Source organism: Panthera onca, chromosome C1 (assembly GCF_046562875.1).
Source record: "Panthera onca isolate mPanOnc1 chromosome C1, mPanOnc1 haplotype 2, whole genome shotgun sequence".
Classification (NCBI taxonomy): Eukaryota; Metazoa; Chordata; class Mammalia; order Carnivora; family Felidae; genus Panthera; species Panthera onca.
This window is the reverse complement of record NC_138346.1, coordinates 81,162,119-81,234,207: the sequence shown is the minus strand read 5'-3', so window position 1 is coordinate 81,234,207 and position 72,089 is coordinate 81,162,119. Positions and strand designations below refer to the sequence as shown.

The 72,089-nt window shown below is 36.6% G+C and overlaps 1 pseudogene; it reads left to right on the top strand.

The window, feature by feature from the left end:
- The first annotated feature begins 40,534 nt into the window (after nt 1–40,534).
- Nucleotides 40,535–41,422, top strand: LOC132673696 (small ribosomal subunit protein uS2B pseudogene; annotated as a pseudogene).
- The last annotated feature ends 30,667 nt before the right edge of the window (nt 41,423–72,089 follow it).

The window sequence follows — 72,089 nt, the reverse complement described above, 5'->3', positions numbered from 1 at the left end:
AGTTCCAGTATCTCCACATAATTTAGTATTGTCACTTAAAAAAAAATCAGCTATTCTCAGATGTGTAGTGATGGTTCATTGTGCTCTTATTTGCACTCCCCTAAAGGCTAGTGATATTGGAAATATTTTCATGCGCTTATTTGCCATTTGTACTTCCTCTTTGGTAAAATACTTTATCATATCTTTTCCCATTTTCTAATTTGATTTTGCTTTTTTGTTGTTGTCTGCCATCAAGTTTTTAATAGTTCTTTAAATGTTCTAGATACAGTTCTTTGTGAGATATGTGGTTTGCACAAATTTTTTCCTAGTCTTTAGTTTGCCATTTCATACACTTTTTAAATTAAAAAAAAATTTTGTATTAGTTTATTTTTGAGAGGCAGAGAGAGAGTGCGTATGGAGTAGGGGCAGAGAGAGGGGGAGACACAGAATCAGAAGTAGGCCCCAGTCTCTGAGCTGTCAGCACAGAGCCCAATGCGGGCCTGAACTCACGAACCTCATGATCACAACCTGAGCTGAAGTTGGACACTCAACTGACTGAGTCACCCAGGCGCCCCTTTTTAAAAATTTTTAATGTTTATTTTTGAGAGAGAGAGAGGGAGAGAGAGAAAGAGTATGAGTGGGGGAGGATACCTCATTACTGATTGTGGGGGCGGGGGGGGCAGACAGAATTACAGGATCTTCCCTTCCCCCATGACTTCTACTAACACCACAGCTTAAGAAGACTTGTTATCAGTTGGTGGAAATGAAAGTTACGTTTACCACTTGGTCTCCTCAGACACCACCATGCTGGAAGTTGATGGCACACCTAGTTACAGCTACTGAGGTGAAAGTCCTATCTCCCAATTGGCCTGTATTGGTAGAGATAGGGCTGGGATCAGTTTTCTGTGATGTTTGCTTTGAGTAGGGTGATTCTTTTATAAGGTTTTCTGTATTGATAGGCTGTCCTTTTTCTAGTCATTTGGTTAGAAAGCAGTTTCCTTGAGACTTTGTTGCCTATACCCACTGGTGTTCTGTGATGCTTCTTTAGGTTGTTTGATTTTTTCCCCCTGATTCACATCTTAAATGTTTGCAACATAGATTGCCAGAAATTGAAAATAAAAAGCTTTATACCAGTGTCATTATGTAAGGCTAGGGTGAATTTTTTTAAAACTGTGAATCCTTAGCTACCTCAAAGCCAAAATTTTACTAGAATCAGATGTTTCTATCTTATGTTCATAATGGATAAATATCTTTTCTTTTAAATCCATGAATAATTAGGATGTATTCAAATAAAATATTTGTTTGCTTAACGGTTTTTATCATTAGTGTATAATACTATATAAAGTATAATATCAATTTTCTTGATGTGTATTAGAAATCACAAGGGAATTGAAGACAAAAAGCTTCTTGGATTCAGTATTTAGAGCTGAATAAAATATATTCTTTCTTTCATTTAATATTTACAAAGCAGTCTAGTATCCTGTGGGTGATAGTGGAGAACATATGAGGGTAGAAATATAATGGCATTCACTCCACGTCATCTGCATGAATATCCTTTTGGCAAAATATTCTCAAGTATGGATTGCACATTTTTCAGGCATTTGTTTGTACTTGATTTTCAGATAGGAAAGTTTTTGGAATAAAGTACCTAATCTTAACATTTTCCAAATAACCACCATCCAGAATTTGTTCAAACAAGAGACAGTGCATAATTACCTCAGAGGTTGTTGCTCTTTGAAGTAGGAAGAAAAGGCAGTAGATGCCAGATTCAGCAATCAAGTACCCTTCTCTCTCCCAAGAATCTCCTAGATATCTCCTCCTATAGGGTCATAGTTGGCTGTAAAGTGAATGACCTTATGTTGTTAAATCTTTACAGATTAGTGATTAGAAGTGTGGGCTTTGGAATCAGACAGAACTTGTTTTAAGTCTGAGTTCTGCCACTTACGAGATGCTTGACTTCAACAACCTATTTAGCATTTCAAAACCCATTTGTTTATCTAAAATGGGCAGTAGATGTTCTAATAATAATTTAATTGGATGTAATAATTAGAGTATGAAAGTGTGACTCTTAGCATACTATGTGATCTATACACTTTATCTTTTGGTTTATGATTATAAAGAAAGAAAGAGAAACAGCTATATAATTTAGAACATATCTCTTTTTCTGGAACTTCTTAAATATCAGATAAAAGAAAAATGGACCCTTCAGGGTTGTGTCGGGATTTTCACTGATACTGGGCCCTCTATCTTAGGAAACTCCTATGTTAGCACTATGCCTCTGGTTAGCACTATGCACATGGGCTTTGAGTTGGGTTAGCACATGACTCTGCAAAGACAAAAAAATAGATAGCAGGAATGTAGACCTTGAATGTCAGGTCAAAGCCTTGCCCATTTGACAAATGATAATGCCGTATATTGTGATGGTTAAAAATGTGGAAACTGGAGACAGATTACCTAAGTTTGAATCCCTCTACCAATAGCCAGCTATAAACTCCAGTTATTTTACTTCACCTCTTTGTTTGCCACTTTATCATATGTAAAATAGTGATAGTAACAAAATCTATTTTCTATGGTTGTTGTGCATATAAAAATATTAGCGGATGTGAAGCACACAGAACATTGCCTGGTATAGAGTAAGCATTTCATTAATATTAATTACTATTTAACTCTGATCCACGCAGACTAGCACAATATAGCAAGGCCTAGTCTGTTCCATTCCTACTGGATAATTTATTTAAGTTTTAACTAGGAAAGAGATGTAAGAATGAGGTTTTCTAGTGTTTATATTTTGTACTATGTGAAGATCATTTTTGTATGCTTACTACTTTGTAATATTTTTTAGAGAACTTGAGAAACTTGTTTCCCAGTGTCCCAATTGATAAATAAAAAATTTATAACTAAACATAATTATTAGTAATTATTTTGTTTTTGTTAACAAAAGAAGCAATGATTTTATGGGGAGAGTGAGGATGAGTGTCCAGAGTTGACTAGGGATGCATGGGGGTGGTTCACCTTTCTACAATAGGAAGTGGGGCTGGTATTTAGTGCTGCCCAATATTTTCAATAGTTTGAGGAAAGAGGACTCCCCAGCAGAAGACTGAGAAACTAATGTGTGTAATATCTGATTATCATTTAATAATATCTTTAGTAGAAAATGAAGACCAGTCTCTGACTGATAACTGGGTCTTTCATTCCTTGTTTTACAAAAGAACTATTCATCTATGTAGAGCCTAGCAAAGAGAAAGGAGTTTTTCCTTTACTTTTGGATTAAAAAAACCCACTTAACACAACATTCCACTAGTTTTACACAACTCATAGTTTGAGTACACCTGTATTTTTTACTTATTTTTACTGGTATGTGAATGGACTCTAAAGAGAATACTCAAGTTTTAGGCTTGATTTTTTTTTTTTTTCTGAGTCAAACACATTGCATTAAAACAAAACAAAACAAAACACTTTATGGAGATATAATTTTCCTACAAATAAATATATATTTTTGAAATGTGAAATCTTCAATGGGTTTTGACAAATATATATACTTTTATAACTACCACTACAATCAATATAAATTACATTTCTATCAGCCCCCCAGATTCCCTCAAGTCCCTTTATAACTAATGACAACCCCATCCCCCTAAACCTTAGTCCCAGGAAGCCACTGATATCTTTCTCTCATTATAAATTTGGTCTTTTTCTTTTTTTTTTAAATTTCATGTAAATGATATCTCATTTGTACTCTTTTGTGTTTGGCTCTTTTCCCTCAGTATATTGATTTTGAGATTCATCCCTATCATTGCATATATCAGTTAACAGTAGTTGGATCTCTCTCTTTTTTGCCATGTAGTATTCCATTACTTGAACGTACTATAATGTGTTTATCTATTTACCCGTTGAAGGACATATGGGTTAGTTTCAGTTTGGGCATATTATGAATAAAGCTGCTATGAACATTTGTTTATAAGTCCTTTTGCTATTGCATTTCCCCCCACTGATTTTATATAAATTTTATATATGTATGAAATACTCCATAGAAATATGAGAGGATATATGCAGGATATAGTTACATATATAGCCTGCCTTGCTCTTGTTATTAAAAATTTTTGTTCTCCGTTTCCAAAGATGATGTGACGTTAGCCTTTGGGTATCAGGAATGTGGCAGTGTGCAATTTGTTTGGTGGTTACTATGTTGTTAGTTACCCAGAACACATGGGAGTGACTATTTTTGGTGGTTGTTTCTGCTTTAGTTTTACACTTCTCTTGTGACACCTGTGACACCACTTGTGACATGGTTGGTAATGTCACACCTGAGAGGAGGTAGTGTGGAGTGTATTGAATACTTCCCTGAAGACCAGACTGTAGTATTTCTTGCTGGGAGATTTTCTCTTCTTCCTCTGTTTTGTATTCAGCTTTAGTTTTGTTTTTTTTTTACAAGCTCTTATTCACTGACCCCCTCGTGTTTCCCTAGCCATTAGCCTCAGCACTGAAGCTATTGGGAAAAGAGCCAGGAAGAACCAGCTGGAACGGTAGAGTCACATATTTCAAACCTTCCTTGCTTTTAGCTTAACCCATGCAATATGTGAGATAAGCCTATAGTCCACATGAGAAATGGCTTAATTCCAAGAATCAGGGTCAATGATGTACTTGTTCTCTAGATTACAGGGAAATTTCAACTTCTCAGATTTGGTGTTTCCTTTCATTTAGTTGCTGCATGTTTTTACACTCACTCAAATTCATATATTTGGGTTCTATCACGAATATCATCTTGAAATGCCTTCATACTCAGGAATCAAACCTCAAATACATCAGCATTCTTGGAAGCTAGTCAAACCCTCAAACCTTCAATAATATAAACCCTGAGAATCAAAGACAAGTAGATATAGCAGCATCATGACCTTCAGCTCTATTTGGGAAAGATTCGGAGCATTCAAAGGAGAAGCATATCACTCAAGGTAGTAATTACTGAGCTCAACAGCCTATTGTTAGGATATTAAATTAAGGCCAAATAAGATACCTAACCAAACTGCTTCTTAAATATAGTGACTCATAGCCTAATTGATGTGAGAATCAAATAAATATTATAGAACTCCTTTAGGGTGAAGGAATTCCTTTGAATTTAAGTTTCATTTAATGGAATTCATTGAACCTCTTCAAAATTTTCTATAAATTGTCCAATAAAAAGCTTGAAGTCTTGAAAGAGTTTAAATCATCTTTTAAAAAAGGATGGTGAAACTCTTTCCCTTTTCCTCCCACCACATGAGAGGAGGAATGTAGTGCTGTAAATTCCCCTGTAATTTTAACCATGAGACCTAGACCTGGAGAAGAATGTCTAGTTAAAGAGTGCAAGCTGGCACTAAGCTGCCCAAAGCATATAAGAAGGTGGGCTTTAAAGAGTTCTTCCTGGGGTGTAGTTGAATGGAGGGACTTTACACGTTAAAAAACTCAGTCCCAGAGTAAATGTTCATTTAGTCAGCATGTGGTTTGCTTCCCTTATGACAGAGTGTTGGCTTGGTAAGTTCTTTCTTCTAATTTGCTCTTCAGGTTTTATTTTACTTACAGGTTGCTTTTTGTTACATATTGGCAGTTTACAAGGATTTTTACCCATTAGGCAATCCTGATGACTTTTGCCACTACAACTAGATCCCTTCCAGTTATGTTGAGAGAGGATTACAGGAGGTCTGAATGGGAAGCAGAACATACAGAGTATTTGGCATCACAGAACAGAATTTTAATTCCATCTCTGCTGTGTCTAGAGGTGTGTTTTTCACAGAATTGTTAGCATTTTGATTCTCTGTTTTCTTACTTTGAAAGAGAGGGTAAGAATAATTCACTTAGAGGGATGTTGTATAATTAAAAGAAATAATGTATGCAAAGAACCAAAGTTCTCAAAAAAGTTTACTTTGATATTTTATATTTGAGAGAACTATTTTTTAGCCTTCTCTTTGAAAATTATTGCTTTCAGATTGAATGTGCCTCTAGGCACCCGTTACAGGCAAGTTTTTGTTTCTTTGTTTGAAAAGGTAAATTTATTATAGGTCTATTATGTTTACAACTTTTTATTCTGTAATGCATAGCCCTCAATTAAAACTACAAGTCATATGAAGTAATAAGACAATAAGAAAGAAAATTTTTTAAAAATATCAGACAACAGAAAGAGACCCATTTGGCCTCCAAAAAATGGAGCAATCAGACATAACATTTAAAATAAGTATTCTTAATGTATTTAAGGAGTTAGAAGACGAGACTGGGGATTTTAGGAGAGCCTAGTAACTCTTTAAATTCCAAAAGAGATTATAAAATTGAGAAATAGAATATCTGATATTGAGAAAACATGTGGAGGGTAATAGTAGATTAGATAAAGCTAAAGAAAAAAAAAAACAGTAATAGGAGGACAGACCAGAATAAAATATCTGGAATGAAACCCAGAGAACCAAAAGAGTGTGGAAAATAGAGGAGAGGGAAAATACCTAAAGTATATAGCAACAAGGTCTTACATGGTAATTGGAATCCTAGAAAATTAATGTAGAGAAGCAATATTTGAAGTAATTCCTGAGATTTTTCCAAAACTAATTAGGACACCAACCCTTAGTTTCAAGCTGTACACATTGTAACCCTAGGCATTATCTGTTTTCCTGAATGCCCATCATGGGGCCAAATAATACAATTTGCTGGAGCTGGAGAATCACTGCTCATGAATGGAACTGAGAACAGTTAGAAATGGGAAATATCTGGGAAGATAAATTACCCCTTTATTTTTTCTTCTATTGAATACTCTGGTGTGGTTCATTCTTGCAACCCTTATAAAGAAGTTATAATGCCAGAAAGTAAATTCAGCTACTGAGTAGCCTGTCAGGTCTCTTGGCAGCTTGGTACGATGGCCAGTATCATAACACATTTCATTACAGTCTTTGTATATGTTTTTGCCTTATTTTTCTTTTTGCGTATCCATATCACCCTGGATTTGCACTTCTTAAGGTAATGGGACTTTATTTTTTTATTTTATTTTATTTTTTTTTAACAAATTTTTTTAACGTTTTTATTTATTTTTGAGACAGGGAGAGACAGAGCATGAACAGGGGAGGGTCAGAGAGAGGGAGACACAGAATCTGAAACAGGCTCCAGGCTCTGAGCTGTCAGTCAGCACAGAGCCCGACGCGGGGCTCGAACTCATGGAGTGTGAGATCATGACCTGAGCCGAAGTCGGCCGCTTAACCAACTGAGCCACCCAGGCGCCCCAAGGTAATGACACTTTAATCCATGTCACAGCATCGATGTCTGCTTTCTCGAACCAGGCAGAGGAACTCTATAAATCACAAGAAGTATAAATGAAAAGAAAGGTACACCTAAGTACATCGTAGTATAACTTCCGGAAACCAGGAAAAGATCTTAAAGAAATGAAGATAGATGACCTTCAGAAGACCCACATTTTCACTGACAACAGACTACCCAACAAAAAGCAATGGAAGCCAGAAATACAGTAGAATATCTTTACATTGAAGAGAGGAAATATAGAACAACTTAGACTTTTATGCATAGTAAAAAAGATATATATATTCTTTATGGAAAAAGGTGATATAAATAAATTTCTGAAAACAACAGTAAGAGAATTCATCAATGGAAGATGCACACTGAAAGAAATATTAAAGTTTATTTTTTCAGGTAGGAGAAAAATGATCCCAGATAGAAGTTTGGGGGGTGGGCAAAAATTCTATATGAAATTAAAATAGATTCTTGAGAGGTGGGTAAATGATAGTAGAGTGTTCTAATTTTTCATTGTCCAGGAATAGGGCAGAAGTACCAGGCAATATTATACTATATTAAGTAATGAATGTATATTATAATCTCTTGAGTTAACTACTAAAATAATATTAAAATTAAGCCATTTTTTTTGTTGGGGAGAGGGAAAGAATAATAAAAAATTCAGTCTAAATGGAGGGGCATTCACTTTTGAATGTACCCTCTCTGTAAAGACAGCTTTCCTACTATTCTTCCTTTCTAATCTTACATTCTAATAAACTTTTGCCTGCTGCTCAAAAAAATAAAGGAAGGAAGGAAGGAAGGAAGGAAGGAAGGAAGGAAGGAAGGAAAGGAGAAGAAAATATTACAAAACCTGGTAGAAAACATCTCTGTAAATTACATTAGATTTAAACTATTATTTTTGTGATTATACTATGTGTAAATGGGCTCAATCCTCCAATTAAAACACAAAGATTGTTAGTTGGATAAAACAAAAGCACCTCCAACTATAGCTGTTTGTAAGGAATGCCTCTCAAATACAAACATACAGATAAATTAAAACTATTGAAAAATAGCTACCAAAAAACATTAAACAAACAAAAAATAGTATCATTACATCATCAGACCATATGGATTAAGAATATTTTCACAGAGAAAGAATGTCATGATAAATGGTGATAAAAGATTGACCTCATCAAAAGATGTAACAATTATAGTATACAGTTAATCCTTGAACCATAAGGGGGTTGGTGCATTGACCCCCACCCACCCACCAATCAAAAATCCACGTATATGGGGGCACCTTGGCAACTCAGCCAGTTGAGCATCTGATTCTTGATTTCAGTTCAGGTCATGATCCCAGGGTTGTGGGATCAAGCCCCACATCGGGCTCCACATTGAGGATGGAGTCTGCTTAAGATTCTCTCTTTTTATCTTTCCCTCTGCCCCACTCCCCTACTTGCACACATGATCTCTCTCTTTCTCTCTCTCTCTCTCTCTCTCTCAAATTTAAAAATAAATTCATGGGGCGCCTGGGTGGCTCGGTCGGTTAAGCGTCTGACTTCGGCTCAGGTCATGATCTCACGGTCCGTGAGTTCGAGCCCCGCGTCGGGCTCTGTGCTGACAGCTCAGAGCCTGGAGCCTGTTTCAGATTCTGTGTCTCCCTCTCTCTCTGCTCCTCCCCTGTTCATGCTCTGTCTCTCTCTGTCTCAAAAATAAATAAACGTTAAAAAAAAAATTAAAAAATAAAAAAATAAAAATAAAAATAAATTCATGTATAATTTTTGACTTCCCCAAAACTTAACTACTAATAGCTTCCTGTGACCCAAAGCCTACTGACAACATAAACAGTCAATTAATACATATTCTGTATGCTATATGTATGTATTATATACTATATTCTTTAAGTAAGCTAGGGAAAAGAAAATGTTATTAAGAATATCATAAGAAAGAGAAAATACCTTTACAGTACTATATTGGAAAAAATTCTTACATCAGTGGATGTGTACAGTTCAAACTTGTGTTGTTCAGAGGTCAGCTGTACATTTAAAAATCTATTCTCAAATATATAAGATAAATGCTGACAGAATTAAAGAGAGGTTTGTCCAAATGTATAATAATAGTGGTATATTTTAAGATACTGCTCTCAACAATTAACAAATCAAGCAGATAAAAATTAGTATGTTGTTTATAAGTATTTTTTAAAATTTTTTTAATGTTTATTTTTGACAGAGAGAGAGAGAGAGAGAGAGACAGAGCATGAGCGGGGGAGGGGCAGAGAGAGAGGGAGACACAGAATCCCAAGCAGGCTCTAGGCTCTGAGCTGTCAGCACAGAGCCCGACGCGGGGCTCGAACTCACAGACTGCGAGATCATGACCTGAGCCGAAGTCGGACGCTCAACTGACTGAGCCACCCAGGCGCTCCTAGTATGTTGTTTAAATAACTCATGGATCAAGAAAATATTCCAAATGGGAATTATGAATCTTTTGAATTGTGAACATAAAAGAACTAATCTAAATATTGTGAGATGCAGATATAGCATATTTAAAGAGAAATCTATAGCCTCAAGTGGGTATAAAAAATCCTGCAAATCAATGAGCTAAGCATCTATTTCTAAAAGTAAATGACTAACAAATTAAATCTAAAGAAATGTGAAGGAAAAAATAATAAAGGGCAGAAATTAGTTAACAGAAACAAACATACATTAGAGAGAATTTACAATGAAAAAAATTAGCTCTTTGAGAAGATTAATAAAATTAATACCCTGATTAAAATAATGTGTATAGAAAAAAGCATAGAAAAAGGAGAGAAAAGGTACACAAAATTATAGACAAATAATAGGCACAAATAACCAATACCAGGAATGAAAAATGGACATTGCCGTATATTCCATATGTATTAAAAATGAAATGAGAAACTTAAGAACAATTAGATGCCAACCCATTGAGAAATAAAGATGCAATGCACATATTCCTGGAAAGTCATAACTTACTGAAACTGACACAAAAGAAAGAGAAAATATGTGTAAATGTGTGTAAATGCTATAAATATTAAATACATTGGCTCTTTAAATAAAAATCTTTCCACACGTAAAATGCTAGACCAAGAAGTCTGCACTACCTAATTCTACCAAATATTTTAAATAAGAAATTAAGATAGCTAATACAAACATCTTCAAGAATAATGAAAAAGAAACATTATGAAGCCAGCTTAACTCTGGCAACAAGTCTGGCAATGGTACAATGACGAAGAAAATTACAGATCATTCTCACTTCTGAACATAGATAAAAAATCCTGACTAAAACAATAGCAAACCATATATATACAGCAAACTATGAAAAGAGAGAATTTACCAACTTGAGTTTTTTCTTAATGTTTATTTTTGAGAGAGAGAGAGAAAGAGGCGAGAGCTGGGGAGGGACAGAGCGAAGTGAGGACAGAGGATCTGAAGTGGGCTCTGAGCTGACAGCAGACAGCCTGATGTGGGGCTCAGATTCAAAAACCGCGAGATCATGACCTGAGCCAAAGTTGGGAGCTTAACTGAACCACCCAGGGGCCCCATCAAGCTGGATTTTTTAACTTTTCAAAATTAACCAATATAAATCACCACATTAATAAGAAAGAAAAATAATGTGAGCACATAAATCATGCAAAAATTTTCTGATAAAACTCATGATAAAAAGTTTAGCAAGTTGGGATCAGAAGAACTCATCTTTAATTTAGTAAATGATGTCTACATAAAACCTGCAAATATATTTAACGGTGTAGTTAAAACTTTCCCTCTGTTATCAGGAGTTACAGAAAAATGACTCCTATCACCCTTGATGTTCAAGCATGTTGGAATCCTATTCAATGAATAAGTGAACAAAATGAGTAAAATACATAAGTATTAGAAAATTAGAAATAAAGCTGTTATTATTTTGAGATCACATGCTTGCATATATAGAAATTAAAAATTCTACAAACAAGTTACTATAATGAGCTTAGTTACATGCCAAATGTAAGTTAAATATGAAAATTTAATTGTATTTCTCAATATCATTAATGGACAATTAGAAAATACATTTTGGGCACCTGGATGGCTCAGTCGGTTAAGTGTCCGACTTCGGCTCAGGTCATGATCTCGCAGTTCGTGAGTTTCAGTCCCGCGTCGGGCTTCCTACTGACAACTCAGAGGCTGGAGCCTGTTTCAGATTCTGTTTCCCTCTGTCTCTGCCGCTCCCCCCGCCCTCTCTCTCTCTCTCTCTCAAAAAGAAAGATTAAAAAAAATTAAAAAAAGAAAATGCATTTTAAGAAGGATACCATTTATGATAAAAATACTATCTCCTTAGACATAAATTGAATTAAAGATGTGCAGTATCACTTCAGAGAAAACCATAAAACATCATTTATAGAAATGAAAGAAGACCTAAATAAACCTAGTGATATACCATTGTAAGGACTTGGTATTGTAAAAATGCCATTTCTTCTCAAAATTATCTATAGTTTCTATGCATTATTATGAAATACCTTAAGAAATTGTATATGTTTATATGTAGGTGTGTGTATGACCCCTGACATGCTGATTCTAAATTTTTTTGGAAACACGTAGAACTAAGATTAGCCTACACACTTATAAAGAATAACAGGATGGAAGTTATTTTCTTGATAGGATATCAAAAATTAGTAAACAGGTTTACAAATTAGGTTAATGCATTATTAATTCAAATTGACTAATAGAAGAAAATGGAGAGCTTGGAAATGGACTGACCACAACACATAAGGATACTTAATCCATAATAAATTCTCCAGCGCAGTGCACTGCAGGGAAGTTTTTCTATCAGTGGTGCTGAGTAAAGTGAATATGATATAGAAAAGATAAATTTGACCTCTACCATACACCATACACCAACATCAATTCCACAGGGTTAGTAAATTTAAATGTACAAAACAAAATAAATAAGCTTCTAGAAGAGAGTAGAGGAGAAAGTATTTATTCTCTTTGACAGAAAAAGATAACCACAAAGGAAGGATTTATGCATTTCAAATATTAAAAGTGTTTATCAAAATATAGAATGTAAAGGCAAACTACAGAAGACATTTGCTGCACGTATAACTGATAAGGGGCTTTTGTATCCTGACTATATAAATAGTACAAATTGGTAAGCAATGTATGGATAATGATGAAAACACTGGAAAGACTTGCACAGGTATTTTACAAAACAAGATGAACAAATGACCAGTAATCCTAAGAAGTGTTCATTAAGTCTAAAAAATACATGGAGTGCCTGGGTGGGTCAGTCAGTTAAGTGTTGACTTCAGCTCGGGTCATGATCTCGTAAATTCAAGCTCCGCATAGGACTCTATGCTGTCAACTCAGAGCCTGGAGCCTGCTTCAGGTTCTGTGTCTCCCTTTGTCTGCCCCTTGCCTGCTCACACTCTGTTTCTTTCTCTCTCTCTCTCTCTCACTCTCTCTCAAAAGTAAATAAGCATTAACATTTTTTTCTCTTAAAAATGTAAATTAACACCAAATGATATACCACTGTATATCTGTTAGAGTAAATAAAAATCAGGTTCTCAACAATACCAAATGTTGGCAAGGATGTGGAGCTACTGGAACTCTTTGTGAGTGGGAGTTTAAATCGGTACAACCACTTGGATGACTACTGTTTGATATTATCTACTGTGCCCTATGGCCCATTGGTTTGATTATTAGATCAATACACAACAATAACAAGAGTGCAAGAGGGTTTATAGTAGCATACTCTTAAAACCTCCAAATAACTGGAAATAACTCAAATATCAATCAACAGTTGACTAGATCAATAAACTATCAAATCTTAATACAAGAGAATATTATGCAGCAATGAAAATAAGTGAAATATAGCTACATACAGTAACATGCATAAATTTCCTGAACGCAATGTTGATGGAAAAATATCAGTTATAAAGGAATATATACTGGATGGTTCCATTTATACTCAAATACAAGCAAAATTGAATTATAATGTTAGAATTCAGGATATTGATTACTTTTGAGGAAGAAGAAAGAATAAAGATTGATGTGAGGCCATGAAGAAAACTTTTTTGTGGTGCTTATAATTTCCTGTTTCTTTGGCCAGGTTGGTGTTGACATTAATATGTATTTTATGAAAATTTACTGAGTGGTACATTTATTTTTGTGTAATTTTCTATATATGTTTTATAATTCACAATAAAATATTTAAAGTATCACACTGAAAAGAGTTTCAGGTGTATTTCATAACATGCAAAGGATAATTTTCATTTCCTTATGGTTTTCATGGGTTTTTTTATTTGTTTTGTTTGTTGCTTGTAATTTTAATGGAAAGCAAAGGTGGCCATAGACATCTTTGTTAGGACTACTGATCCACAACTTACAGACTATTTCTAATTCTCACAATGTGCCTTTGGGCCAGTGTTACCACCATTTCCTACGTGAAGAAAGTGAGGCTCAGAAAAAGTTAAGTGATTTTCTCAGAGCATTCTACAATACAAGGTGGGATCTGAGAAGGTTATGGAAAATTGAAGAGACAAATGTATACTCAACATGAAGCAGAAAGCAATAATACTTTTCCTTCAGTTCACTATTTATGCCCTGTTGCCCAAATGTACAATATTTTTAAAATATGTATATTATTTTATCTCTAGAAGTTCAATTTAGGTCTGTTTTTAAAAATACCTCACAAGTCTGTAATCTCAAGCTTTACTCTGCTTTCTTGAACTTATGGGATACAGTTATAATAAATGTTTTAATGTCCTTAACTACTGGTTTCATCGTCTGTGTGGGTGCTTCACCAGTTTCAATTGCTTGGTCTTTCTCCTCATTATGGGTGCTGTTTCTCTGCTTCTTTGCATGCCTGGTCACTTTTTTACTGAACATCAGACATTGTTAATGTTTCCTTTTGGGGAACTAGATATTTTTATACTCTTAAGCTTTGTTCTAGGACACAGATCAGTTGCTGGGAGGCGTTTGGTCCTTTCAAGACTTTCTTTTAAGCTTTGTTAGACAGGACCAAAGTAGCCTGCAACTACTGAGGCCGAATCCTTTGGAGGACTCTTCTTCCATGGATTGTGAGGTTTCCCTACTCTGACTGAGGGGAATACAAACCAGGATACAAATAAGTCCCATCACTGGGAGAGCTTCAGTGATTTCCTCCCTTCTCCTTTTGGGTGGCTCCTTCCCTGGCTGTGATAGGATTTGCTTACATGCATGCACTGATCAACACTCAGTTCAAGACTCACGGGGGGGCCCTCTCCAGATATCTGGAACTTTCTCTCTATATAGCTTTTCCGTTTCCAATATTCTTCTCTGTACTGTAAGTTATAGTTTCTAGGTCTCTGTCGACTCGCAGCCCTGTCATCTCAACGAAGGGAGACTATGTGGGTCTCCCCTGTCTCCACTGCGGCCTGGAAAGTCTTTCCAGGCAATAAGTGAGGGTAATTGTGGGGCTCACTTCTTACGTCTCCCCTCTCAAGGATACTGATTTTGTGCAGCTTGAGGTCCAGTGTCTGAAAACCATTCTTTATATATTTTGATGTTTCTTTTGTTGTTTGCTTTTTAAAATTTGTTTATTTCAGGCTGGCACATAAAGCCAGTCCTTGTTATTCCATTTTGGCTGGAAAAAGACATCAAATGTGTTTAATTTGATTGCACCCTGTCTTGTTTTCCACAAGTGAAATGTATCTACCATATGTGTCACATTACACTAATTGGAAATCATCTGTCCACCTATTAATGGCAAGTATTCTAAATGAATTCGTAGTACTTTGTGGGTACCAAGGTCTTCATATAATTGAGCTGTAACACATTTTTTATATTAAGAGCAGATATTCCCCTTCCTTTCTCCTCAAAGCTCCTCCGAAATATTCACCTTTTACTGTTTGGTTTCGACACAAAACTTGAGCTTTATTTGATTCTTAGTGAACCACATGATCCATCTAAACTATAACATGGGTCCAAACTCCAGCCATAAAACAAGCAAAACTAACAAAATATGTTTTAGAAAGAAAACTAATGTTTATTCACTACCTACCGTCTGGTAGGGACTGTACTGGGAGCTCTTACGTTCATCATCTGTGGGAATTTCATGGCACCCCCATTGATGGGCAGCATTATCCTTATTTTATTTTCATCGATATTCATGCCAAATTTCCAAATAAATCATAAGTGTTCCAAATGCAGCAGTTATTACTTCAATTCTTCGTATCTAACTATTGCTAGATAAACAGGTTAGACTGTCTTCCCATACCTTGATTTTCAATATCAGAAAAGTGAATGTGATGGTATCATCATTACCTCAAGGAGAATCTGAAGTGACAAATCATATGGTTAAAATTTAGCATGCATTCATGATGCACTATTTGGGTCCCAACGAACTATTCCCTGCTGCTGCCTTGCAGGAAAGCTAGTCCTAGGAAAGAGTTCCTCTTTCTTCGAACACATAGCTTATTCCATTCTCAACATTCTTTTTCTTTTCACTTTAGAAACAGGCCTATTAATCATCATTTTGAATCATGGTTATGCAAGGCTAAACAATTCCAACTTACAAACTGATGGAGTTGGGCAAACCTACTCCAGGACAGGATCTAAGCACAGTGCACCTGCCTACAACTTCACCTGAACTCCTACTTTGCCAAGTGCACTTTCTCAAACTTTGCAGGGCTGAGAGCCAGGACCGGGATGCCATCAAACCCAAAACAGATCTCATTGCTTATAGAATTCCCTACATGCAAACTTATGGGCATTACAATATAGACGTTACAATTACATTATGGGTCCTTGAGTGAGACTGATAAGTGAATCCATATTTTTTTCTTTGTTTCTCCCCCCAGCTTTAGCATGCGTTCTATCCCCTCCTTCAGTGTCCAGTGCTTTCTCCTGCCACTTGACTACCACAGTTTTTAGTTCAGTTAGGTTGTAGAAAGTGGGGGTGGATTCATTATGAAGAAAAACCTAGCCCCTATTTGTATATTACCTAATTAATAGATCACCTTTATCAGGGGACACAGTGACTGAACCAAACTAAAGGGAACATTTCTTAAGGAGGCCAGGAGGCAAGATAAAATCTTTCTCACATCCCACTTTACCAAAATAGCTGCTAACTTTACTCTTTCTACATGGAAGACCTGTCAGTCTTCTTTGCAGTCTCTAGAGTATGATTTGTCTCATATGCATTCTTTTTTTTGTAGATCATATTTTAAAATTAATTAGCACTTATTGTGGGCTTATTATTGGTTTGGCACTGAGTAAGAAGTTTCACAATTTCTTTATACCTCACCAAGCCTCAAAGACAACTTGTGAAGTAAATATTTTAATCCTTACTTTATAGATAAGAAAACTGACACTCAAAGAGGTTAAGTGACTGTTGAAGTTCTCCCAGTAAGCAGCAAAGCTAAGACTGTAATCTCCATCCAGTTATTTCCACTACACACAGTTTGGGAGCAAAAGTAATTAATATCAAGATTCATAGGCTGTGTGCATTAAGCTGCCCACTTATGCCCAGCGGGTCTATTATAAGATCATTATATTTATAAAGCACAGGATTATATACACAGTTTGCAGTCAGATACATATAAAGATAAAACTACTTAGTTCATAGTGCTTTGATCTATCAAGGGAAAGATCTTTCCTGAATTTACAGAGCAGATTGTGAGGCATGCTCCCTGGAGGTAAATAAGGAAAGAGAAGTGATATTAGTAAACTTTTTAAAACTAGCTGTGTAAAGAGAATATCTGGTGATGATGCACAAAGCTTTATTACATTAAAAGTATAGTCTGACTTATGTAAAAATATTACAACAGGATTACTTCCTGGTTGTTCATGAATGCATTCAGCTTCCTTATTGAGCATATACTATTTTTTACTGTATGAAGAAATTTTGGTGCTATTTTAACCAGCTGAAGTTCCACCTGCCTTTTTATATCCATTATTTCAGGAGTTGATGTTTGCTGAAGATAAAATCAGAGGGAAAAATTGTATTTATTTTTAGGGTTTTAGTTGTTTAATCTGTATAGAAGTGTATAGCTCAAGAAAGGTCCTGTAGCATATATAAGTAAAATGTTGTAGGAAAATGTTAGCTTTATTGAGAAGGCCATGTTATATTTTTCTTAAGTTGAAATAGGAAGGTAGGAAGACTTACAAGTGTTTTCCTCTTCATTATTCTTCCCAAAAATTTACAAAAGAAATATGTTATAAAATAATTCAAATAAATCAGAGGTATATCTCAGAAAGAAGATGCCACCTTATCTTCCTATCCCTTCCTCTTCTGTCAGCTTTACTCCCTTTCCCAGAGGCCACCATAATTAACAGTGTGGAGTATAACATTTCAGGAATAATTTTTCCTAGGAACTCATAAACCACACACACACACACACACACACACACACACACACACACACACACACCTGGACAACATATTTAATCTGACCTCATTATTCATTAATAAGGCATCAGCACAGTGTTGATACATTCCTATCTTTTACTATCAAATCTAATTAACCATCTGTCTCATGGAGAAAACTGGTGAGTTCTGATGACAAAATCTCCTGAGAGATTGTCAGACAGTTCAGGCTGGGATTATTTGGTCCATTTGCTTTTGTGACTCAACAGATGAGTTAATAGGTCACAGTATCTTATTCAATTTTGGCATTTGTTTTGTCCTTATATCTTGGTTTGAGTGATTTTCAGACCTTCTTGTTGCTGATGCCTTTGTTGTAGATTTGGGGAATTAGAAAATATAATTGTATATGTCATATCTTATTGTGTTTATTTTTCTAGAGAGATAGATCCAAAAGATAAATCTGTCTTTTGGGTATTTTCCAACAGTATGGACCCTTTCTAGAGAGTGGCTGTGATGAAACAGTTACCACCTCAGCCTCTGTTGTCAGAGTCTTTAGCCCCTCTACCTTCTGGCTGCAGGATCCAATTCTTTCCCTTGCTTATGCCCAAAACCTTTGATTCATCCCTGACCTCTCTCTTCTCTCACTCCACACCCTATATATCTGGCTATCCCTTTGTCTTTACTTTTCATATATAAACCTACCATTTGACCACTTATCACTACCACCATTCTCACCATTCTATTCTGAAGCACCATCATCTCTTGGCTGAATTTCTACGCCAGCTGTCTAACTAGTCTCCCTGCTTCTCCCTTAACTCCCAGACTGTCTATTTGTAACCTGGTTCTGGAGGGATCCTTTTTTTTTAAGTTTATTTAATTTATGTTGAGAGAGAGAGAATGTGAGCAGGGGAGGGGCAGAGAGAGAAGGAGACATAGAATCCCAACCAGGGTCCACACTATCAGCGCAGAGCCTGACACGGGTCTCAATCTCGTGAACCATGAGATCATGACCTGAGAGTCTGACACTTAACTGAATGAGCCACTCAGGCACCCCTAGACAGAAGACACTATTATTAAAGTAAACAAAAGCAGTTACTAAAGAAAGGACCACTAGGCATGTTAGAAGAATAAGGAATGATCCACATTCATTGAAGTACAGAGTTCATGTGGGGAAATGGTGCTGGAAAAGCCAACAGCAGGCTGGAGCTGGGTTATGGAGGACCTTAAAGATTTATTTAAATGGGAAGCCACAGATTGTTTTTAAATAGGTGAGTGACTTCAAAATGGAGCTTTAAAATGTTAACCTGGAAAAATTTCTTTTTATGTATCTTGAGATCATGACCTGAGCCAAAATCAAGAGTAAGATGCTTAACCACCTGAGCCACCCAGGTACTGGAGTGCTTCTTAAACCTGCTACTCCCTGCATCATTAAAAGCATCAGCAGAACCTGAGAGTTCATTAAGACCCTACCCTAGACCAATCTGCATTTAAAATTTTTTTTGAGTGTTTATTTCTTTTTGAGAGACACAGAGTGTGAGCTGGGGAAGGGACAGAGAGAGAGGGAGAGAGACACAGAATCTGAGGCAGGATCCAGGGTCTGAGCTGTGACCACAGAGCCTGACATGGGGCTCGAACTTACGAACCGCGAGACCGTGACCTGAGCCGAAGTTGGACACTCAACCCACTGAGCCACCCAGGCACCCCCGACCAATCTGCATTTTAACAGGATCTCCATGTACTATAAGACTATCTGTGGTAAAAGGTCATTAGTCTGTTCTCTGTATTTATGGGTCTGTTTCTACTTTTTGTTTGTTCAGTTTGTTTTGTTTTTTAGGTTCTATATATAAGGGAAATTGTATGGTATTTTTCTTTCTCTGTATGACTTATTTCACTCAGCATAATACTCTCTGGGTATATCCATATTGTTGCAAATGGCAAGATCTCATTGTTTATAGTTGAGTAATATTCCATTGTGTTTGTGTGTGTGTGTGTGTGTGTGTGTGTGTGTGTGTGTGTGTGTGTATGTATACCACATCTTCTTTATCTATTCATCTATGGATGGACACATGGGTTGCTTCTATATTTTGGCTTTTGTAAATAATGCTTCAGTGAACATAGGGGCACTATGTCTTTTTGAATTAGTGTTTTCATTTTCTTTGAATGAAATACCCAGAAGTGGAATTAATGGATCATACTTAATTCTATTTTTAATTTTTTTGAGCAAACTCCATCCTGTTTTCCACAACAGCTGGACCAATTTACATTCCCACCAACAATGTGCAAGAATTCCTTTCTTTCCACATCCTCACCAACATTTGTTGTTTCTTGTCTTTATGATTCTAGCCATTCTTATAGGTGTAAGGTGATATCTCATTTTGGTTTCAATTTGTACTTCCCCAATGATTAGTGATAGTGAGCATCTTTTCAGGTGTCTGTTGGTCATCTGTATGTCTTCTTTGGAAAAAATGTCTATTCAGGTGATCTGCCCATTTTTAATTGGCTTTGGTTTTCATGGTGTTGAGTTGTAAAAGTTCTTTATATATTTTGGGTATTAAGCCCTTACTGGATATACCATTTGCTAATATCTTCTCCCATTTAGTAGGTTGTCTTTTTGATTTGTTGATAATTTCTTTTGCTGTGAAAAAGCTTTTTATTTTGATGTAGTCCCAATAGTTTATTTTTGTTTTTGTTTCCCAATTGCCTTTAGGAGACATGTAGAAAAATGTTGCCATGGCCGATGTCAGAGAAATTACTGCCTACATTTTCTGAAAAAACACCTAACCAACCAACCAACCAACCAACCATCCATCCAGCAAAACAAAAACAACAAACCTTTGCATCCATCATGGACCAAAACTTTTGTAAAATGCAAAAAAAGTAAAAAATTATTTTACCAAACATATAATTAAAAACATGAAAAACAGATATAAAAATGTAAGCCCTACCTCTGTATTATTTGATTTAGCAGACCTAAAGTTCCCCTCTCAAACCGTTATAGATGTTTCTAGCTAGATACTTCCTCCCAGTGTCTGCACTAAGGTTTTTGCAGACGAGTTTATGGACTGGCATCTACCCAAGGGCCACTCTCTCTGCTCTCAGCTCTAGCTGCGCTCCCCAGACGTCACAGGTGTACTCTCTACTTGGGCCTGTGTTCTCACTGTTCCCTCTGCCTGCAGCACTCTTTCCTAATTACCCACCTGGCCAAACCCATCACTTTCTCAGTTCTTTGCTCAGTTGCCACCTTCTCATGGCCTTTGTACCTGCTCTTCCTACTGTTTCAAATGTTCTTGTATTTCTCTTTCCTCTTGTCCCTGGGTCTTTCTTTAAATGTTGATGACTCAGTTTCTTTATCTATTAGGTGAGGATAATAATAAAACCAAAAATATAGGGTTGTTGTGAGGATTAAATAAAATTCTATTTGTAAGGAACTTAGAGCAGTGCCTAATAACATATTGGTATTATAAAATATGTAATATTATTAATAATTAATATAACTTAAATACAGAGATGAAGGCCTGCTAGCTGTGGTTACTTCTGGGAAGGGGACTGGGATTAATGGTGTGAAAGAAAAGATTTCATGTGTTTCACTGAATACATTTCTACCTAATTTCAAATTTTGACGATGGGTATTGTGACCTTAACAATTAATGAAGCAAAATAAAGAAGGTGAAAGAAAAGCTTTTTTCTGTTTGTCTACCTTTTCTATCCTATTCCCCAAAAGGGACATGCATCTGAAATTAAATTGTCATAATTATAACCATCACGACAGCAATAACAGTTTATGCAGTATTTACAATATGCTTGGTCTTGTGCCAAGTGCTTTACATGCATTATCTCATTTACTTTTTTATTCTAGATTTCATTAATTTTTATTATTTTTATGATAAATACTGTGTCAGTTAATTAATTTATTGCCTGTCTACTTCCAATTGATTCTTCGATACCTGTCCTGTGATATTGGATGGAGCTTCTTCAACCAATTCTGCTTTAAAGGGAGCATGATGTTAAGTATTCCTAGCAGAGGTTACTAGAGGGACATTATAGAGGTTACTAGAGGGACATTATCTCCGTGTTTCCAGCTGTGGAATGGTGGGTTGGTGGTGTGGGTGTGAGGGCTTCTGGTGGCCTTTTGCCCAGCCATATGCTCAGAATATATACAGTCCCTTGATAGGTCTCACAGCACCAGTGTTGCTGGTAATCTTCTTCATGTGGTCTTTTCAATATGATCATTCTGCTCCTCAGTCTTCTTGCCTACCCTGGTGCCCTGATCCTCTCTTTCCACTTACCACCCTCCAATGTGTTTCTTGCAGTCTCCCCAGCAGGGATACTTTATGCATTTAAGCCACCTCCCCACTGGTGGTCCATTCGTGCCTCATGCCACATGCTGGCCACCATCTGTGGCTCACATACCTGCCTGGGCTCCAGAAGGTTGTTTTCTGCTTGTTCATGACTGTAGACCAGCTTAACCTGGCAAATCAGTCAACTTCTTTGCCATCCAGTGGGCTCAACTATACTCTCTCCAATGATGTCATCAAAACCCAGCCTTGGAGACAGTGTCCCCTTCCAAGGTTGTCCGTCTTTGGGTAATGTCCCTCAGACCTAGTGTATCATATAGTTTTCTTATATCCTATAGCTACTCTTTGATCATACTATAACAATTCTTCATATTAAACTGCCTTGTTTAGATTACTGAGGGTTTTCTATCTCTTGATTAGATATAAACTATGGTAAGTATTTCATTTTAATTTTTAATTTTTTAATCTTTTTACTATAACCTACATGAAGCATACATATCTGAAGTGTATAACGTAATGAATTTAAACACACACACACACACACACACACACACACACACACACACACGTGACTGTGCCCAGGTCAATATATAGAATATTCTATTTACCCAAGAAAGGTTCCTCTTAGCCCTTTCTAATCCATAAAATGCTCTTCTCACAAAGGTAAGAAATATTATGATTTCTATTACCATAGCTTAATTTTTCTTATTCTTGAGTTTCATATAAATTCAATAATAGAATATGTATATTTTTATGTCTAACTTCTTTCTCTCAACATGTCTTCAAGATTCATTCACATTTGTATGTATCAGTAGTTGTTTTTTTTCCGTTAGTTGTCTTGGGTATTCTAGTATATGAATAAGTCATATTTATTTATCCATTCTTCTTTTGATTGATATTGGGTTGTTTCCCATCTGGGGTTACTATGAATAAAGCTACTTTAAACAGTACAGTAAAAGTTCTTGGTTAACATATACAATCCCTTCTCTTGGGAATATAGGTAGGAATGACACTTCACAGTCATAAATAGGCTTATGTTTAGGTCTAGTAGTTACTGCCAGAGAGTTTTCCAAACTGAGTGAACCAATTTACACTCTAATCACTATGTTTGATAATTCCAACATCCCTGTCATGTTTGGTTCTGATGCTTGCTCTGTCCCTTCAAATTGTCTTTTTGCCTGTTGGTATGCCTTGTCATTTTTTCTTGATAGCCAGACATGATCTACTGGTACAAGGAATAGCTGTAAACAGGCCTGTAATAATGTGGGGGTGAGATGTTAGGTGAGGTGAAGCACTCGGTAGCTTTATGAGTAGGCTCCAGTCTTTGGTGAGCCTTTGCCTCTGGGCTGGTAACTTCACAAGTGTTCCTCAGTTGTTGTTTTCTTTTCCCCTTTTAGGTGGAAGAGGGTGGCTAGAGTGGGTCAGAGTTGGCTATTTTCTTTCCTCCAAGTTCAGTTAGGCTTTAATAATACCCCAGCAGATTGGGCTCTGCTTGGCCAGTTGCCCCTGAGGGCATACCTTGTTTAGAGCAGCAGCATGCCCTGGTGTATTTCAGAATGATTCCTTTTCCTGTCCTCTGCCAGAAGCACAAGGGCATTACACCTCCCCGCCTCCCCTCAACCCAATATTTACTCCTGGAAATGAAACTCACAAAAGTGTGATGGCCTTTGATGACTGGATTCTCTTGAAGTTTTTAATTCTCAGATTTGTCCACTCTGAGCCTCCAGCAATTTACAATCACAGTTCAGATTACTAGAGTGGTTTCTTTTGAGTCTCTGCTTTAGTAAGACACTGTCCCCCACATTTGCCTGTCTCTCCTGTCATGGGAACAGTGCTTTGCCAGATGTCTTCACCTCACTTACAGTCCTTTAAGAATTGCTAATTTTTCAGTCTGTTCAGCTTTTTACTTGTTAGGACAGTGTGTCAGTTTCCAAAGTCCTTACTTATGGAACCAGAATCTCCATTAATATTTGACAGTTCCAGTTGCTTCATGTTCTTGCTAACACTTGGCGCTGTCAGTTCATTTTTTTGTTAACAAAAGGTATTTTTAGAGTGGTTTTGATTTATATAAAAATTGCGAATTTGTTACAATTAATAAACCAATATTGATACATTATTATTAACTGAAGTCTATATTTATTCACACTCCATTAGTTTTTACCCAGTGCCCTTTTTCTGTTCCAGGATTTCATTCTGGATTTCACATTACATTTAACTGTCAAACTCCTCTTGGCAGTAACAGTTTCTTAGATCTATCTTGTTTTCAAGAATCTTGTCAGTTTTGAAGAATACTGCTTATTTTGCTAAATACCCTTCTATTGGGGTTCAACTGCTCATTTTCTCATGATTAAAGTGAGATTATAGATTTGGGGGTGGAAGACAACAGAGGTAAAAATGTCATTTTTTTACATTATATCTAGGGCAGCATGACTGGTTGTTGTCAGCATGACTGATCACTATTGATGTTAACCTCCATCTCCTGAGACCGTATTTGTCACATTCTTCTACTGTGAAGTGACGCTTCACCCCTTTTCCATATTGTACTCTTTGATAGGAAGTCATTATTTGTGACCATACTTAAGGGGTAAGTTGTGCTTCACCTCTTTGAGAATGAAGTATCTACATAAATTATTTGGAAATTCTTACACATGGGAGATTTGTCTCTTCGCCCCATTTATTTGTTTATTCAGTCATTTGTTTATATCAGTATTGACTCATAGATATTTTATACTTTGAAGTATAATCTATTACTACTTTATTTTGTTGCTCAAATTTTTCTAGCTCTTGGCCATTGGGAGCTCATTCAATCAGTATGTGTCGTCCCTTTGACATTACCATAATTATGGGGTTTTTGTTTTTGGCTTTTGGTGTTATTTTTGTTGTGAGCAGTTCCTTATTTTCTGACATTGCAAGATGCTTCAGTCTCATTTTGTGTATTTCCTACTCAAACCCTAAAATCAGCCATTGCTCTAAGGAGACCTGGTTTCTTTTAATGGAGAATAGTATTAGAAAGCAAGATCTGGGTGCTAGGTGTGCTTGTTGCTACTGGGTGCTGTCAGTCTTTTTAATTTAGGCCTTATTTGGGGTTTGTTGTTATTGGGGTTTCAGATTTCTTTTCTTTGATGAGTAGTAGAGTTAAGTGCCTTTTTATATGCTTTTTAAGTGTTGTATATCTTTATTTATGAAGTGTCTATTCAAATCTTTTGCCCATTTTAATGCATTTCATATTGCTTTCCATTGCTTTTTATTGTTTTTAAAATTGAATTGTAGGTATCCTTTCTACAGTCTAAACGTGATCAATATGAATCTTTTTCAATATATACACATCAGTATGCTTCAGATATCTTCTCTAAGTCTGGCTTGCCTGTTCACTTTTTAATCAATTTATTTAAAATTTACATATAGTGAAATTGACTTAATGTATATATAATTATAGATACGTTAGGACTTAAATGCATAATTATATTATTTGTTTTCTGTTTATTTCTTCTGTCTTTTGTTCTCTGTTTCTTTCTTATTGCCTTTCTGGGAGTTCCATGAACATTTATTGGATTCTTGCTTCATTTGTCGTGTTTTTAAGTTTTTCTTCCTTTTTGAAGTTCCAAGTCTTCTTTTATCATTTGGTTTGTGTTTATAGAAACTCCATTAGCCATTCTTCAAGGATAGATTTACTAGTGTCAAATTCTCTTAGTTTTCCTCTACATAAGAATGTCTTTAGTTCTCTTTCGTCCTGGAAGAATGTATTTGCCAGATATGAAATTCATGATTAACAGTTCTTGAAAAAATATTGTGCCACTTTGTTCTGGCCTGTTGGTTTCAGATGAGAAATCATTCAAATTGGCATTCCTTTATAAGTAATGTGTCATTTTTTAAAGATCTTTTTCTTTGTCTTTAGTTTTCAGAAGTTTAATTGTGATATGTCTTAGAATTAATTTCTTTGGGTTTATCCTACATGAGATGTTTCTCAGCCTCTTGAATATGTGCTTTTATATCTTTTCTCAATTGGGGCCGTTTTCAGTCATTATTTTACCTGAATACTTTTTCTGAGTTCCATTCTTTCTTTTTTCTCTTTCTGGGGCTCTGATGATATGAATGGTAGCTTCTTTGTCATTGTCACTGAGACTTTGTTAATTTTTCTCAGTTTATTTTCTCACTGTTGCTCACGTTGGGTAAATTCTGTGGATCTGTCCTCAAGGTCACTGCTTCTTTCCTTTGTCATCTGCCCTCTACTGTTGAGCCCATTTAACAAGTTAAAAATGTTTTTTTCAGTTATTATATTTTATAATTCTATAGTTTTCATTTGGTTCTTTTTTATAACTTGTTGTTGAGATTTTCTAGTTCTTCATTTGTTTCAGAAGAACCTGTAAATGCTTTCTGAGGTATTTTTATGATGGGGCTTTAAAATTCTTGTCACATGATTCCAATGTCTGATTCGTCTCATCTTGGCATCTGTTGGTTGTCTTTTCTCATTCTGGTTGTGATTTTTATGCTTCTTGGTACGATGAGTGACACTTGGGTATCCTAGGCACTTTGGATATTATGTAACGAACCTCTAGGTTCTATTTAATACTTTTTAGGATACTTCCCTGTGTTGAGGTGTAGCATGAAGGCTGTATGGATATGTATATTCCACTTCCCACTGTGCAAATGTAGGCCACTGATTCATACTGCTTTGTGGCTAATCGGTGGCACTGCAGTTCAGTCCCTCTCTTGGTTCCCCTGATACTGAGGCTGACTTTTGCTCTAAGTGAGCCCAGCTGATGCCAGGGGAGGGAAGGAGGGAAGCCAAATGCCAGCTAGTGCCACCTTCTTCTCATCCCCTCCTTTTATCTCTTGATGCCAGCTCTCTGTTGGGCCCCATTGACACTGCAGTGGGGGTGTGAAGCAGAGTGGTGATGAGCCCCACTTCTCATTGGCTTATTAAATCTCTGCTGCCAGGTGGGAGTGGAGGCTTAGCATATTTCTGGACCCACTACTACCAGCTGGGCAGGGCAATCGAAACACCCCCTGCTTTCACTGGGCAGGAAATGGAAGATCAATATTCCACTCAGCCATGCTGATACTGCCGTGGCAGGGAAATCAGAATCTTGTCTGCTCTAGGCAGGAGGTGGAGAGACAGGTAGAAGAATCCCTCTCTGCTTGGCCCTGATGGCACCATTGGGTGGGGAGACTGAAGCACCACTGTTTGATGTCCCTGTGCAGGGGGTGTGGGAGCTAAAGTGGTAGGGGGGATGGAAGGTTAAGGACCAGCTCTCTTCTTGGCCCAAATGACTCAGTGGGAGTGTTTGTATGGGTGTGGATTTTCCATTGGTGCTTGGTTTGAATAGGGTAGATGTTGCCAAAAATGTTTTCTGTTAGGCCACCCTTTTCCTGGTATTTTGGCTGGGAGGAATAAGTTTTCCTTGGAGACTTTTTGGGGGGTCTACACCTGTTAGAAGTTCTGAGTTGGAGGCTTCCGCAGGGCCCTGTCTGAGATCTACAGGAGGCAATAAAGAAACACAGAATTCACCTCAAGTCTCAGGGTCCCTAGACAGTAAGACCTCTTCTTTCTACCTTTCAGAGACCATCTGTGATTGTTTTGTGTTATATGAATGGTGAGAGGGAAGTTCTGGGAGGAAAGGGCTAATTTATCTTGGTCAGAACTGGAAGTCACCAACAATATGCTTTTTCCTTTCCTTTTTTTTTTAAATTTATTTTTATTTTACCAACAGTATCTTTTGAAGAGCCTAAGTTTTTTTCATTTTATGAGATCCAAGTTATCATTTTTTTTTCATGGATCAGATGCCCCCATTAAATAAAATGTTGGCTGTTGTTTTTTCATAAATGCCCTGTATCAGGTTAAGGAAGTTCCTTTCTACTCCTAATTTGTTGGGAGTTTTTGTTTGTTTGTTTTGTTTTGTTTTGATCAGCCGTGTATGTTGAATTTTGTCACATGTTTTTCTATATCTGTTGTGATGATTATGTTTTTTCTTAGTTTGTTAATCTGCTGAAGTACTTTGATTAAATTTTGAATGTTCAACTAACTTTGTATTTCTGGCACAAACCCCCCTTAGTTATGATGTGTTACACTTTTTAATTTGTGGGATTTAATTTGCTAACATTTTGTTTACAAAATTTTTCATGCATCTTCATTAGGGATTTGACTTGTGGTTTGTTTTTTATTATTATTTCTTTGTTACGTTTTGGTATCAGGGTTTTCCTTAGATATTACTTGGTTATACTTTTTAGACCTCCTTAGTGCCCATAAACCTCATTTCTATTTCTTGTTACAGCAGGTCTTCTTTTGATATATTCCCACCTTGCCAACAATAATTAAAGCCTCTGATGGTTAGTAATTAACTTCAAGGTCAAGAATAAATTAGTATACATTTGAATTACAATCTTTTGATTTATAGTGGCCCCAAAATGAAGGTAATTAAATGTTACAGCATTAAACTATGATCAAATCTTTAAGGATGAATATTCAAGTAGTTCATTTAAATAAAAAGCCTAAAATAAAAAACTAAAATTTTTGCAGGAATTCTTCTAACTACCGTTTCCTGTATCAGTGTTTTTTAGTTGTTTTTCCTAGTGAAATACTTTAGTGGCCATAAAAAAATACAAATACAGAACATACAAACTTGTTTTTATTTTTTCCCCATTGGTTGAACTTTACTAAACTATTGTGAACCAATTATGCAAATTGGTGATAATTAATTTGCATCTTTAGGCAAGTGAAAGCTTTTTACAAAGGATGGTTATGAAATGTTTTGTATCTCTAAGGAGAATGGAAGAAAAAAAATACTTATTACTGGAAGAAATATGGGGTTTGCAGAACAAAAGATTGCGAATAGGGATTCTTTGACCCTAGCTCTGGTACCACGAGGAGAGTCTGCTGGTTCTCTTCCTTGTACTAGTTCTACATGGTGAAATTCCCTCCATCTTTAATGACAATAATGCCTTAAATTTGATATTTAAATTGGGTGATCATTAGACACTCAATTCTTATGAAAAAAATTAAACTGGGTATAAGATTATCTGATAAATAGAACATGAATCTTCAATATGTTTTAAATTGTGTTCCTTTGCTTATCAAAAGCTTAATGCAAAATTTCAGATTTTCAGGTAGTTTTAATAGCATTAACGCTTTCAGGACTACTCTTTTCTGATATAACCTTATTTGAAATGTTTCCATCTCTCAATAACTGTGTTTTCCATTTCCATTCTGTGCTTGAAATGTGTCAGAAATAATGGGATCTAAAATGCTCTTGTGCAAGTTTATGTGACTATACAGTATAACTTGAATGAAAGCATTATCCAAAGTAAGCTGCTACTGAAACTTGGCACTTTATCAACCTTCTCAAGTATTTCACAGTGCAGCAGGGGAGAGGGACTTTTCTTCAGGACTTTCTTTATCCCTTCTATCTATTAACTCTGAATGAGGGAACTCTTGGTATTCCCTCAGTCTAGATTTTCAAGATAATTGACCCCTGAAAGCTTTTGGTTTTTCAAGAGTTATTCAAAATTTTGAACTTACCAATTAAACTCTGTTTCTAAATTATTTTTGGATTTTTACAGTATGTATTTTCTGCCTTTTTATGGTATTATATGAGATGAGGTATTATATATGCTATCTTTATCAGGTACATGCTTTATTTAATATTGACAATAACTGGATGGTAAGTAATGTTTTATGTACCTTTTTATTTATGGTAAGCAGAGGATGAGGCTCCAGGTTGAAGAGACTAAGTGACATATTCAAGATCACACGGCTAATCGATAGTAGAGCACATACGAAGTCCTAGGCATACTTGAACCTACAATGTGTGATTTTGTCTTGAACTACAGTCAAGTACCATTTTAGAAGAATATCCAGGAGAGGTGGAGATTCATAAAAATATTTAAGATACCATGAAGGCTTATTCTAAAACTCTTTGCAACATTATCTAAAATCATAAATGTTCAAATATGGCAGATACACAAGTGACTATAAAACGAATGAGCATTGTTTTGCTATTTCCATGAGTTAGCTGATCTGCTTATCAAAACTTGAGAGAGGTAAGTAATATCCCATCTTTCTTCTCCCACCCAATTAAAATTCCATAAATTGCATAAATCCCAAAATTTCATAAAAGCCAATATTTTGATTTGTAAAATTTGTAAAATAAAAGACAGTAATGGAATTACAATATCCTGAAATCTTTGGGAAAGATTAAGAGCTTCCCCAAATATCATCTACTACTTAAAAATCATTTTCTTGGCCAAAAGTATGGCTGTATGGCTATTATTGATGGATAGAATTTTGTATTTCTTTTACTAAAGAAGATTTTATTTTATATTCTTTACCAAAAGAAGTCTCTATTGTTTGACCAGTTGAAAGACTGATTTTGTTATCCATTGTCTTGTAGGAAAATGGGATTGTAGACAGGATGGGGAGAATAGTTAAGAAAATTACAATTTATTTTTCATCTCTATGCATGTCTTCATTGCCTAAAGGATCTCATTAGCCTTTAAGTTTGCTAGGCAGTCACAAAACTTTGATATTTGATTGAACATTAGCTGATTCTCAACAAATGCCACAAAAGTATCACATAGTGTGGCAGATTCTGTGGACATTTCTCTTAGAACCTGGGAGAGGGGCACCTGGGTGGCTCAGTTGGTTAAGTGTCCGACTTCGGCTCAGGTCATGATCTCGTGGTCTGTGAGTTAGAGCCTCGCGTCAGGCTCTGTGCTGACAGCTCAGAGTCTGGAGCCTGTTTCAGATTCTGTGTCTCCCTCTCTCTCTGACCCTCCCCTGTTCATATTCTGTCTCTCTCTGTCTCACAAATAAATAAACGTTAAAAAAAAAAAAAGAACCTGGGAGAGCCCTTTGGAGGGCTATAGTTGCTGCTGATAATGACTCACACTTGAAACCTATTGGGCAGATGTCATCCAGAGACATCTGAGAGTCCCAAGGACATTTCTTGACTGGCAGAAGTACCAAGTACTCACTGCCTTGCCTCCATATGGGAGATAGCAGCCTGGTAAAATCCTAGAGTCAGACTTAGGCTAGGTGTACTAGAAATCAATTCCTCGCTTACCTTCTTTGACTTTTTATCTTGCTTTCTTCCCTTCTGCTCTCTCCTGAGAGCACTCTCTTAAAAAATAACTTGCAGAATTCTGGTGTCAGAATCTGCTGTTAAAGAGCTAGACTTAAGACATGTGGCAATTTAACTATCAGAAATTATCTTCCTTGCCTATATTTCAAGAGTGTGTGCCTGGGTTCACTTTTGAACTACATAGATGGCTATATAGCCATGAAGATTGCTGGCTGTGTTACTTGATTGTATTTTGCCTTTTCTCTATGCCCTTCTCCCATTGATGGAAGAATACAAAGGTTATGTATTATCAACGTTAGAAAGAATTTCATAAGCTGTTGAATATGGGAAGAAAATGCTTATACTTTTGGTATTTTTGAGGAAATTACTAAGAGTATGACACATAACAAAGTCACAATCAGTGGTAATCACCTCCTTTCTTCCTGTATGCTTTTAGAAATAATTTTATAATTGCCCTTCTGTCTGTTCCAGATTTTATTGTGTCCCACGCATTTCTCCTGCTGGAAGCTTCTCTCTGTGTTTTATGTATTTATCAGTTTTACATGATTGGAAATATAACAGATTTGAAACAGAAGCTGATTTTTACCCCCATCTGATGTGGACACCATTAATTTATAACAAAGCTGTTTTGCTTTTACTGAGAAAAGAAAAAAAAAAAAGCAAACAGCTGGCTTGATGGAAAATCTGCCCTAATCCCCGGAGAATAAGGAGTTCAGACGTGATATAAGCTGACAGAGGGTGAAAAAATAATCTTCAGACAGATGAGTTAGTGCAACTAGAATAGGCAGGGAAGGGTGGCATACTGAAGAAGAGAACACAGGGGATCCTGGGGCCACACAGCTCACTGAGAAAAGGTGATATCAGGGAATGAAAAAATAATCAGCTTACCAGTGTTAACAGTAATGAAAGAGTTCTAAAAATATAGAAATGAAGTTTTGTATAAATCACATATAAAGGAGGTTCATCTGCTTAAAATCCTTTTACCATTATTGTTCTATCTCAGTTGATATTTTCCTAAACACCAGTAGAGGCCTCCAGACACTTCATTAAGTAAACAACCACATCATCCACACATGGGGAAAGGATGATACCTATTGTGTCCTCTGACATGGAGAGGAATCAAATGGAATCTTTGATGAAGGTGATTTCAGTGAGAGTCAACAATGATTAGAAGAGGTGCTAAACTTCGTTGTATAACCTGCTCAAATGCCCCTTAAAAAACATACGGTCTAGAATAGAAAGTCATGATACATGTAATTACTGTTATTTTAGATCACGTTTAACTAATTATCACAATGTGGGCGTTTCTCTGTCAACAATTTATCATGTCAGTATGACCATTCTCTCAAGCCACCTAACTTGCCCAGGATTCTTGGAATCAAAACACTGTAGTTGGAGACGATGGAAGCAAGGTAATTGGTGGCCCCCAACCTGAGTTATTGGTGAGTCCTATTTTTCTGTCTCAAGTTTTGAACTGAGCATATTTTTAAAGGAAAAGCTTGTGAAATAGTAGCCATGAACACTTTACAGAAAATACAACTAACTCACTACAGAGCGTACTAATGAGCAGTGTAAAGTTCCTCTTTTATTCTCAAGTGTATGTGCATTTGTATATGAGATTGCAAATAAGCAACAAGATCTACTTGCCCATTATTGATTAACCACATATCTCTCCCCCTCAGTTTTAATGAATAATCCCAGTTAGACATCACCTAGGTCCTGTAACACCCTAGGACGTCTGCTGCTTCAGAGGTAAAGCCATCAGATTCTGCATATCACTGGTAAACTCCCCTCAGCCCCAAACCCTTATTAACTGCTTTAAGAAGTTCCAGCAGCTTTGTTATATATTAGACACTTCTCCGACTGTACCTTTAGCTGACAGTATAAATACATTCATTTTGCTGTCACATTAATTGATTTTAGCTAATTAGGAGCATTTTTTTTGGCCTTAATTTGATAAAGAAGTGTGAATGCATTTTTCCCCCACAGCAGGCTTGTTATTTGCTGGGGTATTAGGAGAGTGTTAATTAGGCACAGTTCTTCTGTCAGGTTGATGGTTCTAAACAGCATTCACCACACAGACTAAAATGGGCAGAGCAGAATCTGGGTTTTGGCCACCAGTGTGATTTGTCAGAGTAGGTTAGTTACCTCTGGAATGGAACTATGATGTAGGTGAGCCTGTGTATGCCAAGGAAGCACCAAATCTGTTCTTTCCTTTCACAAATTTTCCTCATAGCTGAGCCTCCTTTTCCTCCATTTCAAAACCTCTCAGGAAGCCATCTCTCCTCAGTCACTGTCATTCTCTCCCAAACCCTCCAGCCATCAGTTTTGTGTTCATCCTGGCCCTTCTTCATTTTAAGTCAAAATCACAGGTTTTGAAAATTCACTGGCCCTGAAGTATTTGCAGAAGATCTGTTGAATGGTTTGGGCCCAAGGATTTCTTTGTTCGGTTTCTTCTGCTGAAGGCATAACTGGACTGACTGTCTGCTGTCCCCGAAGCAGTGAAGCAAAGGGAAACAGACAACAGAGCAGTTGAGACTCTTGCTAGGAGCTTGTTTGTAGATGGAGCCCATTCAAGGTCTTTTGTTTATTTGTGAGGCTTTTCTTAGGGAATGCATAAAAAAAATGTGAAATAAGTAATTGTTTAGGGAAGGAGGAGAAGGGATGTTTGACAACTGCATTTTCAATTTTGTGAGAAATGCTCATTTATATAATGTGAATTTTCTGTGAAGATACAGTTGTTCTCTAAGGCATGTGCTTTGTATTTCCTTTGTTTTCCTTTGCAGCTCTATACTAATCCTTTACACATCTGTACCCCATCCTGCTTCTGACCAATCTATAAATAATAGGAACAAATAAAATCATCTCTGAGGGGGTACCTGTGTGGCTCAGTCAGTGAAGCGTCCGACTTTGGCTCAGGTCATGATCTCACAGTTCGTGGGTTCGAGCCCCGCATCAGGCTCTGTGCTGACAGCTCAGAGCCCGGAGCCTGCTTCAGATTCTGTGTACCCCTCTCTCTCTGTCCCTCCCTGGCTCACACTCTGTCTCTCTGTCTCTGTCTCTGTCTCTCTCTCAAAAATAAATAAAGATTAAAAAAAAAATTTAAAAAGTCATCTCTGAACATCCTCCAGTTATTACATTCAAGCATTTTGATTCTGCAAATCAAACCTCAAATGTTAATCTCACTACCAGAATTTTCAAAACCTTCACTGGAAATGTCTGCTCTTGTCTGCTGTTTATACCTGCCTTTGAGTCATAGAATATATGTGTGTGTAAAAGAGGATGGAAGGAGGAATCCCTGCACAGAATGCCTAGTTCTCTGACAGAAGTATTGATAGAGTGGAAAGAATATGATATTTGGAGATTCCATCCATCCATTAGTTATAAGCTTGTTTACTTGGTCTTTGTGAGTCTTACTTGTCTTCTTTGTAAAATGCAAATAATAATGCCTATTCTAGCATAGTTATCAATATTAAATATGTATTTTTCTTTTGTCATCCTGGTGGTCATCCTGGTCCTTCTTAACTTTAAAACAAAAGTCACAATCTTTTAACAATGGTTAGCAAGTAAAAGGTGTTTGTTTATGTGATCGCTACCTGTAGTCCTCCATTAATATGAGCTCCATGAAGATGGCGTATACATCTCATTTCAACACTGTCGCCAGCTTCTGGCATGTGGCAGACATTCAATAAACATTTGTTGTATAGCTCAGTGAAGTGTCAGCTATTAGGGCACCTGATATTGATATGATTGTTATTTTTTGTAGTTAAAATTTACTAGCTAAAATTCAACATAAAAACAAAAGCAGTATTTATATTTGTATTTGAAAGTAAGTTTGAAAATGAATTATGTAGACTTTCAACTCAAGAACACAGGAAAAAAGCAAATCAAAGCCAAAGAAAGTAGAAAGAAGGAAATCCTAAAAATAAGATCAGAAATGAGTGAAATAAGAAATAAATATGAAATTGAGAAAATCAGCAAACCAAATGTGCTATTACTAATAAAATTCATAAATCTTTAATAAGAGAAAAGAGAGAAAATAAAACATTACCAATGTGATAGATTTAGAAAGTGGTTATTAACATGGATATTAAAAACGTTTAAAAAGCAATATTGAAAAAATGTTAGACATCTACATGTAGGTGAAATTTTAAAATTTTATGAAGCACAATTGACCAAAAGTGATAGTTTAATCATCTGTTTTTTGGGGAAATTGAAAATAATATTACAAACTTCCCACAAGACAACTTCAAGACCAAATGGCTTCCTCATGAATGCTTCTTAATATTTATAACGAGTGATCTTATAAAAACCATTCCAGATTATAGAAAAAGAGGAGCACCTCTTAACACATTTTATGAGGTCCATGTAACCTTGATACCAAAATCTGACCAAGACACTACCAACAAAGGAAAATTAATAACCAAATATCGATGTGAATAATCTTTAAAAATTTGCAAATATATTCTATAACAATATATAAATCCCCATGACTTATATATATAAACATCATTTTTAACAGGGCGAGCTAATAAGATCAGTCAAAGTCACAATTATGTTTATAGCAGCACTATGTTTTAAAAGTCATATACTGGAAACAACCCAAATGTCCTTTAACAGAATAGGTATATAAATTGTGGTATGTTTAGAAAATAAAATACGCTACAGCTATGAGAATAAATGAACTATAACTAAATGCAAACAAGTGAATATCACAAAGATAGTATTGAGCAAAAGAAGCCAGGCAAAGTATTATAAATCAGATGTTGGTTCGGCTTGGATGGCGGTGGTAGTGACTGGGAGGATGCAGGGATAAGGTTGGAAATTGTTTTTTCTTACATAGGTGAGTGTTACTTAGATGTGTTCAACAGTGAAAAATCATTAACATATTCAGTTATGATTAGTGCACCGAGATGAATGTTTATAGTACTTCCAAAAGAAGTTCAGGTGCAGCACACACACACACACTCACACAAATGTAACAATGTAGCCTAATATTTGGCCTGCAAAGCTTAGTTAGCATTTGTGTCCATGGTCTGTAGCTTCAGATTCCCATTGTGACCATTATAGTGTCTAACGAATAATATTTGCTATAAAGTAAGGGGAAAAATTAAGTAAATGAAGTAAGAACTAAGTTGCTTCATCTGGACAGTAGGTGCTCTTATAAATGTATAAATAGATGTGTCCATAATATGCATATTGCTTTTTTTACTTATTTTTTTAAAAATAGTAAATAAAAATATATATTATCATTTTTTAATGTCCAAAGAGCATTTTATTACATAGATATATTAAAATCCATTTAAAAATCACCTTCCTCTGAATATTTTAGATGGTTTTCAAATTACTGCCATTCTAACTAGTGCCTAAATAGGCTCCCTCTACAATGACTAGAGGGCTCTGCTTCTGGCAATCTGTCATATACATTCCATTTCATCATTGTTCACTGCCAGGTGCTCACAATTCACATGGCAGAGAGAACGGCCATCTCAGTACATCCAAGAATCTTAATCATCCCTGAATTCTTCTTTCCCAAAATGGGAAACTTATTTTAACATAATGTTCCTTGAGACACTCCTGTTTAGAGATCTCAGATGGTCTAGGTAAAGGAACAATTCAAAACTTACTACTTTAAACTCTGCTGTATTTGCTGAGAAGGCTGGGATGTTATAGAGCAAGCGTTCTGAAACTTTGCAGTAATTTACATTTTGCGCATTTTTAACCTGAAAGTGAAATGCTCATTTTGTGAACATATTTTAAATTCCTACTAATGCCTCAGCTTTTCAGCTTTTCTTATTCCAGTAGAACCAAATTCTGGTTAAAAGAAAATTAAAGAAAGAAAGAGAAATAGAAGAATAGCTCTGAAAACATACTGGTTCCTCACTTTTCTTGACACCATATTTCCATCTAAAAGAATGCACATTACACTTTCAAAGTGGTAAATAGATGTTCATGATTCATTAATTTGTAGTTCAAAAGTGAGGACAAATGTACTTCTGTGTCACCATATATTTAAAGAAGAGTAAGAGAATGTGATTCTGACCTCATTGCAGTGAGATTATTCACAAAAGGAAAACAAAATGACCCTTCTTTGCATGACATACACCATCTACACTACTGAACACAACTGACTCTTTGCCATAGCTCTCTAGGACAGAGAGAATAAAGGAGATAAATTCATTGAGAGAGTTGCACAAAGCAGACCTGGCCAGACACTCAAATTCTGTAAAACTTGATTCGAGTCGAGTCAGGAGGGAAGTTTCCTTTTCGAAACACATAGTAGATGGCATCTCCTTCCTTTAAAATGTTTAGATAAGATAAGCGAGTTCATAGCAATATATAGTGTCACTTTCCCAGGAAAATATGTCTTGGAGAATGACTGATTCAGTTGTTTTTTGATAAATAAAACTTTAAGCCATCTTGCATCAATTCTTTTCCCTTCAATCTGTCACTTTACTCTGGTTTATAATGAACCCAATCTGTTTGGATGTGTAAGTAAAAGTTCATAAAAACAAAACTAGAAGAATAGGGAAATGTGCTATCATGTATTTTTAGTTTTTTATGCCTTTGAAAAAAGTTCTTATTGATTTTGTACTCTAATACTAAGGTAGCTTTGAGTAGCCGTCATTCAGGGGTGATTTGCTCTGAAATCCTTGTGAACTGACCTATTTGCTAAAGAGTGTTTTTTTCCTCCCTTTAGAATTGTTGACCATATTAGGCTTTCCACAAGATAGAGATAGAGCTGCTTCGAAATCCATAGAAAGGTGACAACATAGTAGGATAAATGAACTAATTGTTCCTCAAATAAAATCTCTGAAAAGATTTAAATGAACATCTGTTTGAAGAATAGAGCTATTAAAGGGAATGTTCTGCACAAACAATATGTCACGCAAAATAGTTGTACAATAATGCTGTGAAATTGTTTAATTAACTCATAAAAGAGGGAATCTAGTAAAGGAAATGTATGCAGTGCACTCTGGAGATATTTGACAGTCTTTAAGAGCAGATGTGATTATGATTATAATTATATTAGTAAATTGGACCATAATTTCTCTTTCTGTTGTAAAATAAGATACAGTATATTATGAATCCTAAGTACAAAAAAACCCTTTAAACATAAGTAATTCATGCAAATCCTGACTTTTGTTGAAGCTACAGTATTGCTATCATTACCTGTTTTTCCTTGAGGTGTACCTTTGTAAATACAACAGAGAAGAGTAAGTTTTCAACAGGTAACAGGTTGGATTTTTTTGCGTACTTTGTGGAAATTGGTTTCAATATTTTGCAGATATGACTTTCACCATAGATTTGGATCGTAAAACATATTTTTATCTCTAGGAAGTTCTAATTATTTATAAGATCATGGTGTGTAGTGAATATGGAGTAATTTTATTTTGTTATCAGAGAAACTCCATCAGAGACCCTATAGTACTGAACATGACAGCTACAATGTTTTGTGGGTTTTTGTTTTTTTTTTCAAATGTGCGAGGTCAACCAGTTTGTCTTGAAGTGGATTCGTTGACTACCATGATATATATTAAGTTTGTTTGATATTAGTATGCAAATTTATCATATCTGTGCCCTTCTATTATTTTTCAACCTTATTCATTTTGGAAATTGCATATTTTTATATTCATAACTTTAGTAAGTAATTATGGGAATGTTACATTTTCTGTGTATTGCCTTTATCACTCTTATTAACTAAAATTACTGCTAGAAGGAAATTAATCAGACAAATTAGTATTCTTATTCATGAAACGTAGATTATAGTAAACCCCAAGATTAAGACTAATGAAACAATTACTTATTTAATCATTATTAAAAATGGGAACATTGCTCAGATATCTCATAGTAACTGCAGCAAGCTTTGGAAGTAGACAAATGAATGTGTTTTTCTTGACTGCTCTTTCATGAAAGCAAGATTGTTATCACTTGCTTGGAGTTTTTCTTTCATATTTGATATTTTCCCTAGGGAAAAAAGTCTCTCTTACTAGAAAAAGATAAAATTTAATTTCTTCAGTAGAAGAAACTTAAGCTATTCTCACTATGACTTTTCCAAATTTAAGATGTATGTGAAAGTGTTCTAAAGTCAAGGCCATAGACACTTATAGGCAGGCTATTTTTGCTACTTTATAATAATAGACACCATATTAGAAGCATAAATATTTACTTAAGGTATTTCTTAAAACAATTGAAAAAAATTAATTTAAGGTAAACATATATTAAAAAGCAAAAAGTATTATAGGAGTAATAGTAAAATTCCATAATTCTCTACAAGTTATGTCATTGGCTTCCTGTTGCCCATTGACAACCATATTTAATCATTCCTCTATTTAGGTCTTCTGGTGAATGCCTTAATATTATACTGCTTTTCTTATTTCTCAATTTAGACATTAGCAGAAAGTTAGTGATTTTTTGCTATGATAGTAAAGATTTTATTCACACTACTTACCATATTTTTTTCCCTCTTTGTCTAAAAAAGTTCTGGATTAGTAACTTTATTGGGAACTTTTGCTAATCTAAATATTATATTAAAAATATATTTCTTTTTGTATCAAATCCAGACATTCTTTGATTCCTGAAAATTTCAGCATTCTTAACACTTCCTTACTCTACTTTCTACTATACTTGGGTAGTTGGACAAAATAGTGGATGAAATTGGAATTTTAAATTTGAATTTTAGATAAACAACTGATTTTTTAGTGTAAGTATGTCCCAACTTTGTATAAATTCATTTGTCGGTAGATAAAGTAACATTTAATTAATTAGACATGAGAAAGATGAATATATTGGGGGATTCAAAAATAAGATAACCAATTTACCTGTATAACCCCCAAAGTCTTAGGAGTTTGGGGTGCCAGATACTTCTATATTGGGTTTAGGAGATAAAGCTAAAATCAGAAAGATTGGTGGAAATTATGTTTAATCTAAGGAGTAGCTAGACTCCCAGATCACCTCCCTAAGTCATCATGGCCAGACTAACTCCCAAGTCAGAATAATTTCTCAGCAGAAGAAATGAAGTTTCCATTTCTGGCACAGTTGATCTAAAAACAGTTAATTTAGGGATAGCAAGCAAAACTAAGCATTGGGTGTGGCCCTGAATTCGATACAAGAAGATTGAATGAAAATCTATGTTCTGTAGTGGGAGTCTAACAGCAGCTTTTTCCCTTTTGACTCAGAACGCTGATGGCAGCACCACTAAGAAGTAGCCTAGAGAGTTCCTATCCTGTGCTCAAAAGACTGGCTCAAAACAGAAGGTTTACAAAACTATCACATGTCAAGTGAAAGGGCATGGTCCCCTCTTTATTGCTCATGGTAAGAGCTATCAATCCACAATTTTTTTTCCTCCCCCAAACAGAGTTGTAGAACATCACTTGTCAATATAAATTGTTGGCCAGGGAAAATCAAACATTAGAATTTCCTAATGCAGAAGGCAAAGACCAAAATGAACAAGTAGAAAAGGGGGACTCAGAGGAAACAAAGTTGATAAGGAAAGAGAATAAAACTTAAAAAGCAAAAAACCTTTCTGCACTACCTGGGGTGGGGTTCATATGACATTGTTTTGCATTCCCGTTGTAACTTAAAGGGAAACTTTCAGATGTTTTCACAATGTTCAGAGCCCCTGATGCCCTGAAAATGAAGCACAAGGATGTCCTCAAATTCCTTGCAGCAGGAACCCACTTAGGTGGCAATGACCTTGACTTCAAAATGGTATCGTACATCTACAGGAAAAAAAAAAGTGATAATATCTACATCATAAATGTGAAGAGAACCTGGGAGAAGCTTCTGCTGGCAGCTTGTGCCATTGTTGCATTGAAAATCTGGCTGATGTCAGTGTCATTTCATCCAGGAATATTGGCCAGTGAGTTGTGCTGAAGTTTGCTTCTACTACTGGAGCCACTTCTATTGCTGGCCATTTCACTCCTGCAAACTTCACTAACCAAATCCAGGCAGCCTGCTGGGAGCCAAGACTCCTGGTGGTTACTGATCCCAGAGCTGACTACCAGCCTCTCACAGAGGCATCTTATGCTAACTGGCCTGCCATTGTTCTGTGTAACACAGACTCTCCTCTGCGCTATGTGTACCTTGCTATCCCTTGCAACAACAAGGGATCTCACTCAGTGGCTTTGATGTAGATGCTGGCTTGAGAAGTTCTGCATATGTGTGGCACCATTTCCCATGAACAACCATGGGATGTCATGCTTGGTCTCTACTTCTTCAGAGGTCCTGAGGAGATTGAAAAGGAAGAGCAGGCTGTTACTAAAAAGGCTGTGACCAAGGAGGAATTTCTGGGTGAATGGACCACTCCAGCTCCTGAGTTTACTGCTACTCAGTCTGAAGTTGCAGACTGGTCTGAAGGCATACAGGTGCCCTCTGTGCCTAGTCAGCAGTTCCCTTCTGAAGACTGAAGTGCTCAGCCTGCCACTGAAGACTGGTCTGCAGCTCCCACTGCTCAGGCCACTGAATGGGTATAGAACAACCACTGAGTGGTCTTAAGCTGCTCTTCAACAAAGGCAAATAAGGTGGAAATAAGGTTAACAAAAAATAAACAGTTTCTAAATGAGAAGAAGAAGAGGAAGAAGAAGGAGAAGAAGAAAGAAGGAGAAGAGGAAAAGTAAGGAGAAGAAGAAGAGGAAGAGGAAGAAGCTACAAGTAAAATTTTCAGTAAGATAAGACATTGCATTTGAAACAAGAACAAGATATTTTTCAAGGGAGCATCTCTTGAACAAGAAAGAACTCTTTCAAAATACAAACAGGATAAGGATAAACCTTAAAATCAGTAAAATGTTTGGAATATGTACTTGAGGCAGTCTTCCCAGAGGTAACATCAAAAGACAAAAGTATGAAAACTTGGAAGAAAAGTTAGGAAAATAAAAGGTACAACTAATGAATAATATGAATCTGTTCCAAAAGGTAAAGCTAATGAATAATCTGAATTCCAAAAAAGAGAATAGAACAAAGTGTAAAAAATTACGAGGTAATAAATTTCCTAAATCTAATGGGCATGTTTTCAGATTGAAAGAGCTCACAAGGAACCTAGAAAAAAAATCCACAAAAAAAACCCAAAAAACAAAAAACAAAAAAACCCACACTAACACTGGAGAAATGGGTCATGAAATTTCAGAACATCAGTGATGAAGAAAATTAAGGTCTGGGGCATCTGGGTGGCTCAGTTGGTTGAGTGCCTGACTCTTGATTTCGGCTCAGGTCATAGTCTTGCTGTTCATGGGTTCAAGCCCCATGTTGGGCTCTGCACTGACAGTGCAGAGCCTGCTTGGGATTCTCTCTCTCTCTCCCTCTCTCTGCCTCTCCCTCTTTCTACCTACCCCTCTTCCTCTCTCTCTGCTCCCCCCCCAAATTAAATAAACTTAAAAAAAATAAAATAAAATCTCTTAAAAAAAGAAAGAAAAAGTAAAGAAAGGTCTGAAAAAGTGAGAGAGTAAAAGAAAGAAAGGAAGAAAACAGAGGAAAAAGAGGGAAGAGAAAATCACACCATTATAGTTCAAATATCAACCTCTTTTCAGCTTTTCAACAGAAACATCAAAACCTAGAAAACAGTAGAGTACTGAATTAGAATCCTAAGGAAAAATAATTTCCAACCTAGAATACTATACTCAGCTAAACTATCAATCAAATGTGAAGGCAGAAAGAAAATGAAAATATTTTCAGACATGCAATGTCTCAAAAACTTACTTCCCATGAAGCTTTTCTCAGGAAGTCACTAAAAAATGTGCTAGTAACAAAGGGGGGTAAACTAAGGAAGAGTAAAACATGGGATCTGAGTCACAGGAAATAAACAGAAGGATGATGAAGAGAATTTCAAGATAATGGTGAAGAAAAGTCAAGAAAACAGTTTCTCAGCAAGTCCAAATTGGAGAGGAGACAATCTCCCAGAAAAACCAAATGTTTACAATGAAGGGAACATAATTATAATATCTGGGTGAGCTCTAATGTAGTTATAATGATATATGTATTAAATATTAATTTGATAAAAATTATAACATAATTAGACTGAGAAGATGGCAATAAGTTAAGAGAGGGAAAGAGAAAAGTGGAGGCTTGTAGAAAGACTCAAATTCTCTTCTTGTATCATTGGAATGCATTAGATAATACAAAAAATGGAAAAGTCAAGACATAGATATGTAATATTTTGTTTATAAGTAAGAAGTGAGTAGCAGAAAAAACAAAAAGAGATGAAAATGATTACTTGTGATGATCAGGACTTTGGCATAGGGAAAAATGCGGCAAAAAAACAGCTTTTTTTTTTCTTTTGTTACCTATAAAGGTATTTGTCTTTAAAATTATGTGTATGTATTACTTTAATAAATGAATATAATATATAATAAATGAACAAATAACAATGTAGTGAATAAACAGATAAGAGTGTTAATATTCATTTTCTTACAGACAGGAAGAAAAGAAAGAATGAAATAAAGCCAAATGAATACAGTAAAAGAAAGCATCAGATTACCTGCAAGTATGGGAACATGGACATTTGACAGCTTAGTGGAAAGGTGATAATATTTTTCTGGAACACGTCACATAGTGCAATTTGTAAACTAATGAGAAACAGAAAGTAAACTGAATGTGTCAGCGTTCCTTTTTTAGTGCTCACAGTACTAAGGCCTTTGTGGAGAATACTAATAGTCTTGTGTATTGGATTCTTGTTGGAAGTGGAAAGGCAGAGACACCACCAGGATACCTCTCTGCTTGTAGGAGCCATAGACACAGATACTCAGACTTGCTGCATTGTATCCTTCTCTAACATGGTTTTTAAAAGCCTAGAAAATAGGTCACCACTGAAATGAAATCTTCATCAATGCCCTTTGCAAACTAACACAATTCTTCAGGACTCTACAATTTGGAGTGATCATGAAGCATCACAAAAAGACTTGGCTTTGTTTGCTGAAGTCTTGAGATAAATGAAAATAATCAGAAGGAAGAGGGGAAAAAAGCTGTGTATATATATATATATATATATATATATATATATATATATATACACACACACATATATATACACACACACATATATACATATATATGTTTTTATTTATTTATTTTTATTTATTTATTTTGAGAGAGAGAGAGAGAGCATCCACAGGAGGGGCAGAGAGAGAGAGAGAGAGAGAGGGAGAACTCCAAGCAGGCTGCTCACTATCAGCACAGAGTCCTACACGGGGCTTGATCTCACAAATAACAATATCATGACCCGAGATGAAATCAAGTCGGACACTTAACGGATTGAGCCACCCAGGTGCCCAAAACCTATATATTTTTTTATGTCTGTTATGGGATAGGCCTTAAGACACTTCCATGTACCTTATATCATACAATCTTCCCCAAGGCAATGGGAATTAAATATAGTACTGATACACATATGGCAAAGAAAAGTAACTCTTAGATTTCCAGGAGATATCACAGCTTTATTAAGCAGGTGCTGGGGTGCCTGGGTGGCTCAGTCAGTTAAGCGGCCAACTTCAGCTCAGGTCATGATCTCACGGTCTGTGAGTTCGAGCCCCGCGTCGGGCTCTGTGCTGACAGCTCAGAGCCTGGAGCCTGTTTCAGATTCTGTGTCTCCCTCTCTCTGTGACCCTCCCCCGTTCATGCTCTGTCTCTCTCTGTCTCAAAAATAAGTAAACGTTAAAAAAAAAAAAAAAATTAAAAAAAAAAAAGCAGGTGCTGAGCTCAGTAGAATTCAATATTTCATAGGGTTAGTAAGATACTACTAGCAATGTAAAGTTAAGCTACACTAATAAAATTATGGAATCCAGATCAAGGAAGATACTGGTTTCACTTTACTTTGTCAGGGTCATACCACATTTGGAGTGTTATGGGGTTTAACACAAACCCCAACTTGTTAAGTTGGGACACAAGCTGAATAAAGAAACAATGACTGTGAGGAGAATCAAAACCAAATTGTGAGGATAAATCAGCATTCACATGTTACATATGTTATGTTCAGATGAGAAACATTTAGAAGAACCAAGGAGTTAATCCTGGAAGAAGGAAGACTTATTGGAGCACATTATGACTACCTTTTAAGTATTCTTGTTTAGAAGGAATATATTTTATTCTGAATTGCTTCTAAGACTGGATAGATAGACACACAGAAGTTATAGGAAGAGCCTGATGGAGTAATTTCTAATAAATGGTGAGTGAGAGACAAATTACAAATTCTCACAAATTACTTACTGACCCTTTGTTGGAAATGTTTAAGTAACAATCAGATGATCATCAGTTAAACACTTTGAGAGAGGATCCCCACACTGGAATAGAGATTGTGCCAATTGCGATGTAAAATCAGATCTAGGTCTAATATTCTAGGTACTTAGATATGTCAGTTTTAATATTCGGTCTCCAAATACTGATTGTTCAATAAATAAACATTGGCCATATCCTGTATGTCAGAAAACAAAATGGACATTGTCTTACCTACTGCAATGTTAAATCCAGCAGAAGGGCTAATAATTAAGCAGATAATTATGGAAATAATTAATTTTAATTGTAATGAACATTATGAAGAAGTAAAGAATATTATGGCAATATATAACGCACACTCTAATTTAGTTAGGAGGGACAGGGAAGATTTCATTAAGGAAGTGATGTTTAAGCAGAGACCCAAAGGTTAAGTTAGACTACTTAGGAAACGACTCCAGATTCAGGGTTGAGGTTCATTAAAGTGTCGTGGATTAGGAAACTATATATACTGAAACAAAAGATTCTAACTTAACACTCAACCAATCTTACAAATGTCCTTTAGCATCTCCCTTGTTTATTGGTGTGTGATTGATATTGTCTGAAGGTTGCTTTTCTGCTTTATGGGAAGTCCTCTGCTCAGAACCTAGTTGTTTTGCTTTGCGTTCATACTTTGGGAACTTTTAGTTTGATTGATTTTGTTGTTGTTGTTGACTCTGACTAACACTAGGACCTACTACTCTATATTTGTAGGAACTCAGATAAGTCAGATTCTGGATTATATGCCACAGAGGCAAGTGGGTTTGCATTCCTGCCCTTGATTTTAGAGCTAAAAATACTGTGGTTTAAATGCCACCTGCAAAACAAAGAAGTGAGTGAAAAATGGCTCTAGGAATAAATGAACTCATCCTTCTCTGGAGTGTATTTCAGAAACCTACAGAGTAAAATCTTTCATCTAAATTAAAGATGGACCCTCACAAAACTTCAAAGAGTTTGATGGTATGAAAGGAGTAGCCAGGGCCTATGAAGTGCTGGTGAATAATTACAATCTGAGATTTATTGGTGACTACTCTTGTGTCCTTAAAAGGTTGGCTGACCAGATAAAACCAGGCATTGGCTAGAGGGAGGACTCTTGAGCCTCTCTATCTTTTGAAGTTTCTAAGGAGTCTTCCAAGGGGAAAATCAGCACTCACATGCTATATAGGAAGATCTTTACATAGACCTAATGGATTCAACTGCCTCAGGATTCTTCATTTGACAATGTCCGATTCAGTGGCTGAGAAATGTCATTATGCTTTAGATCTTAGGGTTATCCATCATGCCTGCTAAGAGTTGAATGGAACATTCTTATGTTTGTGAGATATGTTATTGAATCTACAGTGTTGGTTAATTTTAGATCAGTTCAACAAAAAAATCATTTTACAATGGCATTTGACACAGACCTTATCAGGGATTGTGTAATCAAAGAGTGTCACCTATAACATGAATATGTGGAAATTCTTGAGTGAGTTTTCATAGCTTTGAGCAGTTCTCATAGTGTGACTCAAGGTAAGACACTCAGGTAGTGGCTTTTATTTAATAACTAGGATGGTGAGGTTTCTAAATGCTATGAGCATAGAGTAATCACCAGGTCCTTTCAATAATAGAGCTTACAAATGTGGTCTTCAAGTTATATAACTAAGTATCAAATTGTCACACTAAAATTGAAAGCTGAGCATTTTGTCAGTGACACCTTTTGTCTTCACTCCAAAATCTTGACTTTAGTTTTTGAAAGAATTGCTTGTTTGCATAATACTACCCTAGAAAAGATAGTTTATGAATGAAACAAACTAGTCACTTCAATTTATCTTGAATAATATTGATAAACAAGATAAAACAGGAAATGTGGAGAAGAAAATTTTGAAGACTTATTTATCTCAGTCAGTTATTCCAGGTCAATTATTGGGTTTTGAGCAATTCAAGCATAATCTATAAAGACCACAAGACATATGGAATAAAAGATCCCAAGATGGCAGAATAAAACACCTTTAAATTAAGAGAAACAAAATTTAGAGAAAACAATAATAAATTCTCAAAGAATTTATTATAGAAAATATGTAACATCCGTGCATAAGGTACAGTTTATAGACTGTCTAAAGATTATTCCACTTCTAATCACTTATTGTACATTATAGACATGTATTTTTCAATATATACTAAATATATTCTCAATATATTATTGAAAAATAATAGCTCATATTTATTGAGAGTTTACTATGCTCTTGGCACAGCTAAACTGTTTACATATATCATCTCACTTACATTCACAACACCTTTATGAGGTAGGCACTATTGTGATTTCCATTATGTATGAAGAAAGTGCTTCTTAGAGGGGGAGGAAATAATCCAAGGTTTCTACAGCTAGCAAGTGTTAAAGACAGAATTTGGAATAAGGCTTTCTGAGTTCAGAGGCTGGCTCTTAATCTCAAAATGTACTGCTGGCTATATAGCAACACAGCTGACTGAAAAACAATGAATTCGAACAACTTGTCTCCTTTGCACACCCTTAAACAGCTAGTTTGCTTTTAAAGTGATTTCTCATTTTTTTGAATTGTCTCTGAACTGAGTATTTTGAAATTTTGCAGACATTGGTACAAATCATACCCCGATCTACGTGAAGTAAGATCACAGGTGGTGTTCCTGTATGAGTCAGGGGATGTTGAGAATTCTGGAGGTAATATCTGGACTTTAATGTGACATTGGTAGGTTAATTGTGACTGGAGGCTATGATTCCTTTTATTAATTGCTTTATCATCTGGTTTACATTAGACCTGAAGACCAGGTGGATGGTGACTTGTAACAGGTAAATGAAGAATTTAGGGGGAGAAATCATGAGCATACTTTTAGGAACAATTGGGTAATCAAGTTAGAGTTTTTAGCATGGAGACTTTCCTTTTTCAACAGTCTCTTCCCTGAAATGTACCATTCCTCTGGCACCTTATAGCTTTCAGAAACATGGTATAATTTATTTTCAAAGACCTGCTTGCTAGGTTAGAGGAGGTCAAGAGCCTTGAGAGTGAAGAGGACATCCAGGTAGAGAGAGAGAAGAAAATCTGGCAGGCAGAGTTAGCCCCAGCAATACAAAGGAGAAATCAGAGCAATAATGTGATGTTTGAACAAGTTACATAAATTATTCAAGTTCCTCATTTTCTGGATATGTTTTTCTTTTCCACTGCATGATTTTAACTTTTTTAATATATTTTTACCCAAGTGGTTTTGATTGGAAGTTTATTTACACAGACAGGTCTAATGTCGAGTACTTGCATTCTTCTGCAGTTTTCAAGTTTGATTACCCATTGACAGAATCTTGACACCTAAATGAATGTTGAAGGAATAAGGTAAAGTTGTTGGTTTTCCCCTCAGATACTCTTTTCATTGTGGTAATATGTAGTATGATGTCCTTGGGCAAGGAAACAATTTGCCTTGATATTCCATGGGAGTAAAATTATTTTTGATTGGGCATTGTTAATTTCTCAAATCTATAAGAAATTTAAACCTCAGTCTTGAATTAAGTGGTGAATGACAAAAATATTTTGACACATATGAATGAGGTTTTTGATTCAAAGACTAGGTTCATGCAAGGGTCATTATTTTCTTAATTTTTCATTAGAGTGTCCAACTTAATGGTTATGTATCAGTGTAACACAGGATCCAAAGGCAAAAATAACAGTCCATATGCCCAATTCTAGTATAACACACACCAGTAGTACAATGTCTGCTGTGTGGAAAGATTGAGAAAGTTTCTTAATCAAATTTCTTACAAATCTTTGATGTCTGCTTATTTATTTTCTGAGAGCAGCAGCCTCTTCATGTTTGATGTCCCAATAGCAAGAGCCTGTTTCTGTTGAGTTGGATTATAGAAAGAGAGGTATGCTTACAGGGAAGCCCAGCTGGATGTATCCAGCTTTGCTGCCTTCGTTTCTTTCATCCTAGAAAAGAAGACGAAGAGCAGTCATAGAATTGGTAATTGTATATTGGCAGAGTCTCAAATGATATTTATTCTATTATACTCACTTGCAACCAGAGGATTCATTTTTGCAGCAGAAGGAAGGTGGATAGCATGCAAATGCTTGGATTAAACATGCTGTAATGCTTCGAAACCCTGACCATCGGTCTCTGTGTTGTTTGTAGACATATTTTGCAGCTGTTACATTGGTGCTTATTTAGAACAATTAGTAAGAAAAACTAAAGTGATTTGCTTGATTGTAGTTTCCTACCAAATATTTGAATAGGTATCAGGTGACTATTAGGATGGAAGGAAAAAGTGCAAAAGTTTAGAATTTGGCCATGTTCCCACAACTGTTAAGTTTATTTATTTATTTCTTTTTTAATATATGAAATTTACTGTCAAATTGGTTTCCATACAACACCCAGTGCTCATCCCAAAAGGTGCCCTCCTCAATACCCATCACCCACCCTGCCCTCCCTCCCACCCTGCCCTCCCTCCCACCCCCCATCAACCCTCAGTTTGTTCTCACTTTTTAACAGTCTCTAATGCTTTGGCTCTCTCCCACTCTAACCTCTTTTTTTTTTTTTTTCCTTCCCCTCCCCCATGGGTTTCTGTTATGTTTCTCAGGATCCACATAAGAGTGAAACCATATGGTATCTGTCTTTCTCTGTATGGCTTATTTCACTTAGCATCACACTCTCCAGTTCCATCCATGTTGCTACAAAAGGCCGTATTTCATTTTTTCTCATTGCCACGTAGTATTCCATTGTGTATATAAACCACAATTTCTTTATCCATTCATCAGTTGATGGACATTTAGGCTCTTTCCATAATTTGGCTATTGTTGAGAGTGCCGCTATCAACATTGGGGTACAGGTGCCCCTATGCATCAGTACTCCTGTATCCCTTGGATAAATTCCTAGCAGTGCTATTGCTGGGTCATAGGGTAGGTCTATTTTTAATTTTCTGAGGAACCTCCACACTGCTTTCCAGAGCGGCTGCACCAATTTGCATTCCCACCAACAGTGCAAGAGGGTTCCTGTTTCTCCACATCCTCTCCAGCATCTATAGTCTCCTGATTTCTTCATTTTGGCCACTCTGACTGGCGTGAGGTGGTATCTGAGTGTGGTTTTGATTTGTATTTCCCTGATAAGGAGCGACGTTGAACATCTTTTCATGTGCCTGTTGGCCATCCGGATGTCTTCTTTAGAGAAGTGTCTATTCATGTTTTCTGCCCATTTCTTCACTGGGTTATTTGTTTTTCGGGTGTGGAGTTTGATGAGCTCTTTATAGATTTTGGATACTAGCCCTTTGTCCGATGTGTCATTTGCAAATATCTTTTCCCATTCCGTTGGTTGCCTTTTAGTTTTGTTGGTTGTTTCCTTTGCTGTGCAGAAGCTTTTTATCTTCATAAGGTCCCAGTAATTCACTTTTGCTTTTAATTCCCTTGCCTTTGGGGATGTGCCGAGTAAGAGATTGCTACGGCTGAGGTCAGAGAGGTCTTTTCCTGCTTTCTCCTCTAAGGTTTTGATGGTTTCCTGTCTCACATTCAGGTCCTTTATCCATTTTGAGTTTATTTTTGTGAATGGTGTGAGAAAGTGGTCTAGTTTCAACCTTCTGCATGTTGCTGTCCAGTTCTCCCAGCACCATTTGTTAAAGAGACTGTCTTTTTTCCATTGGATGTTCTTTCCTGCTTTGTCAAAGATGAGTTGGCCATACGTTTGTGGGTCTAGTTCTGGGGTTTCTATTCTATTCCATTGGTCTATGTGTCTGTTTTTATGCCAATACCATGCTGTCTTGATGATGACAGCTTTGTAGTAGAGGCTAAAGTCTGGGATTGTGATGCCTCCTGCTTTGGTCTTCTTCTTCAAAATTACTTTGGCTATTCGGGGCCTTTTGTGGTTCCATATGAATTTTAGGATTGCTTGTTCTAGTTTCGAGAAGAATGCTGGTGCAATTTTGATAGGGATTGCATTGAATGTGTAGATAGCTTTGGGTAGTATTGACATTTTGACAATATTTATTCTTCCAATCCATGAGCAGGGAATGTCTTTCCATTTCTTTATATCTTCTTCAATTACCTGCATAAGCTTTCTATAGTTTTCAGCATACAGATCTTTTACATCTTTGGTTAGATTTATTCCTAGGTATTTTATGCTTCTTGGTGCAATTGTGAATGGGATCAGTTTCTTCATTTGTCTTTCTGTTGCTTCATTGTTAGTGTATAAGAATGCAACTGATTTCTGCACGTTGATTTTGTATCCTGCAACTTTGCTGAATTCATGTATCAGTTCTAGCAGACTTTTGGTGGAGTCTATCGGATTTTCCATGTATAATATCATGTCATCTGCAAAAAGCGAAAGCTTGACTTCATCTTTGCCAATTTTGATGCCTTTGATTTCCTTTTGTTGTCTGATTGCTGATGCTAGAACTTCCAGCACTATATTAAACAGCAGCGGTGACAGTGGGCATCCCTGTCGTGTTCCTGATCTCAGGGAAAAAGCTCTCAGTTTTTCCCCATTGAGGATGATGTTAGCTGTGGGCTTTTCATAAATGGCCTTTATGATCTTTAAGTATGTTCCTTCTATCCCGACTTTCTCAAGGGTTTTTATTAAGAAAGGGTGCTGGATTTTGTCAAAGGCCTTTTCTGCATCGATTGACAGGATCATATGGTTCTTCTCTTTTTTTTTGTTAATGTGATGTATCACGTTGATCGATTTGCGAATGTTGAACCAGCCCTGCATCCCAGGAATGAATCCCACTTGATCATGGTGAATAATTCTTTTTATATGCTGTTGAATTCGATTTGCTAGTATCTTATTAAGAATTTTTGCATCCATATTCATCAGGGATATTGGCCTGTAGTTCTCTTTTTTTACTGGGTCTCTGTCTGGTTTAGGAATCAAAGTAATACTGGCTTCATAGAATGAGTCTGGAAGTTTTCCTTCCCTTTCTATTTCTTGGAATAGCTTGAGAAGGATAGGTATTATCTCTGCTTTAAATGTCTGGTAGAACTCCCCTGGGAAGCCATCTGGTCCTGGACTCTTATTTGTTGGGAGATTTTTGATAACCGATTCAATTTCTTCGCTGGTTATGGGTCTGTTCAAGCTTTCTATTTCCTCCTGATTGAGTTTTGGAAGAGTGTGGGTGTTTAGGAATTTGTCCATTTCTTCCAGGTTGTCCAATTTGCTGGCATAGAATTTTTCATAGTATTCCCTGATAATTGTTTGTACCTCTGAGGGATTGGTTGTAATCATTCCATTTTCATTCATGATTTTATCTATTTGGGTCATCTCCCTTTTCTTTTTGAGAAGCCTGGCTAGAGGTTTGTCAATTTTGTTTATTTTTTCAAAAAACCAACTCTTGGTTTCGTTGATCTGCTCTACAGTTTTTTTAGATTCTATATTGTTTATTTCTGCTCTGATCTTTATTATTTCTCTTCTTCTGCTGGGTTTAGGCTGCCTTTGCTGTTCTGCTTCTATTTCCTTTAGGTGTGCTGTTAGATTTTGTATTTGGGATTTTTCTTGTTTCTTGAGATAGGCCTGGATTGCAATGTATTTTCCTCTCAGGACTGCCTTCGCTGCATCCCAAAGCGTTTGGATTGTTGTATTTTCATTTTCGTTTGTTTCCATATATGTTTTAATTTCTTCTCTAATTGCCTGGTTGACCCACTCATTCGTTAGTAGGGTGTTCTTTAACCTCCATGCTTTTGGAGGTTTTCCAGACTTTTTCCTGTGGTTGATTTCAAGCTTCATAGCATTGTGGTCTGAAAGTATGCATGGTATAATTTCAATTCTTGTAAACTTATGAAGGGCTGTTTTGTGACCCAGTATATGATCTATCTTGGAGAATGTTCCATGTGCACTCGAGAAGAAAGTATATTCTGTTGCTTTGGGATGCAGAGTTCTAAATATATCTGTCAAGTCCATCTGATCCAATGTATCATTCAGGGCCCTTGTTTCTTTATTGACTGTGTGTCTAGATGATCTATCCATTTCTGTAAGTGGGGTGTTAAAGTCCCCTGCAATGACCACATTCTTATCAATGAGGTTGCTTATGTTTATGAGTAATTGTTTTATATATCTGGGGGCTCGGGTATTTGGCGCATAGACATTTATAATAGTTAGCTCTTCCTGGTGGATAGACCCTGTGATTATTATATAATGCCCTTCTTCATCTCTTGTTATGGCCTTTAATTTAAAGTCTAGTTTGTCTGATATAAGTATGGCTACTCCAGCTTTCTTTTGGCTTCCAGGAGCATGATAAATAGTTCTCCATCCCCTCACTCTCAATCTAAAGGTGTCCTCAGATCTAAAATGAGTCTCTTGTAGACAGCAAATAGATGGGTCTTGTTTTTTTATCCATTCTGATACCCTATGTCTTTTGGTTGGCGCATTTAATCCATTTACATTCAGTGTTATTATAGAAAGATATGGGTTTAGAGTCATTGTGATGTCTGTATGTTTGATGCTTGTAGTGATGTCTCTGGTACTTTGTCTCACAGGATCCCCCTTAGGATCTCTTGTAGGGCTGGTTTCGTGGTGACAAATTCCTTCAGTTTTTGTTTGTTTGGGAAGACCTTTATCTCTCCTTCTATTCTAAATGACAGACTTGCTGGATAAAGGATTCTCGGCTGCATATTTTTTCTGTTTAGCACACTGTAGATATCGTGCCAAGCCTTTCTGGCCTGCCAAGTTTCAAAGGAGAGATCAGTCACGAGTCTTATAGGTCTCCCTTTATATGTGAGGGCACGTTTATCCCTTGCTGCTTTCAGAATTTTCTCTTTATCCTTGTATTTTGCCAGTTTCACTATGATATGTCGTGCAGAAGATCGATTCAAGTTACGTCTGAAGGGAGTTCTCTGTGCCTCTTGGATTTCAATGCCTTTTTCCTTCCCCAGTTCAGGGAAGTTCTCAGCTATAATTTGTTCAAGTACCCCTTCAGCACCCTTCCCTCTCTCTTCCTCCTCTGGGATACCAATTATGCGTATATTATTTTTTTTTAGTGTATCACTTAGTTCTCTAATTTTCCCCTCATACTCCTGGATTTTTTTATCTCTCTTTCTTTCAGCTTCCTCTTTCTCCATAACTTTATCTTCTAGTTCACCTATTCTCTCCTCTGCCTCTTCAAGCCGAGCCATCGTGGATTCCATTTTGTTTTGCAATTCGTTTAAAGCGTTTTTCAACTCCTCGTGACTGTTCCTTAGTCCCTCGATCTTTGTGGCAAGAGATTCTCTGCTGTCCTGTATACTGTTTTCAAGCCCAGCGATTAATTTTATGACTATTATTCTAAATTCACTTTCTGTTATATTATTTAAATCCTTTTTGATCAGTTCATTAGCTGTTGTTATTTCCTGGAGATTCTTCTGAGGGGAATTCTTCCGTTTGGTCATTTTGGAGAGTCCCTGGCGTGGTGAGGACCTGCAGTGCACTTCCCCTGTGCTGTGGTGTATAACTGGAGTTAGTGGGCGGGGCCGCAGTCCGACCCGATGTCTGCCCCCAGCCCACTGCTGGGGCCACAGTCAGACTGGTGTGTGCCTTCTCTTCCCCTCTCCTAGGGGCGGGATTCACTGTGGGGTGGCGTGTCCCGTCTGGGCTACTTGCACACTGCCAGGCTTGTGTTGCTGGGGATCTGGCGTATTAGCTGGGGTGGGTAGGCAAGGTGCACGGGGGCTGGAGGGGCAGGCTTAGCTCGCTTCTCCTTAGGTGATCCACTTCAGGAGGGGCCCTGTGGCAGCGGGAGGGAGTCAGATCCGCTGCCGGAGGTTTGGCTCCGCAGAAGCACAGAGTTGGGTGTTTGCGCGGAGCGAGCAAGTTCCCTGGCAGGAACTGGTTCCCTTTGGGATTTTGGCTGGGGGATGGGCGGGGGAGATGGCGCTGGCGCCTTTGTTCCCCTCCAAGCTGAGCTCTGCCGTCCGGGGGCTCAGCAGCTCTCCCTCCCTTTGTCCTCCAGCCTTCCCGCTTTCCGCGCAGAGCTGTTCACTTATGACCTCCCAGACGCTAAGTCGCGCTTGCTGTCGGAACACAGTCTGTCCGGCCCCTCCGCTTTTGCCAGCCAGACTCGGGGGCTCTGCTTGGCCGGCGAGCCGCCCCTCCGCCCCGGCTCCCTCCCGCCAGTCCGTGGAGCGCGCACCGCCTCGCCGCCCTTCCTACCCTCTTCCGTGGGCCTCTAGTCTGCGCTTGACTCCGGAGACTCCCTTCTGCTAATCCTCTGGCGGTTTTCTGGGTTCTTTAGGCAGGTGTAGGTGGAATCTAAGTGATCGGCAGGACGCGCTGTGAGCCCCGCGTCCTCCTACGCCGCCATCTTCCGGAACCCCCCAACTGTTAAGTTTAAACAATCTTGGTACTGTGTTCAGTCTCTTAAATCTTATGGGTCTGATATTTCTTCACTTTTTATGAGAAGAGAATTAGATTAATTGTTAGGGGATGTCACTGGAGGACCTTAGGTTAAGAGGTTTTTTTTTGAATTTTTTCTTGGAAAGGAATGGAACTGGCAGGGACAAGGTCAGTTTTATATTATGTCTGATGACAATTTCCAGGAAATTTGGTTAGTCAAACCATATGGATTCTTGGTCTCTATTGTAATTTGCCAAAAGGGATGCCCCCCCATGGAAATTGTTACATTTGTTTTTATAATATTGGCATCTGTAAGTTCTTCATGGTACAAGGAATAAAATCTTGAGAAGGAGGCTGAAAAGATCTAAATCCTGAGATCCAGCAAATGGGAAACATTCTTTTCCACAATTGGAAAGTCTAATTGCCCTTATTATATATACTGGATGGTGAGAAAAATCATTCCAGTAGTGAGAGAGGATTTATGAATTCAACCTACTTAATGGACTCTGATGAGACTGGACTTGATTTTCATTCACATATTGTAATTTAAAATGATATTCTTAGGAAATCAGCAATTTATCATAAACTTCAAAAACCTGAGACATTCAAATTAGAATAAGGAGGGTATTCATTCATGCAGCAAATATTTACTGAGCACCTTATAAAGGCCAGACACAAAGTATTTGTAAGACAAATTGAGCACGATAAACATACTCTCATTTTATTTTATTTTTTTTAATTTTTAACGTTTATTTATTTTTGAGACAGAGAGAGACAGAGCATGAATGGGGGAGGGTCAGAGAGAGGGAGACACAGAATCCGAAACAGGCTCCAGGCTCTGAGCTGTCAGCACAAGGGCCCGATGCGGGGCTCGAACTCACGGACCGCGAAATCGTGACCTGAGCCGAAGTCGGCGCTCAACCGACTGAGCCACCCAGGCGCCCCAAACATACTCTCATTTTCATGGAACTTTCACCTTAGTGCAAAATAATGGGAAACTATTTTGGAAAACTTATGGATAACTCTCAGCAGGCCATGCAATCAAGATATTTTCCTGTTGTTTGGTATGTGCTCATTTAGATCCATGAAAATTCTGTGTTTCTGATTTACTTGTGCTAACATTAGCTTTTTAGTCAGACGTTGTTTGATGTTGGGTCTTGAACTAAGATTACTTATGAAAGAATAAATTTATAATAGTGACTTTATTTGTTCTAACACCTAGGCCAATTAATTGCAAGTATTAATTAAATTTCTTTCCTGTCTTCATAGAATTTAGCATATCCTAGATATTCATGATTATACAAAGGTATATCAGTCTGCCCTTTTTAAATTTACTTTGCTCCTTTTAAGGACATACAATCTGCTCTGAGCCCATTAATTGTGCAAGATCTTGCTAATAAATTTGGAACTGACTAGTCATACATAATGTTTAGCAAACATACAGATTATGCCTATGTGTTCAAAGTGAGGTAACAACTCTGGCAGTTATATTGTTCCTGCAATTAGTGCAAACCATAAGTTTTCCATGGAGTGATGAGTCATTAGTTAGTTGTTAGCTCTGCTACAACTAATTATTTTACAAAAATAAAATATCAAAAGTTGTGAATGTTTTAATTTCTAAGATAAATTAGAAGAGTCAAGATTAGCCTTATAGCAATTCCATTAATTATTATGCATTATGATATACTTTCTTGAGAGGAAGAGAAAGATATAGAATTACATATAAATCCAGATCTGCCCATTGGGAGGGGTTTGTATATGTGACTTGAATTTGTCCCACGTTTCTGATAGAAGCATGTGTGATAGACTTTGGCTCAGGCAGGACTAGAATACTAGTACTAGAAAATCTGCTTTTCTGACTGCCGTATAGCCCCTACCTCCACCAATATGCTCTCTTTCACATTGTTCTGAAAAATTTCTCTCAATAGTTTTCAGAGAATATTCACCATTCAGACTCAGCAGGTAAAATGGCTGATAGAAAAATTCCCATTGCAAACAGAAAATGTTTTTTTCTTTTCCTTTTTTTTAAATTGAAGTATAATGATCATGCAATATTATATTAGTTTTAGGTGCATAATATAATAATTCAACAATTCTATACACTAATTGGTGCTCATAATGGTAAGTATACTTTTAATCCCCTTCAGTTACTTCACCCATTCCCCCACCTGCCTCCCCTCTGGTAACTATCAGTTTATTCTTTATAGTTAAGAGTCTGGTTTTTTTGTTTTTTGTTCTTTATTTGTTCATTTGTTTTGTTTCTTAAATTGCACATGAGTGAAATCATATATTATTTGACTTTCTCTGACTGATTTCACTTAGCATTATACTTTCTAGATCCATCCATGTTGTTGCAAATGGCAAATTCTCATTCTTCTTTTATTACTAATATTCCATTGTGTGTATGTATTTAGTTATAAATTTTATTAATTTATATTATATATTTATATTTATATTATATTTACAAATTTATATATAATACATATATATTACTAATATTCCATTGTGTATGTATATATGTGTGTATATATCTCACATCTCTATCCATTCATCTATGGAAGGGCACTCAGGTTTCTTCCATACCTTGGCTGTTATAAATAATGCTGCAATAAATGTAGGGGTGCATTTATCTTTTCAAATTAGTATGTTTGTTTATTTTAGGTAAATAACCCAGTAGTGGAATTACTGGATCATATGGTAATTCTATTTTTAACTTTTTTGAGGAACCTCTGTGCTGTTTTCTTCTATAGTGGCTACAACAATTTACGTTCCCACCAACAGTGCAAGGGTTCCTTTTTCTCCACATCCTTTCCATCACTTGTTATTTGTCTTTATTATTCTAGTCATTCTTACAGGTGTAAGGTGATATCTCATTTTGGTTTCAATTTGTATTTCCCCAATGATTAGTGATATTGAGCATCTTTTCATGTGTCGGTTGGCCATCTGTATGTCTTCTTTGGAAAAATGTCTATTCAGGTCCTCTGCCCATTTTTTAATCAGATTATTTTTTTGATGTTGAGTTATATTTCTTTTATATTTTGCACCCCTTAATGGGTATATCATTTGCAAATATTTTTTTCCTTTTTGGTAGGTTGCCTTTTTGTTTTGTTGATGGTTTTGTTTGTTCATGATGATGAAAATGGCTGACAGAAGAATCCCATTGCACACAGTAGACGTTTTAATTAATACATTTCAAAACTTCTATTTAACTACCGTATTTACCTCTTGATTTAGATAGATTTCAATTTTTTTTTCTTTTTTTGGTCTGGTGGTCCTTTGTCTGTATTGTAAGCTGTCTCAAATCCTTTTTGGGAACAGGTTACTGGTTGTTGTAACAGTCAGAATTTAGTCAGCAAGACAGAAACTACTCTAAGTTTCAAATAGAGGGCATTTACTACAGATAATTAATAACATAGGTGACAGAAGAACTAAAAACCCAACAGAGAAAGGAGGAAACAGCAAAATCAGCAGCAGCAGGAAACAGCTACCATACCTGGGTTTAAAAGAATAGGATGAATGGAGGGGAGGTAGCTCACCAGACCTTAGATGCCAACGGCATCTAACGTTAACTATCTAGTAGAAGCTGCAGCAATTCATGCCACTGGAATTACTACTTTGGAAAAAAGAGCGCAAAATATCCTATTTCTCCTGTTTCTCCCACCATGCCCTCACCCCTCATCTCCTGACAGTATCTCCTTTGTCAAGACCAGAAGCCTGCACACCCAGGACTTGGAAACACAGTCTGCAGGGTCAATATCCTAGTGACATAGGACAAAAGAAGGATGAAAACTGGATTTGTAAGCAAACAAAGCCAAAGAAGTTTTGAGTCAATCAATCAATCCCAACAATCTTTTATTTATATGTGAATTTTCCTCCAGAGAAAATAAAGTGATTGGTGCTAATTTAAAAATTAGCATGATAGGGGCGCCTGGGTGGCTCAGTGGTTGAGGGTCAGACTTTGGCTCAGGTCATGATCTCCTGGTTCATGAGTTCAAGCCCCACACTGGGCTTGCTGCTGTCAGTGCAGAGCCCGCTTCAGATCCTCTGTCTCCCTCTCTGCCCCTCCCCTGCTCTCTCTCTCTATATCAAAAATAAACATTTAAAAAATTAGCATTGTATACTTTGATTAGCTTTCAAAACTCTTGAAGTATCAAAAAAGAAATATCTTCAAAGTATCCAGTTATCAAGAGGTAAACTGCAAGTTTTATTCACCTACTCTTTACCATAGCATTTTGTTAGCTGAATGTAAAACCCAGAGAAGGGGTTACTGGGAGAACTTGTGTTAACTTCTTTTTCCCCTGAGAATGGTTAGAGAAAAGTTAGAGGTATCAGGTTAAGTTATTCTAAATGCAATTCTTCTTGGAATCTGATGTTTCTTTACAGATGACCATTCTAGCACTATAAATTCATAAGTGATATCTATTAAATTTATAATTCTTTCATTATTAGATATTTATTTCCAGATAGAAATCAATCAGTTGGACTTAAAGGACTTAGGAGGTGCTCTGGAAAATAGAGAAGTATATACAAAACCTGGCTGGATTTGCAACCTTCTTAGTACGATGTAACAAAGCAATAAGTAGGTGTTCATGTCTAGAGATTTCCAGAATGCAAAGCAGGTTAGAATGATCCTCAGAGCTTATTTATATGGAGAAAAAATACTTCTTATTACTGTAACAAGAAAAGACATACCCTACAAAGCAAAATATCATCAAATTCAATGTGATGCTTTGGACACCCATACAACTCCAATTGTTCTCTGTTCAGATAATTACCTTGCTTAGGAATTTGGTTATATTCAGAAAAAAATCCTCAGATCTTCTTCATTTACTGATAAAAGACTTTGGTCACATGTCTTCAAAAATGGAATAAAGCATGAATACGTTTTCCTGCAAGAATGACCTTATTTTATTAGAATCAACTTATTTTACTAGAATTTTATTTAAAACAAAATTCTAACCACAGTTGATATATAAAATGGTTTTATTCTCTCTCCTTACCTTTTTATCATCTTACTTTTTGCAACCTATGTATACTCTAGAAAACTTGATTTACTTAATCATCATCATTATTATATTTATATATAAGAATATATAATTTTCTTATTATTGTCTAGTTTCCAGGTAGTGGGCAGTGACTTTGGTATTTCTCTATAGGTTTCTTTGTAAAGAAGAATTGTTCTAGACATTTAGCATTTTTCTGTCAAATATTGATCCCATAGTCATTCGCTAGAGAGTATAGGAATTCTTCCACTCTGGTCAGCTTGAAGTGAGAATGATATCAGTGCCTATCTCATAGTGATGCTATGATAGTTAACATTTGTAAAGAACTCAGACTAGTGCTTGACACATGGTCAATGCTGAAGTTCTTGGTGAATAAATAAATCCATAAATAAGTAAATCTCTATTCTATCCATGCATATTAATTTCCATCTTCATTGTAGAGCTATGATATTCTCTCTGTTTGAATCCCCACCCCTCTTTCTATTTATCTAAGTCCTGTGGTTCTTTAAGAACTTGTTCAGATTCTACCTATTAACACTTTTGTAACAACTCCTGCATCTGCTGACTTCATCTTTCTCTTACACCTTACTGCACTTACACACAAATACAGTATGTGTTTTTATTTACCCCTTACCTTTGGTTGTTATCCAGGAGAGAGCATTGGAGTTCCTGGACAGCTTTTCTAAAATATATATCCCTGGGACAAATCTCCAGAGTTTTTAGATTCAGTAAGTACTGGCTGGCACTAAAAACATATACATTTTGATTAAAGCTCTCCAGTAAAACTGAAAGAGGCCCCTAGTTAAATACAACGATAAAAAAAATTATCTCTTGGAGTATGTGCATTTCTTTTCTCAATGAGACTATAAATTTCTTGAGGACACGGACCATGCTTTGTTTTTCTTGTGTGTCTTCCCACAGTGCTAGAAACATGACCACTACTGAATAACACTCTTCTTTCTTGTTTGACAGAAAGATGTCTGAGTGCGGGACCTAGGATATGAATTGTCAAGGGATGTGGAGGAACAAAGAGATCCACAGATGGATCATTCAACTCCTGCCACAATTATGCTGTGTAATGAGGAGCCATAAAACCTCGGTGACATACAGTAAGTGTTTATTTATATTTCTGGAATCAACAGGAATAGACTAGGGTCTCTGCTGAGCTTACCTGGGCTTACTCACACGCTTGGGTGTTTGGGAGGTCAGCTTGCTGCTGACTGGGCCCACTTTATTGTCTGAAGTTCAATAGCTGACCTATGCATCTGTGAATTGGCTCTTTCCACATAACTTTGATGCTCCTTCTGGGACCATTAGGCTAGTCAAGGCAAATTTATCATGGAAAAGAGGACAAGAGAGCAAGCCCAGATGTGTAAGCCCATTTAAAGCCTCTATTCGCAATGCATTGGCCAAAGCAAGTCACGTGCTAAAAAGCCCATTCATGGAAGGAGGGTACAGCAGTTATATGGCAAAAATTATAGACGGCATGAAGTGGGAAGAACTGATGGCATTTTTCCCCAACCACCACAATGGGGCTTTTGTTAATGTGTCTTCTGAGCAAAACCTACTCTAATGCCTTACTGAAGGTCAATTTTTGTTGTATATAATCACAGTCAGGATGTTTTTAAAGCAATCTTACCACCCCTGAGTAAGCAGGCAAGTAATCTTATTCAGAGAAACAAAAATTGCAAATAAAGGATCATGCTAATGCCACATCATTTGCCATTAAATAGAGAAATATCACCTTGTATTTCACAGACTTGACACCACCTGGGTAATATGTCACACTTCATTAAACAAGAACATCAAATGCAGAAAACAAAATATTTGTTGTTCAATAGGATTATTTACTACTTGAACAAGGTTTGAGAGATTGTCAACACGATGTGTTTGAATTCAGGAAATTAAACCAAGAACTGTGACTGGAAAAATCTTAAAAATACCACAAATTTATTTTTAAATGATTCAGCATCTTTTTGTCACTTGTGATTTGAACACTGGTTCCATCTTTATCACCTACGGTGCTGTTTAGTGCACTGTTGCAAAACAACCAGGCAGTCTATCATGGAAGTTCAATTTAGTGTTGCCAGTGAGTCATCTGGGGTCTGAGAGTTTGTGCTAAGTTCCTCAGCTTTCAGTAAGGCCACACCATCTCTTTGTGTGAAGGGCCTCCTCTCTCAAAGAGCCAGAAAATTATAACATTGCAAAGCAATTACGTATAATTCATCACCCAAATAATAGCTAAATTACTATGACCATTTTCTAAATTAATGTGCTGATTTTCCATTTTTGATTCTTGCTCTCAAGGTAGGTACTTCAATAACTCTTAGAAGCAGGATTGGTCAGCAATACAAACATTATATAACTGTAGTAAGGGAAATTGTTTTCCATTCCTGTTTTGTTCTTACTCTGTCATGGGATTTTAGGTAAATCACTTAACTGATCAATGTTCTTATCTATAAAAGCAGACAATTTGGGTAAATGAATAGCAAGGATCTTTGCCTATGTAGCCAAATAATAGAGAGTCTGAAGTAAACTCTGAGTCAGATAAACATCTTTGTTCATATAAGAGAACACTGTGTAGCAGCATCCTGCTTATATTAAAGGTGTTAGGCTAAGTTTTGCTCGGTTTTCCTTTCTAGAAAGGAAAGACATTATCTTGTATAATAAAGAAAATAAAAGAGCACACAGACACATACTAAGATGTGGGCTTATGCAGTATACCTAGTAGAGTTCATTGTTATCACCTTGTACTGATGGAGATTTTGTGATGGCTACAGAAATAAATGAGACAAATTGGGATTTTGATATAACCAAAAGGTTTCTTCTGAACCTTTCTGATTGCTAGAGAAGAAAAAACCAGAGAGGCCTAATAAGCTCTTTCTCTGCCAAGTGGAGATATTTTAGAATCTTACGTGAGTGTGATTGTAATGGAGCTAGAGAACATGCCCCTTTTCCTGGAAAGTCAAGAGGGACAGCATTCCACAGCACTGAGGACCTCCTCTCTCTTGCACACATACAAATATAATCACCCAGTCTAACTCTGAGTAACACAGCAGCAGTGGGAGCAGGCTGGTTGTAAAGGGAGGCCTTCAAGAAAGTGGAGGTTAAAGGCTCAGTTTTACTTTCTTAAATAGTTCTAACATTGTAGCCTCCCTTTTAGTCACAAAAAGGGAGTAGTTGCTTTGGAATTTGGAGAAAAGCTTAAGTTCCTCTACATACTTTTTGATAGACCTTTGTAGCTGCTGCTACTTGTAGCAAAGAAAACTTAGCAAGCACTTGGTCAAGCTAAGCTGGGCCTAGATACCATATGATTAAGTGAAGTTGTCAGGATGGTTCTACAAGAGCATGAGGAACACCACCAGGCCCTGAACTTGGGACCAGCCTGTATTAACCTTGGGGGAAGTGAAGGTTGTAATGGGAATGAAGCCAGTGGCAGATAATTAATTATTTCAAAATGTTTATTTTCAACAGACTTTGAATCTTGGTGTCTTGTATATGGATAAACAGGCAATACTTGGAAAAGCACAGTGCCATGAATGTTTAATAGCCAAATGATATCTTGATGTCAAAGCTTCTTATATGTACATGCATTTTTAACTTGATTTGACTGCCACAGTGAGACAAGCTAAAATTGAAGCACAGTTATTTTCAGGACTTAGGAATCTAAAAATTCAAACTGCATGGTATCGTCTTAGGATGGGACAAAGTCATTCCTGTAACAGTAAAATGGAGAAAGCATGTAAAAAATGGATAATTGATGCCTAGATTTATAATTTGGTGTTTATGTATTACAAAGATCATCAAGATATTCAAAAAGAAAAGGGAATAACGTACTTTTTACAAGATATCCTGTCTATGAAGATTAGTGTTCTAATTTGCATAGAAAAATTGGGGTCCTGTTTTCATAAAAAGAAAATTGTGACCAAACACAGCAAGAACATTTGATTGTGTGACTAATGCTTTGGACTACAGTTTCCCTATCAGAAAACTAGCCTGAGACCCATCTATTGCTGGGAATATATTTAATTACATGACAGGTTTTAATTAGATAGGACCATTCAGCCTTCTTAGTCTCCATCTTTATCTCTCCATGAGCCGTTTCTCCATTAGAAGGATGCAATAGCCATAATTATTCCAGTTATCCTAAAGAGAATGTTTTAAAATACAGTAGTTAGCTGTCAAAAAGAGAAGGCTAATTTCCAGTTATGAGAGCATTTTCCCAATGGAAATCTTCCTTTCATTCTGGGGAGACATTTTTGTGTCTGTTTCTGGCTTTATTTGGCTCAGTTTTCTCCTTCTTCAAGAGCTAAGTTCTCCCTTGTAATTGTTTAGAATTAAACAAATTCCTCAATTCCAGAAAATTTTCTAGCTTTTTTTAGCTGTAGCCAAACTCTCTATATTACCTAAATAAATACCTAAAATATGACACATGTAATAAAAATGCTGAGCCAGAGACATAATGGAACCAAATAATTTGAAAGTATTTCCCATAATGTGGGGAATTTTAATAAGTGTAAAGTTTAAAAAAATCAGTGTTCAAATATTTGGGCAATTATGGGCTAAATGAATAGATTTCTTTAGGAATTATCAGATTGTTTACTCTACTGATAGAATAAGCTCATTGGCAGCAGACTTCCAGATCTTTCTACTTCTATTGTACTTTCATGACAGGGGGAAGCATAGGGGAGAGTCTTTACATTTGGATAATTAGTAATATCACACTTTTGTTTTCTCTGAAGCCAGCACATGACAATATATTCCCTCTATGTCCATGACTAAAAAGTTTAAAAATGTTCCTGAGGTTCCCATTGTAAAGGAGAAAGGAGACCCTATTTTGTATGAATGCCAGCATATGTTGGGTTTTAAGCTTGTGAAAATGAGCCAGATACATGCAGATGCACAATGTCTAAGTTTTGGCTTCTCAGCCTTTACTTTTTAGATAGAAATGTCATAGCCCAGTAGGCAAAGAACTGTTGATAAAATTTTAGCATTAAAAAATTATATTTGAGGGGCACCTGGGTAGCTCAGTCGGTGAAGTGTCTGACTTCAGCTCAGGTCACGATCGTGGGGTCTGTGAGTCCGAGCCCCGCATTGGCCTCTGTGCTGACAGCTCAGAACCTGGAGCTTGCTTCAGATTCTGTGTCTCCCTCTCTCTGCACCCCCCCCTTTCCCTCTCTCTCTCTCTCTCTCTCAAAAATAAATGAAAACATTAGAAAAAATTTTTAAAAATTAAAAAAAATTTATACTTGAAAATTAGTTGCTTATTTGACATCGTGCTAAGATTAGAGCATATATTATTGAACTGATTATTTGGTAGGTATATCCTAGAAATGGTAATCTATATAATATTTGGTTTTAATTCATGTTATTATCTTACTTGTTAACCCTTAACTCAAGATACCATCATCTCTTTCCTGGGCAATTGCAATCACCTTCTGCTGGTCTCCCCGCTTCTATCCATGTCCCACCGCAGACTATTCCTTACCCAGTAGCCAGTGTGATTCATTTAACAACATAAGACAGATAGTATCCCTCTTCTGCTCTAAATCATCAGATGGCTCCCTGTGGTAGACAGAATTGTAAGATGGCCCCAGAGTTTCCCACCCCTTCGTGTACATACTCTGTGTGATTATTTGCAATAATATTTCCTTGAATATGAAAGACAGGATTTCACTCTCAAAATGTTATACGGCAAAATGGATTTTTTTAGATGCAATTAAGGTACCAAATTGGTTGACCTGAGTTAAAAGGGAGATTTTCCTAGGTAGGCTTGACCTAATGGTGTGAGACCTTTAGAGGAGTCTAGGTCTTCCCAGAGGTCAAAGAGATTTGATGTCAGTGCAACATCTTCCTGCTGTGCTGAAAGAAAGCAACCATGTTGTGAGTTGGAGGGGCAGCGGGGGAGAGGGTGTGCATTTGGCCAAGATCTGTGGGTAGCTTCCAATTGCTCTGACTGATGTTTGACTGACATGCAGCAAGAAAATAGGGACCTCAGTACAACAACTACAGGGAGATGAATTTTGCCAACATCCTGAATGAGATGGGAAGAGGATCACAATTCTCAGATGAGATCATAGCCCCTGCCAATATCTTCCTTTCAGCCTAAGAAGGCTGTGAGCAGGGAACCCAGCTATGGCATGCCCAGACTCTCGACCCACAGAAATTGTTAAGATATTGAATTTGTGTTGTTTTAAGATTATAGCAATTTGTTATGTAGGAAACGAATATACTTTCCAGCTGTCACTGAAGAAAAAATAAAATGAGTAAGGATTGAGTAAAGATTTCGCTTTCTGCTACCACACTGGGCTCTTAACTGTTCCTGGAACACTCCAGCATGCTCCTGCCTTAGGGCCTCTGTTCTTATCCCCCTTCCTGGAGGTTCCTGCCCCAGCATATCCACGGATCTGTCACTCATCATTCAGGTGCCTATCAGAGAGCTCCTTCCTGGTTACCTAGATTAGTCAGGATAGGCTAGGTTTTGCTATGCCAAAAAACAATCCTCATATTCAATGACTTAAAATGAAAAAAAAAGTTTGCTTTTCATTTCCCTCTATGTCTAATTTGGATCAGGAAGAGTTTTGCTCATCATGGGCATGAGGGACCCAGACAGATGGAGATTCCAACATTTTGTAATGACATTATTTCATCTTTTTTTTTGATGAGTATTAGCATAATATGTATTTCTCTATTCCTTTACTCCCCCCATCCCTTTACTTTTAATATGTTTGTGTCTTTATATTTAAAGTGGCTTTCTTGTAGATAATATATAGTTGGGTCTTGTGGGATTTTTTATCTGATATGTCAGTCTCTGTTTTTTAATTGGTATATTTAGATCATTGATAGCTGAAGTGATTATGGATATAGTTGGATCAATACATCCCATATTTGTTACTATTTTCTATTTTCTATGCACTGTCCTTGTTCCTCATTTTATTCTTTTATTCTGTTTTGTTTTGGTTTTGGTCTTCCTTCTTTTTCTGCCTTCTCTGGTTTTACTATGTATTCCTCTTTTAACATATCAATTGAATTATTTTTAACATGTTTTTACTACTCAAGTTTGCAATATACATTTACAACTAATACAAATCCACTTTCAAATAACTGTATATCATTTCAAGTACAAGTACCTTATAATAGAATATTTTCAGTTCCTTCCCTATCTTATGAAATTGCTGTCATTCACTTCACTTATCCATAAGCTATGTGACCAAACACATTGTTGCTATTATTATTTTGAAAAAACTGTTATCTGTTAGATAAATTAAGAATAAGAAAAATAAAAGATACTGTTTTGCCTTCATTTATTCCTTCTCCAATACTATTTCTTTCTTTATGTAGATCTGAGTTTCTGACATCTCATTTTCCTCCTTTCTGAAGAATTTCTGTTTTACATGTGTTGGAAAGCAGGTTTACTGGTGACAAATGTCCTCAATTTTTGTTTGTCTAAGGAAGTCTTACTTCTCCTTCACTTTTGAAGGGAAATTTCGCTAGATATAGGTTGGATCTAGGTTGATGGTTGGGTTTTTTGTTTTTTAACATTTTAAATATTTCACTTCACTGTCTTCTTGTGTGCCTGGTTTCTGAAGAAGTCTGATGTAATTTTTATTCTTGCTCCCCTATAGGTAAGGTGTTTTATTCTTTGGCTTCTTTCAATATTTTTTCTTTCTTTGTCTTTGATTTTCTGCAATTTGAATATGATATGCTTAGGTATTTATTTTTTTATCACATATTTATTCTGCTTAGTATTCTCTGAGATTTCTTGACCTTTGGTTTAGTGTCTATTATTAATTTTGGAAAATTCTCAGTCATTATTGCTTGAAGTATTTCTTCTGTTTCTTCTCCTTCCAGTATTCCTATCATTAATATGTTACACCTTTTGTAATTGTCCCACAGTTTTTGGGTAGTCTGTTCTATCTTTTTATTACTTTTTCTCATTGCATTTCTCATTGCATTTTGGAAGTTTCTACTGACATTTATTCATGTTTACTGATCCTTTCCTTGGAAATATCCAGTCATTGATGAGCATATCAAAGGCATTTTTCATTTCTGTTAGTTTGGATTTCTAGCATTTCCTTTTGATTCTTTCTTAAGGTTTTTATCTCTGCTTACATTACCCATGTTTTCTTGCATGATGTACATTTTCCCCAGTATAATTCTTAGCGTATTAATCATAGTTGCTTTAAATTCTAGTCTAATATTCCCACATCTCTGCTATGTCTGTATCTGTTCTGATGCTTACTCTGTCTCTTCAAACTGTGTTTCTTTTTCTTTTAGTATGCCTGTAATAGACCTTTATTTAGTGTGAGGTTTTGTATTTATTTGGCTACAAGTTAGGTGGTGATTATTGTTTGCTGTAGCTGTAGGTATCAGAGGCTAAAATTTCCTCCTTGGTGTCCTTGTTTTTGTCTCCCCTTTTGTCTTCAGTTTTCCCTAAAGAGTTCCTAAATGTAGTCTGAGGCATGCACTTCTTTCCATAGTATCCACTTATATTATACAGGAGCCGTCCTGATGCTATGATAGGATGTGGGAGGAAGGAAAGCATTCCATAATTCTGTACTTTGGTTTAGGTCATTAATGAGCCTGTGCTGTGCCCCTGGGATGCGATCTTTACAAGTGCTTCTCAGTCCTTCAACCTGCTAGTTAGTTGAAGTGGGAAAGCTAAAGGGGGATGGAGTTGGGTATTCTCCTTCTTCCAGGTCAGTTAAGTCCTGGTAAAACTCAAGTCAATTAGGCTCTGGTAAAATAGTTCCTCTTGAGGGCATGCCTTGTGAATAAAAACAGGTTGCTCTGGGTATATTTCAAAATGGCTCATTTTCCTTCTCCCGTTTAGAAACTATCAGGGAAGTTTTCCCTGATCATCACTGTGAGAACCTGGTAGAGTTCCTATCGGTAAAACTCACTGAAGTGCAGTAGTTCTCTAAAAACTGAGCATCCTGGGTTTTTGTTGTTGTTTTTTTTAAACTCTCTCACTTGTCCGTATTGATGCTCCAGCAATTCTATCAATTACCATTTAGGTTTCCTACCTTGATATCGGTTCTGATGGAGGTTCCTACTTGGAGGTTTCTGCTCCGGTAAGTGGCAATTCTCTATATCCACCTGTCTCTTCCATTTTGGGGACAGTTCTTTGCCCTGTGACCTCAATTCTCTGTAGAATCTAAGAAGAGTTGTTGATTTTTGGTTCAGTTTTTTTTCTTATTGTGTGGACGAAAGTGATGGCTTCTAAGATTTTTACTTGCCAGACTAGAAACTAGAAGTTGCTACTTTTTCAACATGAGACTTAAAGCTCTGCCACAGCAGAAGGAAACATCTTAGAGAATTGCGTGGTGGCTCCTAAATTCTCCAGCTTGACAGTGACATGTCATTTCTATTCATATTTCATTGGCTAAAGCAAGTCAATGATTTTAAAATGTGAGTAAATATAACACTCCAGTGTTCCTAGAAGATGAGCATTAGGAATACTGGAGAAACATTATTAATGGTGAACAGAGCATTCTATAGAAGATAGTATTTCCAACTCCATTTACCACTTTATGTCTTCTTTCTAGCACTTTATAATACTATATTATGTCATACATAAGATATTATAAAGAAACCTATTATGGTAAATACTCTGTTTATTATTTGTCTCTCCTCTCTTACCCCCACCAAAGTGAGGATCACGGGAACAGGAACTTTGTCTGTTCTAGTCACTTTTTATCCCCTAAACCCAGAATATCTAGTACTCAATAGATATTTGGTAAATGAATTAATGAGTGCATATTGTTTTAACCTTGGGAGCCCAGAAAAATGAACCCTTCCTTGAACTCTTTATCTCGGCCAAATCTGGCCCAGAGGCTATCTTTCCAATAGGAATGTAGCTACAAAAACCTTGTGCAGAGTGCTTGTCAGGCTAACTGGGCATGGCCTTTGCTATTAGGCAACAAAGAAAGAATGAAAGAGGCTCAGAAGTTCCCAGGAACATGGTGATTGCTATTTGAAGGTGAGAGTATACACAATCTGAGGGAAAATGAGGTTTGAAAATGAATTTAGGCTTTTAAACAATGCAGGCAAAAAGTGTTGATAACTTGAAAAACAGGTAAATTCTCAATTGAAAAATCTTCTTATCTCAGGTTTATGTTCATAATCAGGGATATGCAGCTCTCATTCCTCACTGGAAACCAAAAAGCTAAATCACCTTTTAAATATGAAATTTAGATACAATGCTTGGAACATCCTCCTCAAAGAGCGGACCTGCCAGATCCTGTGCTGGTTGAAATGTGGGCTTCTTGCTGGTTCAGGCACACTCTCTTTGTGCTTTTTTAGGCTTATTGTTCACTCTGAGCTTAATGAGTTCATTCAGGCATGTAATGAAGAACAACACTATCACACAAACAATTCACTGAAGTCCAAAGATATGGTGATTTTATCAATTATATTATTCAGTTAGAGTAAATTTGCAATTTATTAAAAATACATAGATTGAGTGGCATCTGGAGTACTGTTGTGTTGACACCCGTGGTTTTCACAGCTATGCTATAAAACAAAATCTGGAATTGATGGCGTTTGATACAGTCAGTGTAAAGCTTTTGTCTCTCTACTTGCTAGAGGAAATAGATGAGAGCAATGCAGTTGTGGATCACAGGCCCTCTGGTGTGAAATTCATCCTAACTAAGCTGAGAACATTTGATGGCCAAAGGCATGGACTCCCATGGCAAATGATTTTCATTTTCACCTCCACTAGCTTTGGCTAATGGGAAGAACACAAGGCTAGAAGGCAGGTGAACTCCACTGGTTATTCAAGAGTTACTTGATCTAAGCAAATCACTTGCTTTTTTTTTCTCTTTTCTTCTGTTTTATACTAAAGTCTTTTATGGAATTTTCAGAGTGTATATATATATATATATATATATGTATATATATATATATATATATAAAATCTTATTTAATCTTACAGCAGCTCAGTGAGGTTAGCTGGTCAAGTATTCTCACTTGCATTTCTACATAAGAGACACTGTTACTTGGAGATTTGAGTGGGAAAGAGTTCAGAGATTTTGACCCTAAGGCCAATGTTTTTTGTTTTTGTTTTTACCATTATACAGCAATGATGCTCTGGACCTCAGTTTCTTCATTTCAAACCAAGGATAAATACACTTAGTTTGTTAACTTAAGTTGTGATGATGACAAGAGATAGTTGAATTTTTAAATGTTGTGACTATGCAAAGCTTTATGTAGTTGGAAAATTATCATCTTGCTTGTGTTAAGTCCAAGGGCTCTTCCTTAGACCATAAAACCTTCTTCTCCACATTCTTCTACAAAAAATGTTCAACAGTGATAACATGTGTATAGACCCCTGGAATTTACCATTGAAAACATTTAAATTGTTTTAATGTTTATTTATTTTTAGAGACAGAGCACAAGCAGGGGAGGGGAAGGGAGAGAGGGAGACACAGAATCTGAAGCAGGTTCCCGGGCTCTGAGCTGTCAACACAGAGCCCAATGTGGGACTCAAACTCAGAACCGTGAGATCATGACCTGAGCTGAAGTCGGACGCTTAACCTACTGAGCTTGAGCTACCCAGGTGCCCCGATCTGGGGCTCTCTTAAAGGAAGAGTGGAAGGTCATTAAAAAGCAGCCAAATAGGGGTGCCTGAGTGGCTC